Genomic DNA, 72089 nt, shown 5'->3' with positions numbered 1-72089 from the left:
GGATGAACAGTAACTTTTCAAATATATAGAAAAATCACTACTTTCTCTAAAATATAAAAACTCTTCACTCACAACACCCTGAATCACTCTCTAAATTATGAAAACACCCCTCACATAAAATGAGGGGTGGGATGAGAATGCTCTAAGACATCTTAAGCTTAGGAAATCTCAATCTGTGACACTTACCCAAAGGATAACATCCAAGCTACCTCCGAATAAGACATATAACTAGTAAAATGGTTCGAAAAGGAAGCGTTGACAGCCAAAACGTCATGGTGAAGATCGTTAATGCACCAATGCATTTTCATGTATATCAGTTCTACTCCTTAAACAAAAAGAACATTAAATTCTCTCTAAACCACCTAAACCCTATGCATCTACTTTTATCTTTTAGGCCTTCTTATAAAAATACTTATTCTCATGCTAGATGCTGGTTACAACGACACTAGAGGTCATCCGTAACAACACAAATGGCTTTTGGTTTCGTATGAACGACCCAACACAATCTACTTCTGACACTCGGTGCGACGATGACTAGAAAAATACCTCTTGTAGTGGTTTGTCACACTCCCCTGTCTAATCCGTCACATGTTTGAAATTTCTTCATCATCAATTAGTAAATCTCATTAATAGCTATTTCAATAGCAATAAAATAAATTTGTTGGCTTGTACATGTACATGAAAATTCAAAGGAAGTTTATGCAAAGTTCAATAGTTTTCAAATGACAATTATGCCTTTTACATTTTCACACAACAACACATACTTTGCTTCAAGACAAGTAAATCTAATCACATGTTTTTCCATTCTTGAACAACCACTTTTCATTTCAAATTGGTGTAATGATATTTTGATTACTGTTGGTCTCGAACTAGTGAATTTACTGATAACGATTCCATCTTTTATTATATTTGTTCCTAACGGCGCACAACTAACAAAATTCTAACGTCGTTAGTTGCAGGTCGCCGGAAAAACGTTTTTTTAACCATAAAACTCACATTTTTTTCCGGAAAGTTCAATGTTTTCGTCCCAAACATCTTCGTAACCTTAGATCGGACTTTTGGAACATTTTTCTTGTAAAATCCCCTAATATTGAGGTCGATGGAACCTAGAACCATTGTTGGAATTGGTTGGTGGTACTTAAGTGGTGGTGGTTGGTTGGTGCAATGTTGTAAAAGTCGTTAGGCGGTCCTAGGCGGTCGACTGGGGAGTTGCGAGTACTCGGGAGTAGTCGGGGATTATTCGGAAAATACCTAAGGAGTACTTGACCAAGGCGGGGAGTACTCGATCTAGGCGGGGAGTAATCGGGGAGTACTTGGCCGCCTACTCGGGAGTTTTACAACATTGGTTGGTGGTGAGTCAGATGGCGGTGATGGTGGAGTTCAGGTTGAGTTTTACGATAAAAAAATGTGACTTTGGTTTTTTCCAGGCATTAGGATTCTGCAGGGCCGGCCCATGGGTGTGGCTGGGTGGTCGACGGCCACAGGCCCGCACCCCACTAGGCCCGAATTTTTTTTTTTTTTTTGGAAAAAATTTCTATGTATTTTTTATTAAAAACAATATGTGTATTTAATGTTTAAACATAATTACATAACCACCTGCTTGGTCTAGTGGCAAATGGGTATTACTCACAATCAAGAGGTTGTGGGTTCTACCCTCACTTGAGACTAGGGATGGGCAAAAATCGGTATGGTACCGGTATCGATTTGGTACCATCGGTGCCGAATCGGTACCAAGGTTTTGAGTTTTCAGGACCGGTACCAGTATTTCCCGAATTTTACCTTAAATACCGGTACCGGTACCAAAATTTTGCGATTTTCGGGATCGGGATTTTCGGTACCGGTACGTTACCGAGTTCATCCCTACTTGAGACATGTTTAATCTTTTTTTTATACAAAGGTTTTTTACACAACCCAACTTATAACCAAGTAAGCCCATATAAAAATTAAAGTATTTAAACCCAACAAAATACTTCTTTTACTTATGGCCCAAAAAGATTTTCGCCTTCGGCCCAAAATTTTGTTTCCTTTCTCGGAGTCGGCCCTGGGATTCTGTTAGTCGTGGACTATTGGTAACAAATACGTTAAAAGATGTGATCATCAGTAACCAACTCGTTAGTTAGGACCGACGTCAACAACAAAAAGATAATAGCTAGAATTAAAAAATCCAATACACCTTTAAATTAAATTTAGGCTGAACTACAATTGCCCGTCATAACACCATAATTTTATAATTGTTTATAAATTAAGGGTCATGTTATTCTATAAATGAGGACAAAAATAAGAAGGATGAGAATGATTTGTAGAAAAAAATAACCTCAACAAAAATAATAAAAAATTAATAAAAAAAATCATAACTCAAATTTTAATACAAAAACGAAAAATGTAAAAACATAAAAATGTATCCACCGTCATCCACGTTTTAAGAGGGGAAAAAACTCGAAAAAATACACAATGTTAAGTGAAAAAAGATCATTGTGTCTTTATGTTTATCATTGTATTTTTTGTTTATTTTCGTCATTGACTGTGTCTTTTTATCTTGATATTGTTTTATATAACTCAACATTGTGTGATATTTTGTTCAGCAATGTGTTATATTTTGCGATCTATTGTGTTTTTTTTTGTTTATCATTTGGTTGTTTGTTCATTTTTGGCATTGTGTCTTTTTGTCGGGTTTTTCTTTGGGAACGGGAATGACGGGAGACACATTTTGGTTTTTTTAATTTTTTTCGTTTTTTATTTATATATTGAGTTATGATTTATTTGTTATTTTTTTAAAGGTTTTTTGTATGACCACAAATCTTTCTCGCACTTCTTATTTTTGTCTCTCTTTACATTTTAACCTTACCCTGATTTAACGTGTATTTAATGATGATTAGGTATTTAGGTATATATATTAACTAGGTTAAATACCCGTGTATACACGGGTTGGGTAAACTATATTAACAAAAGATCAAAACAATGTGAAATATTTATACTAATTTGGTATTAGATGAATGAATATGAATATGTATAACAACGTTGAATACAATAAAATTTTCATAAAATAAAAAAAAAGAAAAAGAAAATTACATGGTAAATTTTCATTAATCTCTAAAAATTTCTTCATATCCAACATTTATAATTACACTCTTCATCGGATATTAGAAGATTGACTCAGTCTCTAATTTTAATCTAAAAAGTGCGACTTAAATCTTTAAAAACTTTCCTTGTATATAAATCTTAAAATTTATTTAATTTACTTTTTTTACTATTAACACACGATTGTTACTAAAAACATAAATCATTTAGTACTAATATTAATTTGATATAGGGACTTATATTTTTAAGAAAAATAGTGCTTAAAAAAAGATTAATACAACTCATACAAATACTTAAATAAACAATACACAAAGTTTAAATAAATATATTATATTATAAAGCAATATAATTAATATTTGTTTTTAACATTCAAAAATATATATATATATAAGCAAAACACCAGATACTAAGAGTTTAAAACAATGTTAGTCCATAAAATAGTTAAAACATAAAAAAACATTATCTTAAATATAAAAAGCAGCTTCATTTTTTCAGAGCAACAAAACATCCCAAACAACATGAAACCATTATAGGTTTGGGATAGCAACGGCCGTTAGATATTTTGGTCATATTTACATGTATTTTTCCTGAAAGATATTTATCTAGATTTGATGCATATGAGCATGTAACACCACATGACCGACAATGAAAATTACTATTGTTAACATTTGTTTTTTTATGTGAGATAAACCAATTTTAATAAAAAACATAGGATAGTTAGATTATATAAAAATTAGTTTAAGCTTTTGAGCATGTTATTGTTATTATTATTATTACTATTATTTTTGAAATATAATATAAGTTATAATTATAGTCGGAAAGTGAAAGATTTTAAAAATCACGAATAGTTCTCAAAATTAAAGTGTTAAATGTAGTTTATAGTTAAAATAAAAAATAAGATTAAGTATAAAATTTAAAACATTCATTTTTTAATTTGAAATTATTAAGACTATTATTTTGTATAAATCATCAAATTATAAGAAACAATGGAATGCCATATTAAAATTTTAATACAAATATTGTAAAAGGATATCATTAAGAAATATTTCTTTTTGTTAAAATTAAATATTATGGGGAAAAACATGTTAGAATGTTGGTGTTTTGATGTGATAAAGGGATAAGTTATGGAAGGTTTTAAATGATTTATTTTAATAAAATAATTAAGAATTAAAGATGAAAAGATAGAGGTGCTACTTGACAAAATATTAGACTAATTAAGTGATATGTGATTGAACCATTATTTTTGTTTATTATAATAGTAGATGGAAAAATTATAATAGGTCGGACAGTTTATTATTTATTAGTGAATTAAGTACTAATAAAACAATGCATTCATCTTTGGGAACATGTATCCCCTCTAAGTAAAACAGTTGATGATGGTCCACAAATATTTCATGGTTCTTGTCTAAACCCACCCTATATATGCATGTGCATGATTTTACATACATGTATGTGTATATGCGTTGGTTAACAAAAAAATTAATACGTAATTTCGTAACTAGATGTTACCTATGGGTTATTTGGAAGATAAGAAATGAGTTGGTATCTATCGGGAGGCCAGCTAGCTTAGGGAATATGGTTGGGGACAAAATCTCTTGCGAATTTATGGGTCAAGAACCGCTTTAACAGGAGGACACTAACTTGGGAGTGATGGAGACGTTTTAATATTTGAAATGTAACAAGTTTTGATGTTTGGTGTTTTTCTTTGGATGTATTTAGACATGCAAATAATTATATATAATATCTTTGTTGTCCTTTAAAAAAATGTTACCTGTGTACTATGTCTAAGAGTAGCAAAGTAAAAGCTATATATAGTTATTGACCTTATTATAGTTTGAATTCATGAAATTTTGAAAACTCAAATAACTTATGTTCCCTTTGGATTTTGACCCAAAAAAAAAAAGTCTAACCATATTCTTTTTAATTTTGGTATATCATCCATTTAATTTCTTTAAAAAAAAATGGCGTATTAAAGGTCCAACATGATTGCGAAAAGCGATACGCAACTCAATTACAACGACATGTCTAACTTCATTGTTGTAAAGTCTAACTTCATTGTTGTAAAGTTTGTTAGGCTAACGCACCCATCTAATACAACCTTTGTTTAACTCGTATAGTGGCACGTCCAACATATTGACGCAGTTACCCCACCTCCTAAACCTAAAATGTGTCACACATGATTACTTTTTAGATACACAAATATATAAACCATCAGTAATCAAGAGTTTTCGTAATCAAGATGTGTCGTAATTAAGGGTGACACATGTCCTGAGTAATGAGGGGTAAATTTGTGTAGCAAAAGACAAAAAATACGGGTGCAAAGACATTAACATGAAGCACTGGTAATATGTGTGTGCGCGCGCGTTATGCTATAAGTTGAAAATTATACGAAGAGTAAGGAACAAGGGTCACGTGTTATAAATAATAAGGGGTGAATGCATCGAATAAAAAGTACAAATTTGTACACGAAGGCACATAATTATGACGTATCTATAAGAAAATCTTGACGCGTCGTTATAAATCCGGATGTACACATTGTTGTTGACACTTCAATATGGTACAAAAAAAAGTTCTTTGTTTTTTAATATAACAATACTCTATACTCATATACATAAAATTTAAAAGATATTTTGGAATTATCTTTTTAAAAGTAATCAAGTAATAAAGTTATATGTATTTATTGAAAGAAAATGCAACTCTTACCTTTTCGCCCATATAGATTATTACATGTCTATGACTATAATACATGTATGTATGTTAAAGGCTAATTCCTAATATTACATACTACACTTAGAAAAGACTAACTATTAATTAACAAAGAAGTGATTCATCTACTCCTACTCATAGAGAATTGTCATTATTTGTTATTATGCTTTCCCATGGCCATGATAATATGTTATCATCTTTTTCACCATCAAACCCCAATACACCATCTTCGACATTGAAATCCCAATTCCAATCATCAAACGAGTTCATAGTTGATGAACTTGATCCAACAACCTCCATTTGCTCACTTAAAATTTTCCTGGTTTCTTCTCCTTCACTATTCACATGATTCATTGGCTCAACGGTTGAACTTGTCGAGTGATCACCATCCTCAACCATGGCTAGCATATCTTGGTCCATAATGTTGTCGATAAAGTAAAGCATCTCTTCTTCATAAGTAGTGGCACATGGGTCATGATTCTTTGTTGGTAGTTCGTCTGCTTGAACTGTCTTAGGGTTCGCTACGATTGATGGTCTAGAGGCTTTGTTGATCTTCATGGTGGACCGGTTGGTTCTACCTTTTTGTTTTTTGACGGTGGGTGTGAGGGTTACAGTTGGTGGGTTGATAGGTTGTGGTCGTCTTGTCGGGAGGATTTTTCTGCTAAGGTGCGAGTTCCAGTAATTTTTAATTTCGTTGTCTGTTCGCCCAGGCATGTGGGCAGCTATTAAAGACCACCTGTAACTTGTAACGTCAGTAATATTAGTCAATTATACATTAAAAGACAAAAATATGTATCAGTTTAATGTTTCCAAAAGTATAATAATGAAATTTATAAGGATGGATACATTTAACTCCCTAAGAAAAGATACAAATTTCATCATTGTGGGCACAAAGCTTGAAATTTAAATAAAAGGTGACTTTCGGTTACACCTTCAATTTCTCATCAACTCACGTGTAAATTGACAAGGATACGTGTGACCTTAATGAATGAAAACCAATATGTGTCCATTTCTAGGACTAAAATGTATAGAGAAGAATACGTATCTATACGGGTCATGCATATTAATAAACTTTACGACACTTTAACGTGTAGAATTAGAGTAAACGTCAAGAAATTCAGAGATAGACGAGCACAAACCTGTTACCTAAAGAAGCATGCAAACCGGTTATCAGTTGTTCCTCTTCCTTAGATATGTTACCTCTTCTTAAATCCGATCTCAAGTAATTAATCCATCTTAGCCTACAACTCTTACCACACCTTAACAACCCTATAAAAAGTACACGTTAATTATGAAAATACAAAATAAACACATTCCAAAGCGAATACATTCTTACGCTAAAAAGTCAGAAACATACCTGCTTTCTTCGGTAAAGATCTCCACGAGCCTTCACCGTGAACTTTAATATAGTTATTCAGTATCTTGTCTTCTTCAGCCGTCCACCTTCCTCTCTTCAACCCGACCTTTTCGCAACACGGTGCTCTTCCCATTTTGGAACCTAAATGTGTTATAACTTATATGTTATAGCATGCACATATGTATTGGGAGAGTGCTTGATGTGTATATATAAATAGGAAAAAAGTATACTAGAAAGTGTATGTAGTTAGGGGAATATTAAAGTATCTTGACTTATACAATAAATGATAAGGAAAAAGAGAGTGATGTAACACTAGAGTGTTGTGTGTGTGTGGTGCAAAGGTTTGCCACGATTAATGTTGTACATATAAAGACCAAACTTGTCGTGGCTGATTGAGTATCTAGGGCTGGTGACGGGGCATCCATCTCCCACGTTTTCACCCTCCACATGATGCAATTATTTTCTTATATTTTTTTCATTCCAACCCCCTTTCTCATTTCATAATGGGTGGTGTACTTTCCATAATATTGTTATTAATCATTAATCATTTTTTAAACTAGCCCCTCCCATGAGGGGGATTGCGAATTATATGGGTCTGGTTGGCGGGTTTTACGGATTCATTGTTCTGTCTTGTACGACCCGGACCGCATGTGGAATACAAATATGTTAAACGGGTTTGGTGGGTTGGGTACACGAGTGTGACCCGTGAAATGCTCACCCCTAACAGTCACTATTCTCAAAATGGGATCCAGGCTTCGCTCAGAGGTAGGGCGGGCCTTAGTCGTCGCCGTTAGACCATTATCTACAGGGGCTAAAATCCTTATTTCCTTTCCTAATTTTTTTAAACTTACATATAGAAAGTAAATTTATGCGTAAATTAGGACATGAAGTTACTTAAGCCCATAGTAGCCCATAGTTAATTATTTACTTAATACTTAATAGTTTAGGAAGTGGAATTAGATGTTACTCTAGTTAGTCCACAGCCCATTTAAATAATCAATAATTAGCCATATATACTTAACTTTTTACTCTTAATAGGTTTGTTTTTGTTTATTGTTGTCAATTATTACCGATCTTTGAAGAAGAAAAGTTATATACAAAGGTTTTTTCTAATACTCGTCTAGGGCACCGAAATCCCAGAAGCAGCCTTAATGGGATTAGTTAGTTGATTAGATCGTGTTTCGAATATTCTTTTTTTTTTCAAAATTTCATTTAGTACCTCATATTATTTTTTCTTCAAACTTCACGAGCATTACTTTATGCTTTATGCATATAATAATAAAAGTGATTTGGAGACATGAACGAGATGGATCTACCTGAAGATATTCATGTGTACATTAGCTGTAGTTGTAGCTGAAAACTGGTGGCTGGTGGCTTATAGCTGATAGCTGATAGCTGTAGTCTTTTAGATATATTTAGATGTTTGATAGAATAACTGGAGCTTTTAATAAAATATATAAAATGATCAAAATGGGCATAACTAAAAAAAACAATATTAAATGTGCTTATTTTGGAAGGTTATTTAAGTAATTAAAATACTAAAAGCTTGTAGCTCTTTCTAAACGCTACTAGTTGGAGTTTCAAGCTTTAAGCTTTTTCTCATGACCTAAAAGCTTTAAGTCCTTTCAACCAAACAAGTCTTTTACTTGAGTATGGGTTTTTTCTTAAAAACATAAAGCTTGAAGCTCCTAAAAGCTTTTAAAAGCACATTTTCTAACATAATATAATGGCAAAATATAAGGGTTTAAAAAATAAAAACTTTTGTTCTTTTGTGTAACAATAGTCACGCTCATGCCTTCACTTCGGAGTTGGCCAGTATCTAGTATCTACCTTTATATCGTCTTACCCACATGTCAATTTCACCTTTTCACAAAAATCAATTTAGGGATACTCTTACAATTTTTTTTATAAATAAGTGTATTGATTTTTATTAATTTTAATTATTACTTTTTGGTTGTTGTCGATTCTAACTAATGAATTGACTGCTAATTATCTTATCTTTTAACGTATTTGTTTCCAATGGTCCGTGACTAACATAATCTTAACATCGTTATTGTAGGTTGTTGGAAAAACGTTTTTAGCCAGACAAAGTTCTTTTTTCTTTTTTTTTCTTTTTTTTTTTTGCAGAAACTCAACCTGAGCACCACCAACCAACCATCACTGCTTGAGCACCACCAACTGATTACGACGATGGTTCTAGGATTTCGGTGACCTCAATATTTTTGGGCTTTTACTAGAAAAAAGCCTCTAAAGATCCGATTTAAGGTTACAAATATGTTTAGGAAGAAAATGTTGAGCTGGAAAAAATGCGAGTTTCCTGACCAAAAACGTTTTTCCGATGGCCTGTAACTAACGGCGTTAGAATTATGTTAGTCGCGGACTGTTGGGAACATATATAACAAAAAGCGGGATTGTTATCAGCCAATTCGTTAGTTGAGACCAACAACGATAAAAAGATAATAGTTATGATTAATAAAACCACTACACTTTCTAAATAAAATACAATGGAATGGGAAAATAAAAATATAAGTTACAAATAAAAGCAACTTATAATACGGGTTACAGTTGAAATATAAAAAATTACGAAGAACGAGCAAATGTAGAATTGTTGAGCCCACATGTTGGACATATATATTTGTCTCTTTTTAAATCGGATTTGTCTTACACCATGGAAAAAAAAACGGGAATTGTTGTGCTGCAGAACAAAAAAATTGTATGGAATGATTATGAATCAGTCAGAACATCCTTACATTTTATACATTTATCTAGCCGTTCGCGAGTTACCCGAGTTAGGGTCAATAAAAAAACTCGAAACGAGCCGAGTCCGAGCCTCAAATAAAGTTGATTTAGTTATTGAGCTCGAGCACAACCAAGATTTACCTCGTCTAAGTACCTACAAGAGCTTGAGCCGAGCTTATGCTTGTTTAACGTTTTTTCCCCTGAAAACTGAAAATATATAGAAATAATTAAAACACACGCGCGCGCGCACACACACATACACATATGTATATATATTAAACGAGCCAAATTTGAGTTTGAAAAACCAACTCACGAATCAAGCTCAAGCTCTCGTAAATCATACAAGCCGAGCTTGAACCTAGTCAAGCTCAGGCTCAATCTTTTTATACCCCTAGGTCCTGTTCGTTTCAAGGATTTAGAAGGAATTATAAGGAATGAGATTTTAAATCCCATGAATTGATGTGTTCGTTTCATTAAATGAAAGAATGGGAATAGAAACTAAAACCCATCAAATCATATATTTCATGGGATTTTAAGATTGTTATGGAAAATAAAGGATTGTTTTATTAACCCTAATCAGTACTAGGGGTGGCAAATGGGTTGGGTTGGGTCGAAACGGGTTAGGGTCGGAATGAGTCAACTAAAAAAAGGGTTGTTTTGGTTCGGTTAGAACGGGTTAGGGTCAAAAGGTTCAGGTCAGAACGGGTCAAGGTCGGAACGGGTCAAAACGGGTTTCGAGCCTTTTTTTTTTTGAAGAACGAGGACAACGAAGGAAACGTTTTAATTTTTTTACATTTTTCGTTTTTGATTTATATTTTGAGTTATGATTTTTTTATTTATTTTTTTGAATTTTTTTTGGAGGGATTGAAAAACCCCTCCAAAAAAAATTCAAAAAAAAAATAAAAAAAAATCATAACTCAAAATATAAATCAAAAACGAAAAATGTAAAAAAACTAAAACGTTTCCTTCGTTGTCCTCGTTCTTAAAAAAAACCCCCGAGAATGAAGAAGATTCCAATTACAATACATATTAACCACCAAACACATGATAGGAATTCTTAAACATCACATTCCAATTCTAATTCCAATTCCTTTAAAAAAAATCCGTGAAACGAGCGCGCCCCTAGTTGTGAATTTGTGATGCTAATATGTGTCGATATGCACGGTGTATAATGAAAAACGTCGTGCATAATACTAGAATCCCTACCACGTTGACACATATCATGGTACACAATTTTTATCCTTCAAATGCATACCTTTTCTCTTGATGTGTCGTGCATTGAACACGTGTGACGTGCTTGTGTAAGTATTTTTTTATGTAATATTTTTACTTATATGTGACAATTTTGTACGATTTGGATCAATATTGATAGGAGGCTTAAGTTATTCAGTGAAGACTCAAGTTCGATTCTTACTTGTGTATTTTTTGATGGATTATGGCAATGAAAGTTGAGCCAATCCTTGTGTGTGTGTAAGTTTGAATCCAGAGCTCACTCGTGTTTTAGTTCCACCGTGTTTTACGCAAGAGAGTTATACTCTTGTAGTGACAACGACTATCAATTGAGTCGGCGGTGTGGTTTCCCGAAAGAACGCCCAAATCAAACTCGTAAGCTTGTGTGATTTTTTTATAAGTTTCCTTATTCCTGACCATATTTTATTAAATGATTTTGGAAACCATGTGGCGGAAGTGGTTTAACAATTTAGTTATTCTTGTTCTTATCTCACTTTCTCATTAATTTCGTTGTTGCAGTTCGTTGACAATTCAATACTTGATTCTTTAATGGCTTATAGTAGAGGTGTGTAAAGTCAATTCAGTTTGGTTATGATGGTTTAATCATAATCATAGCCATAATCATAACCCTAACCAAGTTTTGGTTAAAGAATATTGTTTAACTATAACCAGAACTAAATGGTTGTTTAACCGTACGTCATGGGTCGGTTTAGGTTAAGTGTCCAATATATTTTGTTTTTTTTAGTTTTGTTCAAGCTGAAAGTTGTTTGGTTATGGTGCATTGAGCTCAATTATGAACAAGTATCATTAATATAAATATTTAAAACTAGAAATGAATATATATATATATATATATATATATATAAGATGAAAATATGGGTACAAAATTTATAAGAACACAAACATCAAGGTTTGGTTCGGTTAAAGTAGGTTAACGAAAACACAGTAACCATAATTACAACTGAGTAGTCAGTTAATCAGATTCACTTAACGATAACCGTCGTTTTATTTTGGTTACAGTTAATTTCAGAGAATTTTTGTGGTTACCAGACCAGTTTTCAATTATGCTTCGGTTTTTGCTCACCTTTAGTTTACATACAGATGGGGTATATATGAAATGAAAACTCTTTTGACTTGAGGAAACCATCAAAACCCGATGTAACAGTCTACCTTTTTTCTTAACGTGTGTATATATGTTATCATCGTTATTACAAAAATATTATTAACGAATTTTTTTAGTTAATCGTTAGACATATGTAACAAAAACATTACATTGGTCTTCGAATTGAATAGTAACAATCAAATTTTGTTATTCTTTGTTAATCTTCACTGCACAAACCCACTTGATTCAATGTAACATGTAAATTTTTTAAGAAGGATGAGAACTTTTTTTAACATGGCACATGACTTTTTACAAAAATAGATGTAAAGGTAGTAGATCTTTTGCTACATTTCTAACTCTTTTTTTCTTTTAAATTACCAATTTTTAATAAAAACCAAAATAAGAACCTCAAGCGAGTAGCAGAAGCCAAGAAACAGTATTTGGTTAATAAATTGCTACTTAAATGAGAGTTATATTACATTATAACGTTTTTATAAACATTCCATTGGCAACATGTGCTTTTTCTTCCTGTAAAAGTCAACCATAGGTTTGAAGTATTTTGAAGATAAACATTAGTTCGTACCAGTGTTTCAAAAACTGGTTTAAACTGAATTTCGCACAGCAGACCGGTATTTTAAGCCCGGTATTTTTGGCAGGTTTGCTAAAAACAGTGAACCGATGGTTTTTTCTAAAAATTCAGGTTTTTACTGGCAAATCGGTTTAAAGTTCGAGAAATTATTTATATTTACAGCTCATATTTTTTCAAAATTACTTTTAACCCAACAATTAGCACTGAAGCGTGTAAACTTTATGACTATTTTTTTTTAAATTGAGTGTTTTTGTATTATTTTTTTTAATATGAATGAACTTTTGAATTATTTTTTATTATGGAATTATTTACTTTTGGGTTATTTTTAGAATTGAAGTTGCATTTATAGAAAATTACAAGGTAAACTATTCAACCGGTTGAACCTCCCAGTATAACCCGGTTCAACCGGTTATACTATTTTTTAGCTCAATCCGGTACGAGTAAAAAACCGGTTTTTAAAACATTGGTTCATACATATTTAAATGCGTATTGTTGTTTTATTTCATATGAATTTATAACATTGCTTTATAGTTCATATCTCAATCTAGTCGTGTTAGTGCATATTGCCATTTAAATCACGAAAATCGTATGTTTTATTGCATTTTTTAATCGTTTAAAGCATGAAGAGTTTATTAGTTCGTAAGAGTTTATATGCTTAGTATTTTATTTCATATGGCTTCATAACATTGTGTGATAGTTCATATCTTTAGTAATATTGTTTTAGTGTATTTTATTGATGAACTAAACGCCTTGCCTTCGACCTAAAACATGATGCATATAGTGGAGATTAGGGCTGTTCACGAGTCGAGCCAGGTTGGTTTCGAGCTCGGCCTCGAAATTAAACGAGGTAACTTAGCTAGGCTCTAGCTCGATTTTGAAGTTAAACGAACTTAAGATCGAGCCAACGAGCCGAGTCATGACTCGAGCCGAGCCTGGGTCGATTTTGGCTCGGTTACAAAAATGATCCAAATCAGCTCAGGATGTTTGAAATCAACTTTTTATAACTTGTTTTATTCGAGCTTTTATCGAACGAGCCACGAGATTCGAGCCTCGAGCTTTTTGAACAACCATAGTGAAGATGAACCAAAAATCATAGAAATCAATCAAAATCTTCATACCTAAAATCAAAATGTCATATTTTCAAAAACTAAAACAACACAGGCTGATACTTACAAATTGTCTAAAACAAAATGTATATAGTAGAGATAAAAGTAAAACAAGATGCTTATAACTTAAATGGTATGAAAACATGAAGCTAAAAGATCATTATCCTCATATAGTCATATTAATGCTATTGATTTTGTAAAAACTGTTTGCTTTCATGATTTGGAGCAAAGTTTTACATGATGAGAGCACGAACTTAAGTACTTATATGACTTGTAATTGGAATAACCAGTTTTTTTTTTTTCGACAAATTTATGTCATCTAATAGACTTGAAATCAAGACCTCCCAACTGCTTGATATTTTAAAGGTTTTGCATTTATCAATGGATAACTGAAACGAAAATAATATATATATCAAATGAAATGTCTACTTAAACAACTTTTATTTGCATTGTCTTATTTGATCTACATACGAGAACTTAGAACATTTGAGATATGAAGGATTATACACGAAAAATTATGGTAGCGTTTGGTATGCAAGAATGCCAGTAGGAATGGAATGATTCATTACGTGGGAATGAAAAAGTGGTGTTTGGTTGCTTAATGGAATAAAATCATCTATTACAAATGGAATCTCATTCCATCAAAACCATTCCTTCCCACCCCCCTTCTTTTTTTTCATTTCATTCCTCCTTCACCCTACTTTCTCAACAACACTACCACCTAACAACCACCACCATTGGCACCACCACCAACTCCGCCGACACCACCACTGCCGCCGCCACCATCGCCACCGCCACTACCACCATTTTCGTCGCCAGAGCTACCACCGTCGTCATTGTAGTTTTTTTTTTTTTTTTTTTTTTTTTTTTTGGGGGGGGGGTGGTGGTTAAAATGTATTTTGAGATATGAATGTTTTTATTATTTTTATTTCATTTCTACAATTTTTTTGGATACCAAACAATAAAAATTAATAATTGATTTCATTCCTAAAGGTTAACCAAACAAGACAAAGGAATGGTAATGATCCATTTCATTCTCTTGTCCATTCCATTTCTTCTCCTATTCCATTCTCCCTTCATTCCATTACATTCAACCAAACATACCCTATGTTTTTGGCTTAGGTCTTGACTTCACATGTAATATTAAACATTATTCATTACATAATATTAAACATTGAATGTTCTAAGTTTGATAGCCTATGAATTGAAAGGTAACTTTGTGGTTTTTCATTCAATATTAAACATTATTCATTACATAACTAAAAAGGATAAGCATCAATATTGTCATACTGTGCAATAATAATGTTAGCATTGAATATCTTAAATAAAGAGGTCGCCTAAGCCAGCAAATTATTGTAATAGAACAAATTATTTGAGATGTTGCTTACAATTAATGGTTTTTAATGTGTGAGATCGAAGTGTAATGTAATTATTTATATAAATATATAGCAATATCTTTTTTTAATAGCGTTTGGATCCACCGCCAATACTTGAGTGAGTTTTCCTGAGTCAACCGTCTATACTGATTTTGACGCTCCAGACCTGACTCACTCAAGAACACCATCAAGGAGGAAACCCACCATTATAAGAAAAACCCTCTTGAGTCAGGTTTCGAGCATGAGACCTCTAGGATCCCAAAACTTAACCATCACCCTCAAGCCATTGAGCCAGAAGGCCAATTATAGCAATATCTTTTCATATAATAAAAAATACATTATATAATTATAAGAATTATTTATATAATTATACAAAAAAATATCGTGTTATATAAATAAACTTATAATAGTATAAGGGAAAAGTTAAATACAAAGGAAGACAAAAATGAGAAATGTGAGAATGATTGTGAAAAAAAAACCCCTAAGAAAATCAAAATTCAAAATATAAATAAAAAATAAAAATAAACTATAATATTCCCCCCCCCCCCCCCCCCGTCATTCCCGTTCCAAAAAAACGACGAAAAGACACAATGCTGACAAAAAAGACACAATGACGAAAATTACAACAAACACAATGATAAATAAAAAAGACACAATAGATTACAAAATATAATACAATTCCAAACAAAATATAACATAATGTTGAGAAATATAACACAATATAAAAAAAGACACAATGCAAAAGAAAAAAAAACACAATCAATGTTGAAATAAACACAAAACACAATAATAAATATAAAGACACAATGATTTTTTTTCCTTAACATTTTTTTAGAGAATGAGGATGACGAAAACATTTTTGTGCTTTTACCTTTTTCGTTTTTTTATTAAATTTTGAGTTATAATTTTCTAATTATTTTTTTAAGGGTTTTTTTTTGCCTATAAATCCTTCTTATTTTTGTCACCATTTGTAGAATAACCAAGAAATTGTATGTTATTATTTAGGAAAATTGGATTTTAATAATTTCAACTTTAACCTATTGATCATAATTAATCACAACTCAGAAAATGTTTACAAATAGTCACACCTTTGAACTTATTTTACTCCAACGATTCTATACTAATTGAAGTTTAACCCTGTTCGTTTTTTATGTATTTATCTTCTTGATTAAATAAAATTATATTAAAATTCAAACAATAAGAACTGTGTTTGAAAACCCTAGCTGATACTTTGACAAATTTATGACTATACCAGATACACACCTATATATGATACATGGCAGATATTTGAGCGGGTATGTGGTTGGGATTACTTATGCAATAATGTCGTCCCAAACCCATCACATACATCCCTGTGAAAAGAAAAGAACATCCAGGTGTCATTTGTAAAAGGGTGATGTAAACGTAGTCCTCTTCTCTTATTTTTTACTAAACATACCCCCTTCTTCAAATTTTGCATTAACAAGATTCAATCTTTTTTGTTTTTACTTTACCATTTTGTTATCTTTTATTATCATTAATGTTTTAAAAAGTTTTTTTTAATCTTTAAAGAGCTTTTCTTTTCCTTTTTTTTCATATTATAAAACTTTTTTTAATAACAAAAATTTTTTTTATGTAATAAACATTTTTTTTCTAAAAAGAAAAAAAAAGCCAGTTTTATAAGTGTTTTAATACTTTAGAGTATGTTTTTTAATAGTTTTTAGAGATAGCTTACATGTTTTTTTTTAAATTGCATTGTTTTTAATCATTAAAGAGATTAAACTGCATCGACTTGATCAACAAGTTGGTTCTTTTCTAATGTGACAGTAATCATATACGTTCGAACCTAAAAAAATATATTCAAAGGATTCTTTTTGTTAGACAGGAGACATATAATAAGATAAAAATATACAAATTGTTTTATCGTTTTTATAAAGAGATTATATCATTATTTCTTATATTATTTAGAATAATAATAAATATATGATGATAAGCTTTACAAATAATATTAGAGGATTGTAATATGTCAAATAAAACAGTTAAAGGAATTGAAATCTAGGGGAGAAGATATTACAAGTATACGAGGTGGTACGTTAAGCCTAACTCTTTGTAAAAACGTATAAGGATGTTAAATCTATCTACTATACTATTAAAACAATAACTATTTTTAAAAATAACATTTATTCTCATAATTTCTTACTAATAAAATAATAATTCAAATTTAAATTATATTATATTCATCTTCATCTACTTCTACTACACTATTAAAATATAACTATTTCCATAAATAGCATTTATTCTCATAATTTCTTACTAATAAAATAATTCAAAATTAAATTAAATTATATACAACTTAATCACATTCAATTAAATTAAAAACTGTAAGGTTTTTCTTTTCAAAGTTCATGGTTGTTATTCTTATTTTGGTTTCATTTCGGTTTTTGGTTTTTCTTCGCTTTTAGTTTTTATAAATTTGTTTTGTTTTAGTTTCGTTTTAGACGGGTTTAACTTTTTTCATTTTTTGTTTCGGTTTTTACAATTTTTGTTTTTGGTTCGGTTTCGGATTTATCGGTTTTAGTTTTTCAGTTTCATTTCGGCTTTGTTTTAGTTTTATTGGTATTTGGTTTTACTTAGGTTCTTGGTTTTAGTTTTGTTTTAGTTTTTTTTTTCAATTTAGTTTCGTTTCAATTTTTATTTAGTTTGTTTGGTGTTTCGTTTAGTATCTATTGAAAAATGAAATAATATGGAAGGTTCAAAAATTAAGTGAAAGGTTCGCATGGGTTTCAACTTTCAAGTATTTTGAAGTTATTGAAACTTTATGTTTTTTTGAATCTTCACAACTACTAATAATGAATTCGCATTTGGTAGAAAGGATTTCAAAAGCTAAGAACGTTGTATGTGTTACTCTTCATTTTCTTCTTAATCTGCAAGTGTGTTATTATTTTCTTTTATGAAAATGAGTCATTTTAGAAATGTTTTTTTGATTCGCTTTGGCTCGGATCAAAACGGGTCATTTTAAAAGGGTATCAGTTTAGTTCGGGTCAACGAGTCAATATAAAAAGGTATCGATTCATTCTTGTTTCAACGAGTCTTTTTAAAATCGCATTGATTTGGTTATGGTCATACCGAGTTAATTTAAAGGATACCGACTTGGTTCGTGTTTAAATGGGTCATTCTAAAAGCGTAACAATTTGATTCTGGTCAAAACATGTCATTTTAAAAAGGTTTAGATTTGGTTCTGGTTCTTAAATGAGCTTTGAATGTGCTTCAGTTTATGAGGGTGCATGACTTTTCACATGAAATGTAAAACCAGTTTTCGTAGTCAGTTAGTCACTATGTTTGTTAGATTGGTATATGAATGTTTATGTCGTCAACTGTGTTCCTGGTCCATGAATAAAAGAAGCCCGAATCATTCTTGGATGCTTATCGGGAATCTTTTCTGGATGCTTATATTCTGATTTGCTTGCTTTTCAAAATAATGTTAATGAAGTTTGTTTGTTTGTTTTATATTAATATTAGTTTTTAAAGTTTATGAAGTTTATGTTTTAAAGTTTTAAATTTTCTTTGTAAACATTCTACTATATAAAGTCATTTTTTTGTAAGTTTATGTATCTAAGTATTTTGTTTGCGTATGAATATGAATTACAATTAAAAATCATGTTGTTTCAAAAAATATATTAAAAGATAATTTATCGTTTGAATTTGTATATATGTTTACTTGACGATTTATATATTTCCACCCGTGTCGTGCACGGGTCAATAACCTATTATATCTATTAAAACAGCATGTTTTGCCCCTTTTCTATTGGTCCATTTGATTAATTTCCATAAATACAAAGCATTCTTAGAATTTCTTGATAATATAATAATTCAAAAATAAATTTAAAAATCACCAATATCATTTTGAAACTTAATTTGCATTTATGTCTATTAACAATATGTTACTTTGTAATTTTGAATTTATTTTGAAACATAATTTACATTTATGTCTATTAACCATATATTACTTTGTAATTTTGAATAAATGAAAAGAAAGGACAACATAGATTTCTATCTATTTAACTTATAATTTTTAAATGTCCTTCAATCAACAGAAAATTTTCCAACGGATTAATCCCAACCAGTATGTTATATATTTCTTTTTATGTGTCTCTAATTTCATTAACTTAACTCATAGAAATTATTTGCTGTCTTCTTCTTTTACCAGGTTCAAGGCATTAAATAAACAACTAAGAAAGCTACACGTCTTCTTTCCTCTCATACACAATATACACTAATGCAAGCTTCTTTTGATTTATTTTGGCTTTGTTTTCATTTATATTTCAGTCATGACTATCTGCTAAAAGTTCAACTTTATATACATATATTTCTAAAAGAATAAAGATGTCTTTCAACTATAATTAGTTAATGTTCTTCAATCTAGATGGAATTTTATAGATAAACTTTATGTAAAATTCAATACTTTATTACATAGAATATTAATTTTTTAATTATTGGTATATGGTCAAATGCTTTCTAATATGTCAACAATCAAGCAACATCAGAGAAGATGGGCACAGAGTAAAAAATTAAAATTATTATTTCAAAAATTAAGGAACTAGACAAGGAGGTTGGATTATATACATCATATATATTTCTTTTGATCTTTTTTCTTTTCAAAATTATTCAACCACATTATAACTTACTATTTTCCCTTTCTTATTTTTTTAGTAAACTTTGCATTATAACACTAAATATTAGTTTCAAACTTTTCTTAAAACTAGATTTGTAGCGGCAATGTATATTGAATGCCATTTAAAAGTTCTTTATAAGCATTCTACTATGTAATCTAATCTTTTATAAGTCTATATCTTTTAATTTATGTTTCTGTTTGAATGACTTGCATTTATAAATAATGTTTCCGTCCCAACAAACAAATAAAAAATATATTGTCGTTTGAAATTATATATGTTTAATTGACGATTTTATATTTTCACCCGTATAATACACGGGTCAATAACCTAGTGAATCATTAAATAGAGAAGATTGCCAAGCTAACGTGAGATTGCTAATGCATTAATATCGTCCCAAATCCATCACATACGTCTTGTAAAAAGAAAATAACAAACAAGTGTTTTAAGAAAAAACGTATAAAGATGTTAAATGAATCGTTAGGTTGACATGTTGACAATCTAACGTGTTATCAAAAACTGTGTAAAAAGTCCATTAAAAATATGAGAACTTAAGTAAAATAATGGTATTAGGCTTGCCATGTTTTTAAATTATCGCTCGCTACTCGTTCGAAAATTGCTTGGAAAATGCTCGTTCGTTTTCTCGCTTCATTGTAAACGAGCTGCTCTACTTGGTTTGATTCGGCTTGAATATTTTTAACTTATTTTATATATAATTATATATGAACAAATATATAAATATATACACAACACACATAAATATAATGTCACACCCCAGCCTAAAGCGGAAATGCCAGAGCACGATCCGATTGTTCACAGCTCGAATATACTATCATAAATATAAGTGACAATATCTAATTAATTATTTTATTCATAGTATACACACATTATTAAATTACAACAAACAATTTAAATATAATGAATATGAACTCAAATAATGATTATCTTGATTATATCCTAAGGTCTTGTCTACGTGTCCAAACTTTAATCTTCAATACAAGCAACCTGCATATGCGTAATGATGTGCTTGAAGTAGTTTAATATTTATTAACTAAATTAACTAAAAATAAACACTAAATAATACTCTAGACTCTCTAAAACTCGACTAAACTACTAACCCGGCAAGTGAACCGATCGACTCTAGTAAAGCTAAGTAAGTTTGGATATCGAACCCACGAGACTCTTTAAATTACGTTTATTAGCTAATTAGACTTGACTACAAAACACGACTTATTAATTATATTTCTTTGGGGGGTTTTTGTTTAAAATACTGATTTAATACTATAATTAAAAACTAATTAAGAAAACAAGTAATTTAAACGAAAGCAAAGTTTGTTATGAAAATAAGATGATATAAGAAAACTACCTAGGTTAGAATCCCCTAAATTTCAGTAATGAACTAACCTGGGAAAATGTTTAGTTATGGAACTGGGATCGTATATTAGACACTTAAAAGAAAACCCGAACATGACCCCTGACCCTTCTCAAGAGAAACCTATGGATTTCTAACAAGTTTTAACGCACACCAGTATTAAAAATCAAGTTCCCTTAAGGTCACCCAATTATTTATAATTTAGTTCCTTTATAATGAAATCCTACCTTACAGCGCAGAAATCAAAGGCAATTTACTATATTTAATTGATTTGATAAACAATAATAAATAATCAACCCTAGACGGACTCCTTACGAAGAACTAAATCTAGCAAGATTAAATAGTAAAGACTTATCAATAACATAGCACTTTACAGATTTAGGTTAGCAGCACACTTAGGTTTATTTGACAATATTATTCCTATAACCTTATCATGACATCAATCATAAAATAATCAAGAACACGAAGTAATTGACCTAATAGCAATGCTATCATATGACAAACAATAATCAAGGAAAACTATGGAATAAAACTCATTAAACAATCCTAAGCATTCATACGCATCAATCAAATATAAATAAATCTTTTACTAAACCATAAAAACCATAACGATAAACAATCCCAAAGTCAAATCAAAACATCAAAGTACGTTCATCTTAAGCCTAAGTAGTTCATGCAATTTAGCCTAGCATTTTAGGTTTAAACAAAACATACAATTAAGAATTCATGTTGTAAAATAAACGAAAAAGAAAGAAACAAAAGATAAAACCCGTGTTCTTCGTCTTCAACCAATATGCGCAACACCAGCTGAATCTCCGACTCCAAAGCTGCCAAAATCTGCTCTCGAACTCCTCGGAACTCACCAAAATCGTCTGGAACTTCAGGGTATGTTTAAGAGTGAGTTTAAGGGTCTTTATATAGGCAACAGGTGTCCAAAAATACGTAAGGCGGCTAAACGAACGAACATTCTGGAATTCCTCACCGTCGCGCCGTGCGACAGTCACCTTCCCCTTGGCCACGCGGCGCTCCGGCCTAGGGGGTGGTCACCTGTGACAATCGTTAATTTCAGGTTAACTCCGTTAACTCAACTCCGTCAATTCAAACTTAAAGATCACTGAATCTATAACGCACACCTTATTACATTTAAACTAGGGTTTAAATGACGCTTAACACTTACTACATGTGTAGTCTTTCGGGAATTGCACCGAAACGCAAACGAGTTGACGCAAATGATTGGTGAATAAACGAAAAACGTCAAAACAATAATTTTGTGATAATTATGTGTTAGACTTATGTGTTATGTGATAACATTGTTATAAACGTTAACTCAATGTGCTAGAACTAATTATTTAAGCTAGAGAAGTAACATTTGGAAGTTGAGGGACTTGAGTGTAATATATATGTTATTAAATAATATTATATTAAACCCTAGCCTCCCTTTCTCTCCCTCAAACCCGACGGCAGCTCTAGACCCCCCCCCTGCGATCGGCTCCAATACACACACAAAATACTTGATTTTGATCTTGGTTTTTCACAATTGAAGCATTCTACATCCGTTTCTAGCCATCTCCTACCTTCCTATTGCTTGTATTGGTGCTTTTGAAGGTATAAATTACAAACCCTAGGTCCAATTTTTCCTATGTATGGTGTTCATATGATTCTTGTTGATTTGATGGTGTATTGATGATGATTTGATAACTAGTTTTGATATTATTGCATGTTAATTGTTGTGTCTTTGATTTTGAGATCAAATAAAACCCTAACCATGTATGTATGGTGTAATTGATATGCATGGATAGTAGTTATAGTGTCTAGAATGTTATATGAATGATTTGTGGTCCATAGATAGTTAATATGTTGAGTTTGGATGCAAACAGTTTCTGGACAGATTGTGTTATTGATGTTTAATTGACTGTAACGGGGTGTAAAGGTGAAAATTGGTTGAGATTATTGATACTACAGTAAACTAGGTTGAGTCTAGTTTCTAAAGAATGTAAATTTGTAATTTTTGGACGTGTAAAAGTTAACCTTTATGATTTTACAAAAACGTTGTGCAAAGCTGAGTTGTTAGACCTGCTGTTAGGTTGTTTTGTAAATGTTATATCTCATGAACTACAAGACCAATTGGGGTGGTTCCACTTCTGGAAGTTGACTTATTGAGTTAGGAACCTAACCCAAGTGGTCTTGCATTTGTTGGATTTTTCGTTTAACGGGAATTTCAAACAACATTCTGTTGCGCATGAATTTGACTGTTATGAGTTTGCTGTAATGATTTGATTATTGTGAGAAACCTATGTGGAATAAAAATATAATAAAATATGTTCTGGAAACCTAAGACATATATGCTTTAGTGATGATTTTTGGTAAATTAATTGAGATGCTATGATCGATGGAATAGTACAATCTTCAAGTAGAATTTCTGTCTCGATGAAACTAGTTGCTGAATTTTGTGAAAGTTGCATGAAACAACGTGAATTCTAATTTATTATCGTGTTTTGACCAAATTGCCCTTGCGGGGAATAATTGCTAATTGATTGTCATGATTTGACCAAATTGCCCTTACGGGGAGTAATTGCTAGTGATGTACATTATTAATACATGACACGTAAATAATTGATCGCACACGTATCGTATCACAAATGTACTTGTTAAGGTCACACACGATTCACAAACGAAACACGAAACATGCTGTGTGCATAGGTATTATGTGCCGGGTCTAGAGACTCGATAATATTCCGACACTTAGAAAAGTCTCTTTGTTGTTTTAGAACGCTAGAGAGAGTTTTTCTGTGACGCGCAACTTGGTGATTTATTTTGGGAATACTTCGCAAACAGTGAGTTCACTTACCCCTTTTTAAACTGTTTTCAAACGCTTTTCACTTGGGGGAGATAACATACTCCGAAAACGCATTTAAGATTTTGTTAATATAGATTATATATCACTTGTAAAGACTAAGTGGCAAACGCAATAACTAAAGTCCTTCATTCACATCGAACCGTTTAATATTGGATAATAGCGAGTCATTGTTGAGTAGTACTACTGGGTTTGACAAACCCCACCCAACGCTAAACTCGACTGGAGGTCGAGTGGGTGTAATCTTGGCTAAACACATACCATGGTCGGGATAGACCTGGTGGCAAGGCAAATGATAAACAGTCAGCTTCGGTGTCGAACACTTAGTAATACTTGTTTTATAGGCTAGCTACCTATAGATATATAATTGACATAACACTATTTGGTAACGCAAAACGCTGAAACGCAAAACGCTGAACGCAAAACGCTGAACGCTTTATTTTATATAACTTGTGAACTCACCAACCCTGTGTTGACACTTTTAGTATGTTATTCTCAGGTAGCCGAGGCGGGCGCGCGGTTTAGGATCATGCATTGCTTGAAACACTTTTAATTATGCAACTTATTTTAAACTGTTATCATTGGGTTTTAAGTCGTCCTGCGTGACGCAACATTGGTTTCTATGGTTTTACTCTTCCGCATTTGATTACTCGTAAATGTTTTTATGGTTTGATTATAATTAATGAATCCAATCCTGTTAGTTCACACCCTCTGACGGTAAAACTCCGTAAGTGGATTTTGAGGGTGTGACAGATGGGTATCAGAGCCATTGGTTATAGCGAACTAAAAGCTGCATGCATACTAAACTATAACCGCGACGACCCATTAGTTATAATGATATGCACTGCATATGTTTGTGTAGTCTTTGTAATCTTATATCTTTACCTCTTTCACTCATACGCGCGCATACACGGCTTACCTGTAGGGATGTCGACGCCACCATTATCACCATCTGATCAGATGACTCATGCTCATGGGAAGGAACCACAGTTACCTAACTCATCGCCACCCCGTGTAGTCCCGGAACTCGAAGCTCCTGCACCGAAGAGGTATCGCTTATCCGGAGGCATGTACGAAAACGAAGTTAGCTGGGATTGGTACCCTAATATGATCAGACGTATGATCTATCGTGAACAAGTTCCCCCATTACCCCACCGAACCATCCTGCTTACCCCAACACCCTACCACCCATAACCGAACCTGTAGAGCGAGTTCTCGCAGCTGTCGTTTCTTGTTTGGAGCGTGATGTGGGTTACATGCGCTATACGAGAGCGAACGTATCCGGACTGTTAAAGGATGGAACCGAAACTAAAGAGGAAATTTCCCGCCTGACAGCGGCCATGATGGAAATGCAAGAGGCTAGTGATCAACAGATGAAGATTTTGAGAAAGATGCAAGCCGAGATGATAGACTTGCAAGAACAACTCCAAGTAGCAAGGACTCGAACTGAGATAGCTTTAGAGCGTTGCGATGTCTTACAAATGCAAATTGCTCAGAACACAGCCGAACCTGAGGCAGAGCCTGAGGCAGGGCCTGAAGAGGAACTCGAAGAAGATCCCGAAGAGGAGCCTGAGGAAGATCCCGAGGAGGAACCCGAAGAGGAACCGGAGGAAGAACCGGCTGATCCGGAGGCACACTCAGAGGTGTCCTCAGATGATGACATCTGAGAATGATAACACCTAGATGTCTGGAAGAAACGCTGGACACGGACGTGGCAAAATCAACTTGACTGCAGCAGAACTCCAAACTCTGCTGAACGACCATGCGGCGGCCGCTCTAGCCGCACATGTTCAGAACCAGGCTGGAGGTCCAATTGGAACGTGTACCTTCAAGAATTACCTTGACTGCAAGCCCAGTACGTTTAACGGCACCGAGGGAGCTATAGGCTTTCTGCGTTGGGCTGAGAAGGCCGAATCGGCGTTTGAGATGTGTAATTGTCCCCCTGCCAGTAGGGTCAAATTTGCTGCTGGAACACTCGAAGATTCTGCCCTCACTTGGTGGAATTCAAACGTACAGATTCTTGGATTGGAACTGGCTAACGCGATGATCTGGGAGAAGTTCAAAAACATGATGCGAGAAGAGTACTGTCCGAGAGAGGAGATTGCAAAGTTGGAGTCAGAGTTTTGGTCATTGAAGATGGTGGGTTCAGAAATCGAAGCCTACACTACCCGTTCTCACGAGTTAGCTGTGATGTGTCCACGGATGGTAGACCCTCCGAGTAAGAGGATTGAAATGTATATTGATGGGTTAGCACCGCAAATTCAGGGCATGGTGACGTCTTCCAGACCAGCCACTATTCAACAAGCGATTCGGTTAGCTCACAAACTAACGGATCAAGCAGTGACCCAAGGTGCGTTACCACCTAGGGGTTCAACCACTAAAGCCCGTGACAACCCAAGTACTGACAATAGCAGCAACAACAACCCGAGCTATGGAAAGAGAAAGTTTGACAACACCAGATCCTCATCCTCGAACCCCCCACAGCAACACCACTACCGTAAGCCCGAATTCACTCGGAGCTTCAACAATCAGAGTCACAACAACAATAACAACGGTGGCGGGCAGGGTTCGAACGGATATGCTGGGAAATATCCGAAGTGCAACAGGTGCAACTATCATCATGCTGGCCCGTGTGACCGTGTCAATTGTCTGAGATGCGGAAAATGGGTCACTAGGCAAAAAAATGTAGAGGAGACCTTGCGGCAAAGGGTGCTCCTAAACCACCCATGACAACCAAGGGATGTTTTGAGTGTGGACAAGAGGGACATTTTAAGAAAGACTGCCCCAAGCTGAAACAGAACGACAACAATGGAGGTAATGGAAGTGGCAGTGGTGGTGGAAACAATGGAAAAAGGAAGAGCTTTTGTTATTGGGTCGGGTCAAGCCCGCAATGATACGTACGTGGTGACTGGTAAGTTCCCTGTGAACGATTGTTTTGCTTCTGTATTGTTTGAAACTGGAGCTGATAGGAGTTTTGTGTCGAAAGCCTTTAGTCAACTCTTAGACCTAACTCCAACTCCGTTAGATGCTAAGTTTCCTGTTGAATTAGCTGACGGTAAGACTATAGTAACGACTCATGTACTTGCGGGATGTAAGTTGAAACTGTCAGGTCATGTTTTTGATATCGACCTTATTCCTTTTACGCTTAGTAGTTTCGATGTCGTGGTCGGCATGGACTGGTTATCCGAGAACCAAGCGGAGATTATATGTCACGACAAGATAGTCCACATTACAACCCCTTCAGGCGAGATCATTTCGATCCGAGGTGAGAGAAGCGGCATGACCACCAGCGTCATTACCCTCATGAAGGCGTAGAAGTATCTACGAAAGGGTCATCCGGCAATTTTAGCGCATATTGTCGAGAAACCAGCGGAGGAGAAACGAATCGAAGATATACCGATCGTGCGAGATTTTCCGGAAGTATTCCCGGAGGATTTGCCCGGACTCCCTCCTATACGACAAGTCGAGTTTCAAATCGAGCTGACACCCGGTGTAACAGCCATAGCACGAGCCCCGTATCGGCTCGCACCGGCGGAGCTTTAGGAACTGTCCACCCAGTTGCAAGATTTGTTGGATAAAGGTTTTATCCGACCTAGCTCATCGCCATGGGGAGCCCCCGTCTTATTAGTCAGAAAGAAGGACGGGACTTTCCGCATGTGCATCGACTACCGGGAGTTGAACAAGGTGACGGTCAAGAACCGTTATCCTTTACCCCGAATTGATGATCTGTTTGACCAGCTCCAAGGATCGAGTTATTACTCGAAAATCGATCTGCGATCTGGTTACCATCAACTAAGAGTGCGCGAAGAAGATATTTCAAAGACGGCTTTCAGAACACGGTATGGTCACAACGAGTTTTCGGTTATGCCTTTTGGCCTAACCAACGCACCAGCCGTATTTATGGATCTCATGAATCGAGTATGCAATGCGTACCTCGACAAGTTTGTGATTGTGTTCATTGACGATATCCTGGTCTACTCCAAGGACAAGGCTGACCATGAGGAACACTTAAGGGTAATTCTGGAATTATTGAAGAAGGAACAACTGTACGCTAAACTCTCGAAATGCGAATTTTGGCTTCGCGAGGTTCACTTTTTAGGAAATGTGATCAACGAGAATGGTATCCATGTCGATCCCGGTAAGGTAGAGGCCATCAAAAACTGGGAAGCACCTAAGACTTCGACTGAGGTGCGGCAATTCCTAGGACTGGCCGGCTACTACCGGCGTTTCATCGTAGGATTTTCAAAGATTGCTCAACCTCTCACCGCTTTGACTCATAAAGGAACTAAGTACAATTGGGGTGACGCGCAAGAATCCGCTTTTCAACTGTTGAAAACCAAACTCTGTAGCGCCCATATTCTAGCCCTACCCGAGGGAACGGAGAATTTTGAGGTACATTGTGACGCATCGATACAAGGTCTCGGTTGTGTGCTGATGCAACTTGAGAAGGTTATAGCTTATGCCTCTCGACAACTACGGGTTCACGAGAAGAACTACACGACCCATGATTTGGAACTCGGAGCTGTGGTGTTTGCCCTTAAGATATGGAGGCATTACTTGTACGGTACCAAGTTTACCATTTACACCGACCACAAGAGTCTCCAGCATATCTACGATCAGAAGGAGCTGAACATGCGACAGCGTCGTTGGGTCGAGCTGCTTAAGGATTATGATTGTGCCATCAAGTACCACCCTGGCAAGGCCAATGTAGTGGCCGACGCTCTCAGTAGGAAAGAAACCGATAAACCCAGGCGAGTGCGAGCATTGCAACTCACGATTCATGTCAGCTTCCCCGACCAGATTCGCGATGCCCAACTCGAAGCTTTGAAAAATGATAATCTTCCATCGGAACTCATGTGGGGCATGAGCAAGCAACTTGAAACCAAATCGGACGGGGTCCGATATTTTGAGAACCGGATTTGGGTTCCACGACACGGAGAGTTGAGAACTCTAGTGATGGACGAAGCTCACAAGTCCCGATATTCTATCCACCCTGGCTCAGATAAAATGTACCATGACTTAAAGGCACTTTACTGGTGGCCGAACATGAAAGCCGACATTGCCACCTACGTGAGCAAATGCTTGACTTGTGCCAGAGTCAAAATAGAATATCAGAAACCATCTGGTCTACTGCAACAACCGGAACTCCCAATGTGGAAATGGGAACACATCTCAATGGATTTTATCACGGGTTTACCTAAAACACCGACGGGATGCGATACCATCTGGGTGATCGTTGACCGGTTGACTAAGTCTGCATACTTCTTAGCGTTTAAGGAATCGAACAAGATGGAAAGATTGACTCACGTCTACATGAAGGAAGTAGTGTCTAGACACGGAGTGCCTGTCTCAATCATTTCTGATCGAGATTCCCGTTTCACTTCGCACTTTTGGAAGTCGCTACAGAGCGCACTAGGCACCCGTCTTGATATGAGCACAACATACCGTCCTCAGATGGATGAGCAAAGTGAACGAACTATTCAGACCTTAGAGGACATGTTGCATGCATGTGTGTTGGATTTCGGAAAAAGTTGGGAACCTCACTTACCTTTGGTAGAGTTTTCGTATAATAACAGCTACCACGCAAGTATTAAAGCAGCGCCGTTTGAAGCACTGTACGGACGGAAGTGTCGATCACCTCTCTGCTGGGCAGAGGTGGGTGACAGCCAAATCACTGGTCCAGAACTGGTACTCGAAACTTCGGAAAAGATTGTTCAAATCCGAAAATCGCATGGCAGCAGCACGAGATCGCCAAAAGAGTTACGCCGACAAGCGCCGAAAACCTCTCGAATTTCAAGTGAACGATCAAGTGTTACTCAAAGTCTCACCTTGGAAAGGTGTGGTTCGCTTTGGAAAGCGAAACAAACTCAACCCACGATACGTTGGTCCTTACCGGATAACGGAGCGCATTGGTCCGGTGGCGTACCGACTGGACCTACCAACGGAACTCAGTGGCGTACACAATGTATTCCACGTATCCAATTTGAAGAAATGCCTATCTGATGAAACCCAAGTAGTCCCTTTGGATGAACTACAAGTTGATGAACAGTTACGCTTCATTGAAGAACCAGTTGAGGTTTTGGATTGGGAAACCAAAACGCTCAAGCACAGCAAAATTCCAATTGTTAAGGTTCGTTGGAACTCAAGACGTGGACCGGAGTTCATGTGGGAACGCGAGGATCAAATGATGAAAAAGTATCCTCGCCTTTTTGAAGGGCTGACCAAACACCGGAAACCGCGAAACCCGACAAACCGTCAGAAATCACCGGAGGTATGAATTAAATTTCGGGACGAAATTTCTTTCTACTAAGGGATGATATGACAAACTGAAAATTTTTCTTACTTTTTCAGACACTCATCACGACTTGACTCAAATTTTCGGGACGAAAATTCTTTAACATGGGAATGATGTGACAATCGTCAATTTCAGGTTAACTCCGTTAACTCCGTTAACTCAACTCCGTCAATTCAAACTTAAAGATCACTGAATCTATAACGCACACCTCATTACATTTAAACTAGGGTTTAAATGACGCTTAACACTTACTACATGTGTACTCTTTCGGGAATTGCACCGAAACGCAAACGAGTTGACGCAAATGATTGGTGAATAAACGAAAAACGTCAAAACAATAATTTTGTGATAATTATGTGTTAGACTTATGTGTTATGTGATAACATTGTTATAAACGTTAACTCAATGTGCTAGAACTAATTATTTAAGCTAGAGAAGTAACATTTGGAAGTTGAGGGACTTGAGTGTAATATATATGTTATTAAATAATATTATATTAAACCCTAGCCTCCCTTTCTCTCCCTCAAACCCGACGGCAGCTCTAGACCCCCCCCTGCGATCGGCTCCAATACACACACAAAATACTTGATTTTGATCTTGGTTTTTCACAATTGAAGCATTCTACATCCGTTTCTAGCCATCTCCTACCTTCCTATTGCTTGTATTGGTGCTTTTGAAGGTATAAATTACAAACCCTAGGTCCAATTTTTCCTATGTATGGTGTTCATATGATTCTTGTTGATTTGATGGTGTATTGATGATGATTTGATAACTAGTTTTGATATTATTGCATGTTAATTGTTGTGTCTTTGATTTTGAGATCAAATAAAACCCTAACCATGTATGTATGGTGTAATTGATATGCATGGATAGTAGTTATAGTGTCTAGAATGTTATATGAATGATTTGTGGTCCATAGATAGTTAATATGTTGAGTTTGGATGCAAACAGTTTCTGGACAGATTGTGTTATTGATGTTTAATTGACTGTAACGGGGTGTAAAGGTGAAAATTGGTTGAGATTATTGATACTACAGTAAACTAGGTTGAGTCTAGTTTCTAAAGAATGTAAATTTGTAATTTTTGGACGTGTAAAAGTTAACCTTTATGATTTTACAAAAACATTGTGCAAAGCTGAGTTGTTAGACCTGCTGTTAGGTTGTTTTGTAAATGTTATATCTCATGAACTACAAGACCAATTGGGGTGGTTCCACTTCTGGAAGTTGACTTATTGAGTTAGGAACCTAACCCAAGTGGTCTTGCATTTGTTGGATTTTTCGTTTAACGGGAATTTCAAATAACATTCTGTTGCGCATGAATTTGACTGTTATGAGTTTGCTGTAATGATTTGATTATTGTGAGAAACCTATGTGGAATAAAAATATAATAAAATATGTTCTGGAAACCTAAGACATATATGCTTTAGTGATGATTTTTGGTAAATTAATTGAGATGCTATGATCGATGGAATAGTACAATCTTTCAAGTAGAATTTCTGTCTCGATGAAACTAGTTGCTGAATTTGTGAAAGTTGCATGAAACAACGTGATTTCTAATTTATTATCGTGTTTTGACCAAATTGCCCTTGCGGGGAATAATTGCTAATTGATTGTCATGATTTGACCAAATTGCCCTTACGGGGAGTAATTGCTAGTGATGTACATTATTAATACATGACACGTAAATAATTGCTCGCACACGTATCGTATCACAAATGTACTTGTTAAGGTCACACACGATTCACAAACGAAACACGAAACATGCTGTGTGCATAGGTATTATGTGCCGGGTCTAGAGACTCGATAATATTCCGACACTTAGAAAAGTCTCTTTGTTGTTTTAGAACGCTAGAGAGAGTTTTTCTGTGACGCGCAACTTGGTGATTTATTTTGGGAATACTTCGCAAACAGTGAGTTCACTTACCCCTTTTTAAACTGTTTTCAAACGCTTTTCACTTGGGGGAGATAACATACTCCGAAAACGCATTTAAGATTTTGTTAATATAGATTATATATCACTTGTAAAGACTAAGTGGCAAACGCAATAACTAAAGTCCTTCATTCACATCGAACCGTTTAATATTGGATAATAGCGAGTCATTGTTGAGTAGTACTACTGGGTTTGACAAACCCCACCCAACGCTAAACTCGACTGGAGGTCGAGTGGGTGTAATCTTGGCTAAACACATACCATGGTCGGGATAGACCTGGTGGCAAGGCAAATGATAAACAGTCAGCTTCGGTGTCGAACACTTAGTAATACTTGTTTTATAGGCTAGCTACCTATAGATATATAATTGACATAACACTATCTGGTAACGCAAAACGCTGAAACGCAAAACGCTGAAACGCAAAACGCTGAACGCAAAACGCTGAACGCAAACGCTAAACGCTTTATTTTATATAAACTTGTGAACTCACCAACCCCGTGTTGACACTTTTAGTATGTTATTCTCAGGTAGCCGAGGCGGGGCGCGCGGTTTAGGATCATGCATTGCTTGAAACACTTTTAATTATGCAAACTTATTTTAAACTGTTATCATTGGGTTTTAAGTCGTCCTGCGTGACGCAACATTGGTTTCTATGGTTTTACGCTTCCGCATTTGATTACTCGTAAATGTTTTTATGGTTTGATTATAACTAATGAATCCGATCCTGTTAGTTCACACCCTCTGACGGTAAAACTCCGTTAGTGGATTTTGAGGGTGTGACATCACCTAGTCCGGTTCACTCCTAGTTCGGTCCGGTTCGTTTCCTGATGGCTCGGTTCTCCGGTTCGACTTGTTTTTGCTCCTTTTTCACCCTCTTTTCACCGAATTTTAAACCCTAAACCTAAAACATAAAAATATGTTAATAGTATACAAATCTTACAAGAAACCGAACAAATTAATAAAATAATAAATAAAATATATACGGGAATTAAGTATGTTAAACGTTATATCAAATATCCCCACACTTAATCTTTTTTTGTCCCTGAAAAAGTCTCATTGCAACGGGATCAGAATCGGAGAAAAACAATATTGCAAACATATAGGTTATCTTAAAACTTTTAGAACAACGCAAAAACTGCGATCACTGATATTGTTGTCCACTTAAACCCATGCCTTTGTCTTTACCGGGACAAGTAAGATCCAACTATTATTATTATTATTATTATTATTATTATTATTATTATTATTATTTTGTATATAATCTAGTGGAACCCACACTCAAGACCCGCTTTATTTTAGATTTTACCGAATCAAACCACCCCAACTTGACTTAAACCTCATAATAGCAGATTAAAACATTGTTGCACATTTTTCATGAATAGCTAAGACGATCAAGGATATTATTTATCCACCTAAATTTAAACATTAAAGTATACCAAGCAGCCATTAGATACGATTAAGGTTCAATTATTCAACTAACTAGCTAGTGTTCCCCACTACATGACATACCCCCGTTACCAAGCAACACCTCGGACCCATTACCACACGTGATTTTACAAGTTTCCATATGTCGGTTTACATACGTCGTGTCTCTAGTTGATCCTGTTCTTAATGGTATGGGACACAAGTAAGAGGACCACGTATGACTAACAGCAGGATGATCACTGGATCATCAAGATTTTACTTCACTGTAATTGATCAAAGTGAGTGTAATGGCGGTAAACTGCAGGTTTATGCTTAAAAGCTTTTATTTATTTTTAAATATCCGAAGATACCCAGATGAACAACCGTAAAAAGAGCCATGGTTTCTGAACCCGAGGCATCCCATCAATACAGGATTTAAGGCTATAAAACCATACGCCTATGAAGTGTTAAACACTAAAACTAGAAGTGCAAGATTTAAGTTTATATCACCGGCTACATGGTATACTTTAACGTTTAAACCTACCCAAGCATCGTATGATAGCGTATTCAGATTTCTATAAAATTCATAATTTTCTACAATCAAACTAAAAATGAGGCTTGAGTATGGCAGACCTTTCATCTCGTATTTTATACAGACTTAACATGTTTCCCACTAAAAATCATATTTTATCGTTTAAAAACCAACTATCAAACTGCCCTTTCATTCTAAAGGCTGAGCCTAACAACACATCCCAAGTTAAGTGCGTGTTCTTTAATTATATCTTATTATTAGTAGTTTGAAAAACCGATTCCCGATAAGTATCCTCATCTCCCATTTATACGCAAAAAGAAACAAAATCAAGGGACATTTTTCAAAACTTTTATTTTAATATAAAAACTTAAACGAAAAAAACTAAAACGAGAAAAACATATGTATTCCCATCCCCACACTTCAAATTTGCATTATCCTCAATGCAGGAACGGAAACTCGACTCAAAAATTTTTAAAACAAAACGAAAACCTAGAAATACAAAAAATAAATAAATAAAAACAAAACAAAGCTCAAAATTAAGAACTAAAAACACAAAAACAAAGTAAAAAGGAAAATACTTAGTTGGTAGTATGCGCATGAAGTATGGCGCTAAAGTCTTCTTCCATAAATGCCCTTCATCTCCGAACGTCCTCAATAACCGGTATCTCTTTTCTCTCGTACACGAACGGAAGCAGAAACAACACAAATAATATCTAAAAATTCATCTTATCAACTCGATAGATTTAATCATTCAAAGTATGAACCAAACCATCCAACCCTAAGCAATATATAATATGAATAAGAGCGGCAAATAAATAAATAAATAAGTATACGGCTCCTGCTGCTCCATCCCCACACTTGAATGTTGCATTAAACTTCAAGGGGATCTTCTCGCTATCTTTCTTCAAAACTAAAAAACTTTAAAAACAAATAAAAACTACAAAAAAACTATGTTAGTGACCCAAAGAAAAATAAAAATATGAAAGAATGTACAAACTCTACACTTGAGTTTTCACTCAAGATCCACATGTAACGAATCAGTGCGATGGATCGAGAGGAGTTTCCTCCATCTCGATTGCTTCCTCCGGTCCTCCAAGATAGTGCTTCAAACGATGACCGTTCACTTTCCAGGACCTTCCGTTATCTGGATTCTCCAACTCCACCACTCCATAAGGGAAAACTTCTTTCATCAGGTATGGTCCCGTCCACTTCGATCTTAGCTTCCCTGCAAACAACTTCAAACGAGAATTAAATGACAATACCTTATCGCCTTTCTTGAACTCTTTGCCGCCTTTCAAACGCCGATCGTGTAAAGCTTTCGTCTTCTCTTTGATGTTCAACGATCGGGAGTATGCTGCATCCCGAAGCTCCTCCAACTCATGAATCTGAAAATATCTCTTCCTTGCGTCCTCGGTAAGATCGACATTCACCGTCTTCAATGCCCAATAAGCACGATGCTCCAACTCAATCGGAAGATGGCAAGACTTATCGTTAACAAGCATAAACGGTTTAGTACCTAACGGAGTCTTGTATGCGGTTCAGAATGCCCATAACGCATCTTCTAACTTTTCCGACCAACCCTTCCGACTAGCCCTAACCGTCTTCTCCAAAATCCTCTTCACCCGTTGATTTGCATTCTCGACTTGACCATTCGTTTAAGGGTGATAGGCAGTAGAGGTGCAATGAGTAACCCCATAACGAGCTAATGCTTTCTCCATGATGGTATTGCAAAAATGGGTGCCGCGATCACTAATGATAGCTCTCGGAGTACCAAAACGAGTAAACAACTTCTTGAGGAACCTCACAACAACTCGTGCATCATTCATAGCCAACGCTTGGGCTTCCACCCACTTCGACACATAATCAATAGCCACCAAAATATACTTATTACCATTCGATGTGGGAAATGGTCCCATGAAGTCGATGCCCCAAACATCAAAGATTTCAAGAATTTGTATGGGGTTTTGAGGCATCTCATTCTTGGAAGAAATATTACCTGTTCTTTGGCACGCATCACAAATCTTCACAAACTCTTCAGCATCTTTATTAATTGTCGGCCAATAGAACCCACTATCAAACACCTTTTGCGCCGTAGCATGCGCACCATGATGACCTCCAGTCAACCCTTCATGAACACGCTTGAGAATATCCCAACCTTCCTTTTTCGTCACACATCTCCTCAGAATCCGATCACCACCAATCTTGAGCAAAAACGGGTCATCCCAAACATACCTATTCACATCCCGGAAGAACTTCCTCTTTTGTTGCGATTCAAACCCTCTAACACAAAACCATTAGCCAAATAATTAGCAAAATCAGTGAACCATGGCATACCTTGCTTCTCAGCCGCAACAAAGTTGATCGACTCGTGAGGGAATGTATCACCGATCTCTTCTCTCCTCGGATCTTCTAGGCGGGATAGATGATCGGTTGCTACGTTCTCTGCACCCCTCTTATCTTTAATCTCGATGTCAAACTCGAAAAGTTGAAGAATCCACCGTATAAGACGAGGCTTCACGTTTTTCTTATGAAAAAGGAAACGCAAAGCTGCATGATTGGTGAAAACGGTGGTCTTCGAAAGCACGAGATACGAGCGGAACTTGTCAAATGCGAAAACAACGGCTAAGAGCTCCTTCTCTGTGGTGGTGTAGTTCTCTTGGGCATCATTCAACGTCTTACTGGCATAATAAATTGGGTGAAAATGTTTATCTCGCCTTTGCCCCAAAACCGCTCCAACCGCATAATTGCTAGTATCACACATGAGCTCGAACGGCAAACTCCAATCGGGAGAACAAAGGATGGGAGCACTTACAAGCTTCTCTTTCAAAAACGTGAACGCCTTCACACATTCATCATTAAAAAATAACGGTACGTCTTTCTCAAGGTGTCGGGTAATCGGGCGAGTAATTTTTGAAAAATCTTTGATAAATCGCTGATTAAACCCCGCATGACCCAAGAAACTCCTAATTGCTTTCACATTCGTTGGTGGAGGAAGTCTGCTTATAGTATCAATCTTCGCCCGGTCCACCTCAATACCATCTCTCGAGATCTTATGACCCAACACGATCCCTTCCGTCACCATAAAATGGCATTTTTCCCAATCCAACATTAACTTTGTCTCGATACACCTCTTCAACATCTTCTCAAGATTAGCCAAACATTGATCTAAAGAATCACCGTAAACTGAAAAATCATCCATAAACACCTCCGTGGATGTCTCGATCATATCTTGAAATATGGCCACCATACAACGCTGAAAGGTAGCCGGAGCGTTACATAGTCCAAACGGCATGCGACGGTACGCAAAAGTGCCATACGGACATGTAAAAGTCGTCTTCTCTTGGTCTTCCGGTGCGATGGGAATTTGAAAATAACCCGAAAAACTGTCAAGAAAACAATAAAACTGCTGACCTGCCAAACGCTTCAACATCTGATCAATAAACGGCAACGGAAAATGGTCCTTCCGGGTGGCGTCATTCAACCGCCGATAGTCAATACACACTCGCCAACCGGTAACCGTACGCGAAGGGATAAGCTCATTCTTCTCGTTCATCACAAAGGTCATGCCTCCCTTCTTCGGAACAACTTGGGTCGGGCTCACCCATGGAGAATCGGAAATCGGGTAGATCATCCCGGCATCCATCAACTTTAACACCTCCTTCTTCACAACTTCTTGCATATTCGGATTGAGGCGTCTTTGTGGTTACACCACCGGTTTGTACTCATCCTCCATTAGAATCCGCTGCATGCAATAAGCAGGGCTAATACCTTGAATATCAGAAAGTCTCCATGCAATCGCCCCCTTGTGTAGCTTCAATACATCTATCAGCTTTGTCTTTTGTTCTTCCGTCAGCTTTGATGACACAATAACGGGCAAGTTTAAGATACGCATACTTCAAGTGTGGCGGGAGTACTTTCAATTCCAACGGAGCGGGTTTCTCCTCAGAGCCCGCCTCACTCTCACAACTAATCTCATTTAACTCAATCATCTCGGGCAACCCCGAAATCTCAGCCAGCTCATCACAAACTGAGTCGTTCTCACACAACTCATCCTCACCCAAATCATCACAATCAACCAGCCCATTACTTCCCATGAGGTCCGCACCACAAATGTAATCGAAACAACTGTCAATACCTGCAATAAATGAGTTAATAAAATAAACCGAGTAGCATGGACCACTGAAGTCATCTTGATCACTTGGATGCTTCATCGACCTCGCGACATCATAAGTAACATTCTCATTACCAACCCGAAGCGTGATCTTCCCATCATACACATCGATAAGTGCCTTCGCGGTTCGTAAAAATGGACGACCTAGAATAATGGGAATCTTCTCATCGGCCTCCATATCGAGCACCACAAAATCAACCGGGAACACAAACTTATCCAACTTCACTAACAAATTCTCGATAATACCTCGCGGATACTTGACCGAACGATTGGCCAACGACAAGGACATGCGAGTCGGTGTAAGCTCGACCAACTCAAACTTCTCGTACAAGGAATACAACATCAAATTTATACTTGCACCCAAATCTGCCAATGCATGGCTCATCGCATCACTACCAAACAAACACAGAATCGTAAACACACCCGGATCCGACAACTTCTCGGGTACGCGGTTCAATACTACTGCCGAACAATCTCCCATGAGTGGAATCGATGACACCTCCCCCAACCTATCTTTCCTCTTCAACAGGTCCTTCAGAAACTTTGCATACTTCGGCATGTGTTGGAGGGCTTCAATGAACGGGAGATTAATCTTCAACTGACGGAACATATCAAGAAAGTATCCATACTCCCGTGTATATTTCTGGTGTTTTGCGCAAGCGGGATACGGGATACGAGAATGGTCAACCAAAGGTGATGGCCGGACTTCAACCGGCTTCTTCTCTACTGGCGGTGCGACTGGTGCGGTGTTCTGCACTTTTCCCGGTACTTCCATCTCGATATCTTCATCCATCACCTAAAACCCTGCCGCTACGAGTAGTAATCGCCTTTATTTGAGCGACCGGATTCTGCTGAGTAGAACCTGAAAACTGTCCTGGGGGTCTCTCATTTAATTGTCGAGCAATATCACCAATGGTTAGTTGCATGTCGTGCATAGCGGATTGTTGATTCTTGAAAAGCAGATCATGCTCGGCAAGGGTCTTTTGAGTGGCTTGATCTCTAGTAACGATTTGCTGCATCATCTCGTCCAACTTCTTACTCAGATCCGGCACATTATTCGAACTTTGACCATTGGAACCGTCATTGTTATACTGTCCCTGATTTCGATTATAGGGAGCTTGGAAACCAGGTGGCCCACCGGCTGGATGCCAACTCGAGTTACTTTGACCTTGATTCTGATTCTGATTCTTGTAGCTGTTCCAGTTCTGATTGTTGTTGTTGTAAGCATTAGGGAACTTGTTCTGACCAGCCACAAAATCAACATCTTGATTGTTCATTAACGGACACTCCAGCATACCATGACCACCTCTACACATCTCACACTTATCCATCTTAGCCTTTAACTCTTTTATCTCTCGGGTGAGATTCTCCAAAGCAGCAGCCATACCAGTATCCAGATTAACCTGGTGTACACCTCAAGCAGATGAGGGTGTACTCAGATTGCGTGAAACTTTCAAAAATCTCGTTACACTCGGTCACATTCTTCTTGTCCATCAAATTACCCCCAGCAGCTGTGTCAAACATCGCTTGAGCCTCATAAGTAAGCCCATTGTAAAACTTCTCAACAAGGGCCCATGGTGTGAGCCCATGTTGTGAACAACGGGAAAGCAGATTCTGGAAACGCTCTCAAGCTTGGTAATACGCCTCATCCGGCTCTATGTGAAAGGAGTGGATCTGATAACGGAGGCGAGAGGCCTTAGCAGGTGGAAAGTACTTCTTGATGAATGCATTGCGAAGCGCCTCCCATGTGGTGAATGCCCCAGCAGGTTGCGAGTCGAGCCAAGTGGCGGCAGGACCCGAAAGTGTAAATGGAAACAAGTGAAGGAAGATCGAATCCTCAGTAGCACCTTACAAATTGAACGTTTTGAACACACGAGTCAGACGGTTGATGTGTGCCGGTGCATCTTCATCTTCACGGCCATGAAACTGGTGGTGTTGGGTGATGTTGTTCATGACATAGGATGGGATCTACCACGAGTTAGGGTTATTAATAACGGGAGCGACAATGGGTGAGTGATCTCCATGGAACCCTTCAAAAGCTTGCTGGTTCACTGTGCGGTTATTCTCGGTCATCAGAACGGGTCTAGGACTTGGTTGTGGTGAATTGGCGGGTGATGACTTTGGTGAAGTATCTATGGTGATCGGTTGCTTTTCAGACGATGATGAACTTGAACTTTCCTCGGACTTCAACGAAGTAGGTCCAGGGCAATCTAACGGCGGTCCTTGCGAACGAAGATGTGGCATATAACTACAAAAACGCAAAAGACCGAGTAAGTAGTTTCTAATAAAATGAAAATAACGAAAAACAAACTAATAATTAAAAACAAACTAAACTTAATTAGACTCCTACGACTCAAACAAAACGTAAAGCAAAACAAGTAGCACGTATGTAGCAAATAGGTCCAATCAAGCTAATAACGCAATTACTAAGAGCCCCCGGCAACGGCGCCAAAAACTTGATGTGCTTGAAGTAGTTTAATATTTATTAACTAAATTAACTAAAAATAAACACTGAGTAATACTCTAGACTCTCTAAAACTCGACTAAACTACTAACCGGCAAGTGAACCGATCGACTCTAGTAAAGCTAAGTAAGTCCGGATATCGAACCCACGAGACTCTTTAAATTACGTTTATTAGCTAATTAGACTCGACTACAAAACACGACTTATTAATTATATTTGTTTGGGTGGTTTTTATTTAAAATACTGATTTAATACTATAATTAAAAACTAATTAAGAAAATAAGTAATTTAAATGAAAGCAAAGTTTGTTATGAAAATAAGATGATAATAAGAAAACTACCTAGGCTAGAATCCCCTAAATTTCAGTAATGAATTAACCCGGGAAAATGTTTAGTTATGAAACTGGGATCGTATATTAGACACTTAAAAGAAAACCCAAACAGGACCCCTGACCCTTCCCAAGAGACACCTATGGATTTCTAAAAAGTTTTAACGCACGCCAGTATTAAAAATCAAGTTCCCTTACGGTCACCCAATTATTTATAATTTAGTTCCTTTATAATGAAATCCTACCTTACATCGCGGAAATCAAAGGCAATTTACTATATTTAATTGATTTGATAAACAATAATAAATAATCAACCCTAGACGGACTCCTTACGAAGAACTAAATCTAGCAAGATTAAATAGTAAAGACTTATCAATAACATAGCACTTTACAGATTTAGGTTAGCAGCACAAGTTATGAACTCTCGTTGCCACTGGAATCAATCCAAACGGACGTTTAGAACTCAAGTTATGTTTAATTTAAGATTTAAGCGAGCTGGTACTGACCAGAATCCAAACAGCGAGTCGGAAGTCGTGTTTTGTTTAGTAGCCTTAAAATCAAGTTACGAGAATAAAAGTCTTCTGGACCGAACGTTGAATCCGACCAGAAGTATGAGAAAACGGATAGTCAAACTTGTTGACTATTTTGCCCTTTAACGAGTTTTAAACGATTTGACCAGTCATCACCCTTCAACCACCAAAATTGATTGAAGTTTATTTACTAGAGAATGCATATAAATGATTCCTATTTTTACAACTTACCCAGAAAGTGAAAGAATCAATAGATATGATGAGTCAAAGGTCCATACGCATGGAAAGTCAAACGAACAAGCATTGTATCTTCAACGAATAAGCAAAAACCGAAGGGTTTGGTGATGGTCAGAGGTAGGTGACGTCTAGGAGGTCTCTCTATGATTAGGATACAGGTTTGTGGCCGTGTAACATCCCGAAATTTCTAAGTAATATTTAATATATTATTTTGTCGGGTGAAATAAACGAGTTAGTGGAACAGCATAATATGAAGACTTAGTAGGATAATTAGATGGGTTTGGATATGGACCAAAAGGAAATATGGGCCTTCGGTCCATGGGCTTGAGGGAGTATAAATACCCCCTTAAAACCCAATCCTTTCCATTCCATCCATTTATCTATATCTCTACACACACCCAAAACACACACACCACATACACCGCCGGCGGCCGAGGAGAGGAACGAACAAGATCCGAGAGAGGGTGAGCGATTAGTTGTGATTAAACAAGTTAAACGAGATCCAAACAAGCTCAAAAAGGTATGATTCTTGATATTTGAAGTTTAAAGATCCAAGCTTTATAGTGTATAAACGACCGAAAACGGTTGGGGAACGTAGTGGGTGATGTTGAACCATAACAAGGGTGTTAAAATCGCCAAAATGCTTGATAGAAACCAAACAGCGGCTGGACTGGGCAACTTCGCCGCGAACTGGGCAACTTCGCCTTCAAAGCGATAACTTCGCCTTCAAAGCGACAACTTCGCCTGAGGCCAAGTTCACCTAATTGATAACTTCGCTTACGGCCAAGTTCGCCTAACTGGTAACTTCGCCTGAAACCAAGTTCGCCTAATTGATAACTTCGCTTACGGCCAAGTTCGCCTAACTGGTAACTTCGCCTGAGGCCAAGTTCGCCTAATTGATAACTTCGCTTACGGCCAAGTTCGCCTAACTGATAACTTCGCCTAAAGTCAGCTCGACCCCAGCCAGGGGCTCTGCCCCTTGGACCCATTCCTTGTTATGTTTTCGGGGCTGTGTGCATACTCGATGTGAAGTGTGAATACACTTACCTTAAGTGGTAAGTGTATGCTATAGATGTTATACGAAGTATATGTTTTATAATGCTTGTCGGTACGTGAATGATCTCGGATATTGCACGTATCGCCAAGGATAGTAAATTCCAAGTGGTTGATAGTGTGTATGAATGTTATGATGTGACTTGTTTATTACGTAAATACCGAACTGATATGAAGTGTGATATAGGCAGGTAGAGGTAGAGTGTGTTAAAAGTGGCAAGAGTCTAGTAAGGGTGTTAGTGGCATAACGTGAGCGCGTGATAGGGAAAGCCTGTACGTGCCATCGTTATTATGTGTGTATGATTGTTGATGTGACTTGCTTATTATGTAAATGATATGAAGCGTGTTGTAGACAAGTAGAGGTAGAGCGTGTTAGAAGTGGCAAGAGTCTAGTAAGAGTGTTAGTGGCATAACGATAGTACGTGGTAGGGTAAGCCTATACGTGCCTTCGTTATTAAAGTGGCAAAGTGGCATAACGTTTTACGTTATTAAAGTGGCAAAGTGGCATAACGTTATACGTTATTAAAGTGGCAAAGTGGCATAACGTTATACGTTATTAAAGTGGCAAAGTGGCATAACGTTTTACGTTATTAAAGTGGCAAAGTGGCATAACGTTATACGTTATTAAAGTGGGCAAAATGGCATAACGTTATACGTTATTAAAGTGGCAAAGTGGCAAGGTGGTAGGTGTAAATAAGAGGCTAAGTGGTAAGGTAAGCAGGTTAGATGTGAAAGTGTGAATACACTTACCTTAAGTGGTAAGTGTATAGATGTTATACGAGTAGCTATTATGTAATGCTTGTCGGTACGTGAACGATCTTCGGATATTGCACGTATCGCCAAGGATAGTGATTGTCAAGTGGTTGTTAGTGTGTATGTATTCTATGATGTGACTTGCTTATTATGTAAATATTGTATTGATATAAAGTGTGTTGTAGACAAGTAGGGGTAGATTGTGATAGAAGTGACAGACTCTAGTAAGAGTGTTAGTGGCATGACGATAGTACGTGGTAGGGTAAGCCTATACGTGTCTTCGTTATTAAAGTGGCATAACGATATTCGTTATTAAAGTGGCATCAAGTGGCATAAAGTGGCATAAGTGGCTAAGCTGTAGGGGTAATTAAGAGGCTAAGCTATAGGGGTAATTAAGTGGTTAAGCAGTGGCATGTTAGACTGTGGACTATGTGTCTTCGGATACGTATATATTGTATGTAGTGGTTGTATGATAAGTTGCTTGATTAACTAGAACTCACTCAGCGTAGCTGACTTTTAGTATGCACGCAGGCGAGTAGAATGAGACAGCTAGCTTGAGCGGGCACATGGTGGGCGAATAGGAGACTGGCATCTGAAGACTCAAAATGTTTTAATGTAATTGACGTTTATTTTGAAAGACAAGAATGTTAAATTAAGGCAAGTTTTGGATTGCTGTAACGTTTCATGAAAGTTTTTATATTCCGCGAAAGTTTTAATGAACTCTGATTTGTAAGAACTGTGTTTATGAGTAAATCCGACGCGAAAGTAGGGCTACCGGGTTCGGGGCCTTACAGGCCGAGAATTATGATTTGTTTATATAGAGATTACAAAAACAAACTATATTTGGAAGATTTACTCGTTTAAGTAACAAAATACGATTTTAATGAGAATATCGATGTAATATATCAAAGATTTCATGATTATAAGTAATTTAAGAATATAGACTTGTATTTTAGTTATTATCCTTTTCTTGGACCTTAATTTACTCGATTTATGCCAAAAATAAGCGATTTTGATGCTAAAAACAAATTATGAAACAAAATAAGCTATTTATGAGAAAATCTAGTACAATAATTAACAAAAATTGGCTTGGACACCAAGAAAACGAAATTGGACCAGCTATAACATTTCTTGGAGTTTAAGTTTCGTTAATTTAATCGAAAATAGGAAAGAATTGGCAAAATTAGTCACTGTAGTTCCCGAAAATGCGATTTTTAGCCGTTTTAAGCGATTTTAAAGGTTTCTAAGGGTTATTTAGCATAAATGAAAGTTATAAAATTATAAAATAAGTTAAACCAAGTTTAATATCAATAAATACCAGTTTTAAACAGTTTGAAAGATCCGAATTACATTCTCGAATCGGTTTAAACAAATACGAAAAAACCGAGATGTTACAGTCTCCCCTACTTTAGGGAATTGTCCCAAAATTAAGGAAAAACCAAAACATCATCATTTTGAAAATAATTTAACTTTTAAGAAAAATATCATAACATAGAACTTCTAATAATCAAAGCAACCCTTCAAATGACAATCCGATACGGGCACTTATATATAGGATGTACCAGCGACGTATCTACCATGTCCGTATCATCTCAACATTTGTACCGTTACCCAAGCTACCTTAGGTTCTAAATCATGACACATAATTGTACGTATTATGATTTCCATGCAAGGACTTTGGTAATTACGTGTCGACCCATAATTACTTAGATCGTCTGGATGGTCCGCATAATCCGTTCCATCATGTGGTTTACAAAACATTTAAAACCATCATTTGGAAATAAGCAAACGTTTTGAAATTTTTTTTTTATTCAAGAGATATTTAATAAATGTTCGAGTTTGATTAATAAAATAAGGTAAATTCTAAAATATCTTTTGCTTATGAAGGAAACAAATTTCGTGAAATAAAGGTTATTTATGATTCGTGATAATCGAGACTAAGGAATTGAGGTATAGGTACAAGATTCTAATAAGTCTACCTTGATGAAAAGAATTTTATTCAGGGGACGAATTACGCAAAGGTTTAATTTATAACAAATTTTAAAATAGTTAATAACATGCAGAATCTTTAAAGATCGTATTCATTAGGAATGAAGTTCTTAAGATTGAGAGTATATGTTTGAACATAGTTAACGAAAATTTTGATGAGTCTAGTTTGGTTAATTTGAGTACTTATGAGTTTAAAGAAAAGTTAATATAAAGTCATAGCTTTTCAAGTTGGTGATTTTGAGATTAGATTAATTCGATTAAGATATTCTAAAATATTATAATAGTTACTAATTAATAATTTAAATATTAATGATTATGCGAAAATATAAATAATTGAATTAAATTGTTAATAGATTAAACTGGGAAGCGGATATTCCTGAATCACCGAGATAGTCATATTCCAATTGATTTTTTTAAAATTAGATAAAATATAAAGTAGTTAATTAAATTAGATTAAATTGAGAATTTGTGGATTTTTTCCTTTTCACAAAATCGTTATAAATATTAGGAAATAAGTAAATTGAATTATTGATAATGGAAATTTAAGTAAATAATAAATTTTAAATTTAAATGAAGCATATAATAAAATAAGATAAATGCGAGGCTAGAAATGCATGAACCACCATGGCTATTCTAACAACTATGAATTTATCATTTAAAACGTTTAAAATTTTCAAGATGTATTAAAATCAAAGTGGGAAGTTGAAATACTTATGAACCAACTTCCAGTTTCAACTAAATAACAATCTTAATCAATAAATAAAGCGAGTGATGGGTTTTAATGGAGATTAAACCAAAAAGTCAATTTTTAATGGTAAAAAATTAATTAATGGAAGTTTTAATTTAATAATGAAAATTGAATTTAGAGGATGAAAAATTTAGTTTAATAATAATATAAAATTTACATTAATTGAATTTTAACAATAAAGATTTATAAAATGGAAAGTAAGTTGTGAAACTAACATGAGGTTGAGGAAAGACAAGTAGTAATAAAATATTTTATAGTTAAAATTGAGGGTTCGGATTTAAGTGCACTTGGTAGTTTATAGTTTGAGGAAATAATGAGAGTAGATAATTTAATTAACATTATAACAAATATAAGTTATTATAAGATTTATTGTTTGAGGTATTTTAGTTTTGTCGAGGTTGGCGGTTGTTTGGTTAACGAAATACAGCAGCAAACTCCTTGGCGATTTTGGTAGTCAAATGGCGATCATGAAAATCAGATGAACGATAGTGATTACGATGATGGATTCTTAGGGAAAACATTCTGTGATCACCAAAGATGAAACTTTACGAGATGATGGGTAAGTTGTGTGGATAAGTTGATGTGGGATAATAGAGAAGTGTAATTAAATAGGATTGTGCAAGTGATGACTCGAGGACGAGTCGGGATTTAAAATAATGAGAATAATTTTTGGAGATATTTAATTTAGTAACTAACGTTTTGTAAAAATTTCAAAAGTAAAATGTTATTGGGTTGGGCTTTCCATGGGCTTCCCATGGTAGCTCAAGAACCCAATTTAAATAACGAAACATGCTAAATGAGTTGGCCTCCCATGAGCTTTTCATGGCAATTTGAATGGCCCAACTAAATAAAACAACATAAAGTTTGTGAATTGGCCTCCCATGAGCGTTGCATGGCATTTTGATGGCCCAATTCAAATAACGTGTAACAAACAATTGAGTTGTTCAGTCCATGAGCGTGTACATGGCATTTAGCTGACCCAACTAATTAACGAATTATCGAATCAATGGAATTGTTCGGACCATGAGAGTTACATGGCATTTAACCGACCCAACTAAATATCGAATCAACGAATCAAATATAAGTAGTTGGTGTATCTCGGGAACCACCCCGAACGATACGTTCCAACCCAAAAATCAAATGGAAAATGGTTTAAGAAATGGATAGTTGGAGTGCCCATGGATTTACATGGATTTTTCACCCAACTAAGCATTTAAAATAATTTAAAACACAATTTGTAAGTATAAACGTTTAGCCGGTTATGTTTACCACGCAACCGTTTAGCCGATTACGTGTACCACTTAAAGTTACGGTTGTACGACATTCGTCATACCCCCATGCTTCAAGGTGAAGGAGCAAAACAAAACACAGGAATTCTTAAGGAATTTCCCACAATAAACGGCAATCTACCAAAAATAAGAGGATTTTAAAAATATTTTGAAAATGAGGCGTAACCTCGGATAAGCACATATAGGGTCATAAGCATATTTCTAGGACAATTTCTAACGACCTGTCTTATAACCTTCGGCTCTAATACCAATCTGTCACACCCCAACCTAAGGCGGAAAATGTCGGGGCGGGATCTGATTGCTCACAGCTCGAATATACTATCATGAATATAAGTGACAATATCTAATTAATTATTTTATTCAATGTATGCACACATTATTCAATTACAGCAAACAATTTAAATACAATGAATATAATCTCAAATAATGATTATCTTGATTATATCCTAAGGTCTTGTCTACGTGTCCAAACTTTAATCTTCAATACAAGCAACCTACATATACGTAAAAATGGAGTTTTGTCAGTATAAAGTAGAGTGAGAATATCACCAGTTTTGACATAACAATATAAATAAGCATAACACGACAAGTGCGGTAAGTATAATCAAACCATAAACAAGTATGTAGACCGTTGCCAACAGAATCGGGCGATATGTAACATTTGTTACTTTTCAAACCCGAAAACCCGACCCGTTTCGAATTTTCGGTTTTTGTTTATAAATATACACTTATATTATTCGATTCATGTATTTTATGTGTAGTTCGTTTTACGTTTATTGTCGTTTGTTTTGGTGTATTATCATTATTATATATCATTTATAAAAGTGGTCCCGACGTTTAAATTTCAACGCTCGATGTTATTTAATTATTTATAAATCCAGAGTCTTGAAAACGTTAATCGAATCGTGCGAGTTAAACGCGTAAATAATCCAAAACCGAAAACTATATAATCCGATTATAAGGTTTAGGGCCAAAAGTGTAAACCTTAAAACCTATTATTAACTTAAAGAATTAACTTTTCCATTTAAAAGGTTTCTTAAACTCCAAGGGTGTAAAATGTAACATTTATTTAAATTCTATTATTATATTAATATTAATTTATCCCAACCCAGCAGCCCCCCCCCCCCTTCGTCCCCACGGTTTCCTGACCTAGACCCGCCGGCGGCGGCTTTCAAACTCCGGCGACCCTATTTTGAGTCGATAATCGCATTATTAATCAAATAAATTATAACAAAACGTTTAACACATCGATATTACACGATAGCTAACGAATCAATTATGCCATAATCGTTAAACGAATCACGTAATGCTTGCCAGAAATTTCGGAAATCAATTAATGATATTAACGCGTAAGCGCTCCAATTGAATCTATAAATAGGACGCTCTCATCAATCTAAACTCGCTCACACCCCTCCCTCGTTCTCATTCTCTCTAAATAGATATAATTTGAAGCTTGAAGTCCCGTTTCCGGCGAGTCTCCATTCACCTCGAACCTAGAACACATTCAGGTAATTATTATATGTATTATGATCTTTGTAATCCGTAAATCAAAAGCCCTAACATAATTTAAACGAACATGAACCAGATTAATGGAATTGAAGCTAGGGTTTTGATAATGAAGATGATGAGGTTTCCATGATAATTTATATAATTTTGTTTCTATTCTTTAAACAAGTAATAAACTGGTTCAGCTGGTTAAACTATATATGTGTGGATGCGAGGACCCGGGTTTGAACCCGGGTCAGACCGTTTATTTTTCTTATTTTTTTAAATCAATTATCTTTTATTATTATTTAACCAAATAAAATTATGTATAAATAAATTTTATCATTTTTTATCCCAAACCCCAAATTTTTCATATTCGTTAAATTCGTGAACCCCGTTAATATTATATTATATATATATTTTCCATTTCGTTCACTTTAAAATTCTTTTTTTTTTGTTAATATTTTCGAACGCTAAAATAGTCGGTTTAAGATAAAATCTGTGCCTCGTAAATATAATAAAATTCTCATATTAATTATTAGATGAAATAATATTTAAATCATTAAAAATTAGATTACAATTCGTTAGCCTTAACTCGTCAACTATAAATCGTTAATTTAAAATTCGTTCAATATAAAGTCGTAACTCTCATATTAGTATTAAGGTTATAATATTAAAAACAATTAAACTTTCATTAAGCTTAGAATAATATTAAAATAATCCACGCCTTATAATAATAAATGCGTCATCTTTAACCAATTAATTAACCATTAAAATCCCGTTAGTTAGTCTTTAAATTTGTGTATTTATTCTCATTGATAGCTCGAGAAGTTCAATCATTTTGAATCGCATTTTCGGTTGCTTTGGTTTCGTTATTGTGCCTTCGGTTTATATTGCAATGTTTATCTTCACTTTCGAGGTGAGTTTTTCACCATCCCTTTTTAATGTTTTAATGTTTTGGGGTAGCATATGTATCCTTATAAAAATTCAAGCATTGTTTCTTCTATTACAAAACTACAATTCGTATATAGACTTGTGTGCTACTTGTATTACTTGCACGAATATTACTTGCATGATTGGGAAGCCTCATTAAGTATGATCATACGCCCCCCTTTGCACTCAGGTCCATTCGTATCGAGTGGAAAAGGGCCTCATTATCCGAGTACGTTGGTTGTTACCAACTGGAAAGGACCTTACTTGCGCGATTACCCTAGTACGTTGGTTGATACCAACTGGAAAGGACTTTACTTTCTCGTTTATCACTTGTCCATGAATTGTATGATTTTTACGTATTATATCAAACTGTGGGAATCTCACCAGCTATGTTCATAGCTGACTTTATTTTATACGTATGTTACAGGTGTAAAGATACGAGGATGAAAGTTAGAAGACACATAGCATGCCTATAGGATATTCAAAGAACAACAAATCATTTGTTTATTTATTTGTTACAACTTGTATTATTTGATAAACTTGTGTTACATGAAGATTTAAATGAAATAATGTTATTATGGTCACCTAATAGTGTCACGTGTGTTTGAGCAATCTGTACGTCACACTCAGGCGTTTCCGCTTTAGCCGGGGTGTTACACGTTGGTCACCAGCAGGAACACCCGCTATATGATTGATTGAATAGTAATCCCAATATACGATTGATTGAATGGTAACACAAGTAAGCAAGTAGCACGTATGTTTGATTAAATCATTCACAATAACACGTATGCATTTGTTTGAATATATATATATAGTATGAAATAAGGATACGTACGCATATGTCCCCAAAACATTTAAAAAATTGAGTAAAATAGGGGAATGGTAAACCCATCTTAGATTAATGAATAACGAATATAAATATGAATAAGCGAGCTAACGAATAAGCGAGTCGTCCACTATATGTCAGATGATATAAATAATTTAGAATTTGATATTTTATGATATGATAATATAAATAAAAGCGAACTCGTTGCCACTGGAATCAATCCAAACGGACGTTTAGAACTCAAGTTATGTTAAATTTAAGATTTAAGCGAGCTGGTACTGACCAGAATCCGAACAGCGAGTCAGAAGTCGGGTTTTTTTCAGTAGCCTTAAAATCACGTTACAAGAATAAAAGTCTTCTGGACCGAACGTTGAATCCGACCAGAAGTATGAGAAAACGGATAGTCAAACTTGTTGACTATTTTGCCCTTTAACGAGTTTTAAACGATTTGACCAGTCAACATCCTTCAACCACCGAAATTGATTGAAAGTTATTTACTAGAGAATGCATATAAATGATTCCTATTTTTACAACTTACCCGGAAAGTGAAAGAATCACGATATATGATGAGTCAAAGGTCCATACGCATGGAAAGTCAAATGAACAAGCATTGTATCTTCAACGAACAAGCAAAAACCGAAGGGTTTGGAGATGGTCAGAGGTAGTTGACGGCTAGGAGGTCTCTCTATGATTAGGATACAGGTTTGTGGCCGAGAATTATGATGTGTTTATATAGAGATTACAAAAACAAAATATATTTGAAATATTTACTCGTTTAAGTAACAAAATACGATTTTAATGAGAATATCGATGTAATATATCAAAGATTTCATGATCTATAAGTAATTTAAGAATATAGACTTGTATTTTAGTTATAATCCTTTTCTTGGACCTTAATTTACTCGATTTATGCCAAAAATAAGCGATTTTGAAGCTAAAAACAAATTATGAAACAAAATAAGCTATTTAATGAGAAAATCTATTACAATATCTAACAAAAAATTTGGCTTGGACACCAAGAAAACGAAATTGGACCAGCTAACATTTCTTGGAGTTTAAGTTTCGTTAATTTTAATCGAAAATAGGAAATAATTGGCAAAATTAGTCACTGTAGTTCCCGAAAATGCGATTTTTAGCCGTTTTAAGCTAGATTTTAAAGGTTTCTAAGGGTTATTTAGCATGAATGAAAGTTATAAAATTGTAAAATAAGTTAAACCAAGTTTAATATCAATAAATACAAGTTTAAAATAGTTCAAAAGATCTGAATTACATACTCGAATCAGTTTAAACAAATACGAAAAATCCGAGATGTTACATATAAGTATACAATTTTTAAATCCAAAAAAATTTTTCAATTCCGTCAATTTTATAGTTTTATTTGTTCGCTTCAAGTTTTGAGAAGTTTGTTAAGATGTTCATTAAATTTCTGTTCAAATTTATTTCTAATAAAAATTTACAACTTATTACACGTCAACAACTAATTTGTTTACAAAATATATTATTTACAACCTTCAAGCTTGTTTCTTATTATATTTTTAAAGTGAAAAAAAAATAAACAATGCTCGAAAATCACTCGATGTTCGATCGAAAAATGCTCAATTCGATTTTCTCTCTGTTCAAATTTCAACCGTTCAGATCGGTTCGGTTGTAAACGAGCCAAGCAAGAAGCAAGTTTTCGCTCGGTTTGGCTTGGCTCATGAACAACCCTACTCTAAATGGGTTAATGGGAAACATTTTGCAAAAAAATCAATAAATGGACTTTCTTGGTTGAGCTTCTAACTTCTAAGCATTGGGACTTAGAGAGAGAACGAAGATCGATAGAAGCAAGCATGCTTAGAGGTGTACAAAAAACCCGAATTTGGAACTGGACCCTAAAAAAAATACCCGGGTCCAGTTTTTTTTATACCCGGGTTTTTAATACCCGAACCCATACCTGACCCCATCCGTAGGGTATGGATAGGATATGCATTTCAGTACCAAAACCCGTACCCGGAACCGGACCCGATTTATACTCGGTAATACCCGAAAACGGAACCGGTTTCATACCCGGAACCGGGTTTTTCCAATACCCGAAATTGGGTTTTTCAAATACCCGGTCTATACGCGAAAAATACCCCTAAAAATTGTAACATCTTAAAAAATCCAATCTATACCTGAAAAATCCCGAAAAAAGCCCCCAAAAAACCCAAAAATAGGGTTTTTTCAATACCTGAAAATATGGTATTCAAATACCCGGTTTTAAAATACCTGGTTCAATACCCGACCCGAACCCGATGCATAGGGTATGGCTTTTAGAGAGAATATCCGGACCCGAATCCGACCTGGTGTTGCCAATACCCGGTCATACCCGAACCTGGTTCTATACCTGAACCCGGATATTTGCAAAACCCGATTTGTGCACTTCTACGTATGCTTAATATTACTTGGTATTCAAGGACCAAAAAATAAGACATGATATGTTTACAAGGTTGAGCAGGATGCTGGTTGACTCGTACAACATGGATATCCAGATTTATCTGGACCGACCCAAGGCTATAGTGATAAATATGTGCGGCTTGGTTCTCGGTTTTAATTCTAGGTGAATTCGGATTTGGTTCGGTCAATGTGAAGGCCGAAATTTACTGATTTTGTGATAGGTTGTGGATGGAAACATTTAAGTTGTGTTCGATTTTTCTTGTATTAATTTGCCTATTGAAAATATGAAATATCGTAGGATATAGGCTTAGTGTCATAAAAATAGTCTTCGTTTTAATTTGTATGAAAAGATCCCTTAACCGGTTTTGACACATTAAATTTAATGAATTTGCTTAAAATACGCAAACAATAGGACTTCTTTTTATGTATGTAAAGCATCAAGTCAACATTTTTTAGCACTTGAACGTGATTTCATTAAATCTTAACCGTTTAAAAAGTTAAAAAATCAAAACATGCGTATTGTAAATAACGTAGGAAGCTTTAAAGTGTACAAACAGGATTAAACTATTCTTCCTTTTCAAATAAGCATGTTAAGAGGCTATTTGATAGCCTCTTAACAATCATTAAGAGACTATCTCTTCGTGACTCATAACCTTTTAATGGTTAAAAGGTAGCCTTAAGTCTGAATGGTTAAGAGATAAGTCTGAATACGTTAAAAGGTAGCCTTAAGTCTGAATAACCATTCAGACTTAAGGCTACCTTTTAACCATTAAACAGTTATGAGTAATGAAGAGATAGTCTCTTAATGATTGTTAAGAGGCTACCAAACAACCCATAGTTTTACTTTTTCAATGATTTTAACCATTTTATAGCTTGTTTATGTCTCAAGAAATAAAAAAAATAAAATTTAAAAATGGAAAAAGGTAGTCATTGAGCTTTTGGTAGAGTGATAAGGAAGAGAATTGGTGTTTCATGTGACCCAGGTTCGATTCATATCCCCGACATTTAGTTACAGTGGTACTAGGGTGATGATGGGAGATTAGGCGAGTGCGTGGCGTTCACTAGTTGGATCCTTTTAAACTGAACGGGCTTTATCTCATCGCAATGTCGTGCCTTCAAGCAGATGTTCACGGGCGTTGGCCTTATGTGAAAGTTTTTCACAAATCGAAGGACGAGTGCAACCCCATTTAGTGAATTTAGCTAGCAGCTCATTTGAAGAACTAATTAGCTGTTAAAAAAAAGCTCGCGATTCGAAGCTTGAGCCTGTGGCTCACTCGATAAAAGCTCGAATAAAATCAGCTAAAAATACTTGAATTTGAAACAACCAGATCTGAATTGGCTCATTTTTGCAACCGGGCCAAAATCGACAAAAGCTCAACTCATGTCATGGCTCGGCTCGTTGGTTTGATCTTAATGTTAAACTTGTTTAACTTCAAAATCAATCTCAAACCTAGTTAAACTGTCTCGTTTTATTTCGAGTTCGAGCTTAAAACCACCATGACTTAACTCGAGATCGATTCGTGAATAGCCCTAACCACCTGAACTCATGAAGCAATGGAAAATTTGTTTGGGGTTCGTAGCCTTTTGCTAGTTCAAGTGACACGTTGGCACCGATATCTTACGTGTCTCTATTTCATTGGTCCGTACGCGTGGAGCCTCTCTCCCATCGCCATTGATTCTCTTCTTCTAATTCCACGTCAGCAAAACTGTACGTAACACACTGTTTATACTTGTTCCAAATTCTCGCGTGATGTCCGTTTGCAATCTCACAGTGTGATTCCGATAACCGCATAACAAAACAGTATAATAATTCTGTACCTCAATTTCATAATCGATTTCATAACTCGTTAGATTCAGAAACCGTAGGTTTCATCACTTCATGGCGCATTGTAGATCGAAGCTGTTGTTCGTCGTTTACTTATCACTATTACTGATTGCTAACGCAGCGTAAGTGTCAAATTCTCCGTGTAATTTCATTAAACTGCTTCTGTTTATGATTCGGTGTAAATATGTAGTTTAACGATGTGTTTTGTTTATGATTTGGTGTATTACTGATTGCTAATGCTGCGTAAGTGTCAAATTCTCCGTGTAATTTCATTAAACGGCTTCTGTTTATGATTCGGTGCAAATCCGTGGCTTAATGATGCGTTTTGTTTATGATTTTGTATATTACTGATTGCTAATGCAGCGTAAGTGACGAATTCTCTGTTTAATTTCATTAAAATGCTTCTGTTTATGATTCGGTGTTAATTCGTGGCTTAACAATGCGTTTTGTTTATGATTTTGTGCATTGCTGAATACTGATTGCTAATGCAGCGTAAGTGCTAGTTGCTTAATTTAATTTCATTCAAATGCTCGTGTTAATGAATCGGTGTAAATTATGGCTAAATGATGTGTTTTGTTTATGATTCGGTGTGAATCCGTGGCTTAACGGTGTGCTTTGTTTTTGATTTTGTGCATTACTGATTGCTAACGCAGCGTAAGTGTCAAATTCTCCGTTTAATTTCATTCAAATGCTTCTGTTTATGATTCGGTGTAAATCCATGGCTTAACGATGTGTTTTGTTTATGATTTTGTGTATTACTGATTGCTAACGCAGCGAAGTGCTAGTTGCTCAATTTAATTTCATTCAAATGCTCGTGTTAATGAATTGGTGTAAAATTATGGCTAAACGATGTGTTTTGTTTATGATTCGGTGTAAATCCATGGCTAAATGTGTTTTGTTTATGATTCGGTGTGAATCTGTGGCTAAATGATGCGTTTTTTTGGATATTATTGTTACAGGAAGAGTTATTATGATATTTTACAAGTTCTGAAAGGTGCGTCGGACGATCAAATCAAACGGTCGTATAGAAAACTCGCATTGAAGTATCATCCTGATAAGAATCCAGGAAATGAAGAGGCGAATAAGAAGTTTGCGGAGATTAATAACGGTATTTGTGTGATTGTGTAGTTTATGCTTTGTTATGCATGTTGTGTGTTTGAGTTTTTTGGCCTAGAAATGGTGATATGTTGTTTGAATTGTTGTTTTCAGCTTACGAGGTGTTATCGGATAGTGAGAAGAGGAGTGTGTACGATAGGTATGGTGAAGAAGGTCTGAAACAGCATGCTGCTGGTGGCGGAAGAGGCGGTGGGATGGATATTCAGGATATATTTAAATCGTAAGATTATGCACACTCCGGCCTCTGATTGTATAATTTTTATGTTTTATTGTCGTGCATTCGAGAACCTAGGGTATTTATAAGATGGATTTTATGCATCAGAAGGTTTATCATTAGGATTTAGGAAGAGTTAAATCAACACCAATGCATATTATCCTGACACTACTGACATGTCGTACGAATTATATGACCTATACAGGAAGTATGACAGTGTGAAAATGGTCATACGGGCCGTATAACAGGGAGAAAGTGTTTGTGACGTGCTTGTATGACCATTTTTCGCCCTATCATACAGGTCGTATGATGTGATAAGCTTTGTGCAGAGTTGATTTGACATAAGCTGCAAGTTGTATGCATGCTTATTATATCAAATACAAAACAAAAAAAACTTGGCATGGAGCCTAGTTCACACGTTTTTTGGTGACTTGTGAGCTAGCATAAACTTGTTTTGTTGATTTGTTTCATGTGGTAGTTGATATAAATCGTCCTAATGGACACCTGTTTCATGTAGTAGATTTGTAGGTGACATGCCATTTCTTTTCTTATTGAGACATTGGTTCTTGTAAATCGGAAGAGTATGAACTAATTTGACCTTTTAAGAAGAGAAATAGATTTGGCCCGGTGTACATTGATCTTTTACTTGTAAGAAACATATTCTGCAATGTTCTATCAAAGAATTTTATGTGTGTTTGAAGTTTACTTTGAAAAGAACAAGCAAGATTAATAGCTTATGTTTTCTGTAGTGTTAGACAACTTCCTTGGAATGCCTTTCATGTATATTGCAAATGAGTGCCATGCTTACAGGCACACATGTGCCGTTTATATCACATAAAAGTAGGCCAGCCATAACACTAGATCTCTTGAATTTGTACTTCTGATGTTTAATCTGCTGTATAAAAGATGCAACTGCAGCTAATACATCAATATTGTCCAACTTGTTTTCTGCTTTCTTTATTTGTTACCAGCAATACACCTGTTAAAAGCTGTTAATGCTCATTTTTTTTTTACTTATGGGTGTTTGGGGTTGTTTATTATAAGTAAAAACTTATTGATAGCTTTTTTTAAGGGTGACTGTGATTGGTTATCTTAACTGATTATAAGATTTTGCTTGAGTGAAATAAAAAAGATCTGAATAAACACTTAAGCAATTTAAAGTTGCTTTAACAAGCAATCCCAAACAACCCTTGATATCAGCCCTAGATTCTTAGCACTACCTAACAAAATGAAGTAATTTCCAGGTTTTTTGGTGGCGGTGGAGGAGACCAGCATGAGGAAGAGAAAGTTGCAAAGGGCAATGATGTCATCATTGATTTGGACGCATCATTGGAGGATTTGTACATGGGAGGGTCATTAAAGGTGGAACACTATATTAATATACTTTAACCAATTAAATGTGCAACCTTTAAGTACACATTATAGACTTAAGGCATTCAGTTCCATTTGCTAGCACCTATTCATTGCCAAAAGTAGTTTTATAGAGTTTTAACAGAACATCAAATCTGAACTCTTTGATAGTTTGCATATTAATCTAGTTTCTGTTGATTTTATCGATTTGCTTACCTTTTTTATCTGTAAAATGTTGCTTAATTTATTAGGTATGGAGGGAGAAGAACATTTTAAAACCAGCTCCAGGCAAAAGACGATGCAACTGTAGGAATGAGGTTTATCACCGGCAAATTGGTCCAGGGATGTACCAACAGATGACAGAGCAGGTACACTATTTCTTTTATTATGTGGCACTGCATTCTACATTTGACATTTATCATAAGTTATAAGCTATAATATATTGGCATTGATGTTAATTTCATCAAACTAACCATGCTTTTTATGCTTTTGTTAGGTCTGTGAGCAGTGCCCGAATGTAAAGTATGAAAGGGAAGGAAACTTCATCACTGTGGATATTGAAAAAGGAATGCAAGATGGACAAGTGAGCACTTATTTCTATGAGCCTGTATCATATATTTATATCTTAGAATATTATGCTTTTGCTTCAAGTAGTTCATGCTGCTTCAAGCAGTCTAGACCCTGACAAGTTCAAGTTTGGGCGGGTTGAGTAACGGGTCAAAGAGGGTTAAAGCTGAAACAAGTAGTTTTTAGTGCAGTTTGGGCTCCACTGACCCATAAACACTTTTTTGATCTGTTTTCATATAGTTTTATAAATAATTAACGAGCTGAATATGTTTACAAAAATATATCATTACAATAAGAATTTATTTGTTTAAAACAAACCAATTTCTGTTGGCTCTTTTTTTTGTTTAATCAGTTAACGGGAGAAGAGTCATAACCCAAAGGCAATTGTCAAAAAAATAAAAAAAATTATGGACTTTTGTTGTATTCGCATATTAATCATTGTAGCGTGATTAAACCCGTTCACACTTTTTAAATCGTGACGATAAAGTCCATAAAGTTAATAGCAATAATAATTTACCTTTTTCATTTTGCAGGAGGTGGTGTTTTATGAAGAAGTGGAGCCAATCATAGATGGTGAACCCGGAGATCTAAAGGTTAGTTCTATATTATTATTAGTAATACAAAATCATTAAAAATTTATCCAGTTTTAATTTACAATAAATATCAAATCTCGTGCAGTTTCGCATTCGTACAGCACCGCATGAGCGGTTCAGAAGGGAAGGCAATCACCTTCACACCACTATCAATATAACTCTGGTAAGTGGTAATTCGTTGTTATTTAATATTATCAGTCTAGTTATTTTCTTATTTTGAAATATGAAATTAGTTAATGAGATCCTTGAAATTTATTAGGTGCAAGCTCTTACTGGTTTTGAGAAGACTATTTACACACCTTGATGAGCATCTTGTTGACATTGGTTCAAAGGTCAGTAAATATGTATTGTTATTTGTGTATTAACACACTTGAAAAAATTACCTGGGGGGGGGGGGGAGTGGGGCTTTCTTATTTAAATAATCTCTCTGCTTGTTGCAATTTTTTGTAGCAAATAATACGCACTTTCGAGTCAAAACTAGTGTGTCAGCCCGTTAAAAATTTTTTTTACGTTAAAAAGTATGTTTTGTGTCAGAAATTAAACGGATTTAGTATTTTATGCCACAATTTTTAAGATAAAATAAAGTAACATCATGTTTATCGTTTAAAGTTTAAACATGACTATTTTATGTAAGTGTATATATTTGGTTGTAAGTTTTAATGTTAAGTAATAATGTGCAAACAAAAAAAATTGAGTTAAGCAGGCTGTGTTCATATCAGCCCACGAAAGCTCGTGTCACGTTCGGGGTATGTGTCCGACACGACCTGTTTACACCCCTATTTGCGAGTGTTTGAATAAAGAAATTGTTGATGCTTATCTGCATACTTTGGAATGAAATTATGAAACAATCTGTTTTCAATAACTAATTTTGGATTTGAAATTACAAGTTTACCCTTATAAACCGTTTAAATAAGCAAATCCAATTTCCAAACACCCACCTCTGATTGTATTCCTCTACTGACTTCGCAAACAACCGTTTTCAGAAAATCACAAAACCGAAGGAGGTGAGGAAATTCAAAGGCGAAGGGATGCCGTTGCACTATAGCAACAAGAAGGGGGACCTATACGTAACGTTCGAAGTTTTATTCCCAACAACATTAACCGAGGACCAGAAGACAAATATCCAAGCTGTTCTTGGTTAGTTTTACTTAACCTAATAATAGACGTTTTGGTTTTTCTAAAGAGGGTAGCATATTGCACATAACATTGCTCGTTGATAATTACTATGATCCACTTTTGGTTCGGGTGACAGGCGTCGTTTTAGATCATGTTATTTCCAATCCTCACAATTAGAAACTCATAAGTTTTCTTGTATGAGGATCATCTCTTTATTTTTTTAAATAACCTGAAATTCGTCTTATAACCCTACTCGATTAGTTAATCATGTCGAAGAGTTGACCCGTATAATAGCGTTAGTTGATCAAAAGCTGTCTTGGTTTTTAATAGTTGGAAAGCCGGAATTTGTTTATAAATTTTTGTTCATTTTTGTAAACCTTTAATACATTATTCTTAATTTCAATGAATTTTTTTAATGAAGAACCAAATTCCCATCACAAATCGGAATCAAGCAATTACGACTACAAGGAAGAACTCTGAACACTTCTGACTAGAATCACTTGGTTAATCCGCAAAACAGAATGACGTTAGCTTCGTCACAAGAACATCGGAATAATCAAGTTTGTAAGAGAGCATGGGGAGAGTGAATTACCTGAATTTTGTACGATGTATATTAGATGCGGTTTCCTGTCATTGTTGAGGGGTCTATAAAGGTGTAACTGTATGTGATAGTGATTAGTGACAGGCGAATGTGTGATTAGTGGTCGTCTAACATGCACCCCACACAACTTGTCATGTAGGCTAAGTATCGTGGGTGTACCGGACAAAGCTAGCCCAACGGGTCAGAATATGGCAGGTAAAAATGTAGAATTGACTCGCGTAATAGGGTCTATACGTCTTATATCATCTCTCTTCAAAAAGTTATGTATAAAAAGAGAAAATTTAAAAGTACGTCATTCTTATCAATAATTTTTAAGAGAATGAATGGATTAAGAACAAAAATGAATTAAAATAATAAATTATACACAATATTTGAAACGCATTAGTGTGGGCTCGATTAAGACAGCATAATCTGGCTCTAGAGTGGGGCAACAGGCTCTCCAAATTGGAGAGTGCGGTGGCCTAACACACAAGAAAATCGTCGTTCTAAAAAATAATAATAAATAAGAGAAATATTGACTCGTAGTTCTTTTTGTTTCCACCATATTAAATTTTGGTTCTCAACATCACGATGATTACAACCTCGTCGACGCCACAAACATCTTTTGTTCTCCACTTGAGATTTTTACAGTTTTAATGTTAAATTCGGATTCTCATTGGTTTTATTTTTCGACTTATGGTTTCAGTGGTATACTATTAGTTAGGGTTCCATGGGTTATTTACTTATTTTCAACTTTTGTGTTTTAACTATGGTTGTGGTTTGGTAGGTAGGGATAATTGTAGCTGTGTAATTTATGTATACGATTTTAGTTTAGTTATTTTTTAAACGACAAATATTACTCTTACTATACTCTATATCAATAAATCTAAATTAGTCCATTGCCCGGGTTTGTAGCCGGGACATCCTCTCTGAAAGGCATGTTCTTGTGCCAAATGTACTAACCCGACAACGGCTTATTTTAGTTTAGTGTGTTTAGAGCTTTAGTGTTTTGGTTTCAACTGATTAAATGGTTTTGGCTGAATTTACCAATCGAAGGCGTGTTAGGGGCTTCACTGTTAGGTGTTCGATGATGCAAGATGGTTGTCATTGTTAAACTGGTTCGGGTGGTTTACACCAATAAATCCAAATTACTCCATTGCTCGGGTTTGAAGCTGGGACCTCCTCTCTAGAAGGCATGTGTCTTTGCCAAGTGTACTAACACGGTTACACGACAATGGCTTATTTTAGTTTAGCGTGTTTAGAGCTTTAGTGTTTTAGTTTCAACCGATTCAATGGTTGTGACTGAATTTACCAATTGATGGCGTGGGTAGGGGCTTCATTAGGTGTTCGCCGATGTAAAATGGTTGTCGTTGTTAAACTGGTTCGGGTGGTTTAGAGGTATTAAAGAGTAATGTTTAAGATGGGAAGGGGTAGTGGTGGTTTAAAGGCATTAAAGATTGGTTTTCAATATGATTAGGCGTTCATTATTTCCCTTTTAAAGGGATGCTTAAAAAGACTTAACTTATTCTATTTACCAACTCAACAGGGAGATTTAGGTGGTGTTTGTTTTTGCTTATAACATCTGCAGGAGGCTTATGTCTGCGAGCGCGCACACATAAGCTTCTAAATACTGTTTGTTTTTTTTTTTTAATAAGATCTGCAAACTGCTTTTATAGTCTTAAAAAAGAAGCTATTGTTTAACTTCTTTACACATCTTCACACTTCTTAACATCCTACCAACACCAAATATCCAACACTACCACCAACCATCGTGCGCCGCCACCACCACCCACCGTCCACCACCACCACCACCGTCCGCCACCACCACCCACCGTCCATCACTGCCACCACCCATCGTCCACTACCACCACCCACCACCACCGTCCATCCGTCGGCCACAACCATCGTCCACCACTACCCACCGTCCGCCACCACCACCCACCCGTCGGCCACAACCCTCGTTCACTACCACCACCCACCGTCCACCACCACCCGCCACCACCACTCACCACCACCACCACCTACCATCCACCACCAACACCGTCCACCACCCACCACCATCACCACCACCACCCACCATCCGCCACCACCACCGTCCACCGCCCACCACCAACTATTTTACTAGTCTACAGACGTTAAATGATTTCTATCTACTGTGATATGTATGATAGGTAACTAATTTTCAGCTTATGCAGACGATACCCAATTTATAAAACAAACAGTATTATATTTTCAGATTACAAACCTTCAGACCACATCTTCAGTTGCAGAAATGAAATCAGATGAAATCAAATTGCAAACAATTTTTGTCTTCAAAAACAAATAACACCTTAGTGAAGCTTTAACTATTTGTATAACTTAACTTTTCTATTATTATTATTGTTATTGTTTTCCATGTCTAAAAACTATGATATATGTAATAATTGTTGTTTACACCAATTTCGACTAAAAAAATCTCAACACTTAGAATGTCATGTTAGACCATGCGTAGTGGAACATGATGGGGCGACGTTTAGACTCAAAGCGCCGGGACACCATCGCCTCCGACGTTTTGGGGGGGTTTTGGACTGAAAATATGCTCCCAACGTTTTGTACAGAATGTTGGATGAATGGGAGGTGGGGCCAATGAGAAACAGCCAATGAAGATGGTTTTTGGCGTTTTGGTCTACGGATGATTTTACATTCTTCTAAGAACAATAATTTTAGTGGTGACTTTTCCCAATTTTGCATCAACTATTCTAATATTGTGAAATTTTTTATAATATTAATTTTTTTGCTAAAATAGGTGAAATAAATTAAATATATACGAATCTTTGTTATTATTTAGTAGTTTTTTTATTCAGTTTAACTTGGTTATTATTTTTTTTCTATATTATCTTATTCGTTAAGTTAATTTAATAAAAATAATTATAAAATAATAACTAGGATTCGTGCATGTTCATTAAAATCACTTAATTTGTAAAATTTAGACATTTATAAAAGAAATTATAACATTATAACACTTGGGTAAATGTTCGGTGAGTTTAGAGGGAAAAAAAACTGACTGTTAAATTACCTTCACACTATTTTTTTTTTATTATTATTTTGATAAAACATAAGTCAGAAAAACAAAATTCCAAAAGTTATAAAATTTAAAAACGAAAGAAAACCAAGGGAAAATGACACTCAAAACAACATGTGTGAAGGCTTAGGTAATAAACACATAATAGACCTCTTTTTCATTCAAAACTTCTCATGTTTTAACAAATTCAATCAAAACTCAATCCCATTCTTTATTTATATCATGGATGGTCTCCAGTTGATTACTCCGATCACCGTTGTCAGTACCAAAACCCGTATAACCACCTCGTGGACGGCCATATGCGCAATTTCACCGAAAAAATCCAAAACATGTCCCTTGGGATATAACTTTACCCCCAAATATCGGCTTGCATCTTTAATCCCTAGAAAGTGTAGTAAATACGACGTCCTGGCAGTGGAAGACACAATTCGTGTTGACGAGAATGAGGGGCAAAATGGGAATTGGGTGTTACGCGTTTTGCAAATGAGGTCATTGTGGAAAACCGAAGAGGGTAATAATAATAATAATAATAATAATAATAATAATAATAATAATAATAATATAAATCAAGATTTGAAAGAACAAGTTGATAATCATACTCCGGTTGCGGTTGATGAAGAGTGTGATACATGCAAAGTTGATGATGATCAAGTTGATGAATTTGATAAGAACTCATTTTCTAAATCACTTATGATGGTTTCTATTAGTGAAGCAAGATTGTATGCTAAAATGGCTTATTTGGGGAGCTTATCTTACACCATACCAAAAATCAAGGTGTTATTTTTATTAATTAATGCTTTCTTAGTGAATCCTAAATAGTAAATAACTGTACCATCCTATTTTTTAAAATATTACATATGTGAAAAAAAAATAGATTTATACGAAAGTTGAATCCAATAAATATTATACTATTAAGACTTAAGAGCATCTATAAATTATATATACCAGGGACGGTCTGTGGGCCAGCGAAATAAAGATAGCGCTTTAGACTCACACTTAGTTAAGGCCTCCAAATAAAAAATGTCTATTGGTCTAATGGTAAGTTTGTGTGTTGCTAACATGTAGGTTATGAGCTCGAGACTCACTATTAGCACTTTTTTTTGTTTTTTTTTTCAAATTATCATAAAAGGGTCACAAAATCTTATTTCGATTTAACCTCCAACATCATTGAGCCAGCCCTGAATATAATCGTAAAATTTTAATAATCTTGTATTCTTGTGTCGTGTGACTACTAACTCAAACCCAGTCAAATATCACATGGGGCATGCCAGGATAGAGATTATAACAAAATTAGAAGGTTAAATACTTAAAATGACTCATGAGGGTCTTCTTATAGTGGCGAGTTTCTTTTTTGACGGTGTTCCTTGATGAGTCGGTCGCAGCGTCAAAATCTGTATGAATAGTTGACATCATGTCTCAAGAAGGCTCATTCGGGGTATAAGGGTAGTTCCAGATGCTATTAAAAGAACAAAGAAAACTTAAATGAATGTGTGAGTTTAAGTTTGTGACTATATAAGTATATAACATGATTAATGTTTGTTTGGATAACTAAAAATAGTATAAATATCTTTATAGTATATGGTAATACTCAAGAAACTCTAAAGAGGTTATGTTTTGGATGTTTTCGAGTTTAACTATGTCTTCTCCTTCTTCTTCTTTTAAACAATGTAGATTATGAATGATTTTAACAAAATTAACGAACACCGGTTTATTTTACAGCTTGGAAACCTCCAAAACGCCATAAACTTCGTTTCATTACATCTTCATTAGAAAAGAAAGCCAAGAAAGAAAAGACGTCGGAGATGACCCAACAAGACCTTGAGAATGTCGATGTTTCTGATGATCCAAACTCGTTATGTTCATCACCTTGCGAATGGTACATTTGTGACAACGATGAAAGTGGCACACGATACTTTGTAATTCAAGTAAGCCATGCTTAAACATTCCATGAAAAGAAAACATAGAACTTATAAGTTACTATTTACTTTTTAATAAATGTAATGTTAGGCATGCAAACGAACCGAACATTCGGTGAACTGTTCGTCAACCGTTCGGTAGGAAGTTTATTTATGTTCGTTTATTAATAAACAAAAGAACATGAACAAAAAATTTGTGTTCGTTTAATTAAACGAACGAACATGTACGCATGTTTCGTTCGTTCATTTATGTTCTTGAGCGTTCGTTTATTTTGTCCGTTTATGTTCATTTATGTCCGTTTACATATTAATAGAGAATAATTAAATATTATCTTAAAGAGACATCTAGTTAATGGTTTTGTATTTGCTCATTTGTGTTTATTTAAGTGTTCATATATATTCATTTATGTTTGTTTGAGTTTATTTATATTTGTTTATATATGCTTATTTATGTTCATGAACTGTTCATTTAGATATTAAAAAAATGAACATAAAAGTACACGAACATGTTCATTTTTTAAATAAACAAACACGAACGCAAAATATGTGTTCGATTAAGTGTCCGTGTTCGTTTAAAGTTAAGTGAACGAACACGAACATGCCGTTTTTCGTGTTCTTTCGGTTCATTTGCATGCATATGTAGTTTACTTAATTTTCAACCATTTTTTATAGGGCTCCGAATCTATTGCTGCATGGCAAGCCAATCTACTTTTTGTGCCTACACAATTTGAGGTGAAACTTTAACTCCATTTTTTTCCCTAATATCATACTTAGAAGTTAGAAATGATCATAATTAGCAAACATATTTTCATATTATACACTTTATTATTTTTCATTTTACACGAATTTAAACATCATTTTAACTAGATCAACACTACATTTAGGCAATGGATGCGATAGTGCATAAAGGAATATACGAGGCTGCGAAAGTGGTCTACGAAGAAATGTTGCCATATGTACATGACCACCTTCAACGCCATGGAAACCGAACCACAATTCGTTTAACCGGACACTCCCTTGGTGGAAGTTTATCATTGCTAGTAAATCTCATGTTATTCATAAGGGGTCAAGTTCATCTTTCCTCATTATTACCCGTTATCACATTTGGCGCCCCATGGGTTATGTGTGGCGGTGACCGTCTTCTTCAAAACCTTGGATCTTCAAGGAATCACCATGCATCGTGACATTGTTCCCCGAGCGTTGTCTTGCAATTATCCCACTCGAGTCGCTCATCTTCTTAGGGTCTTAAATGGGAATTTTCGGAATCACCCATGCCTCAATAACCAGGTAAATGGGCGGTTTAGTTAACAAGTCAAAATGAGTTTGGTATAATATAGGGAGTTTTATTTATGGGTCAAAACAGATCAGGCAGGAATGACTTAGTTATGATTTTTAATAGTCTAAGAAGTTATTAATAAAACACAACCCCTGAATTCACTTGTTTTTATATATTTGTGGGTGTGCAAAAAACTGAAAAACCCGATCCAAAACTGACAATTCAAACCGAGAAAACCGAACTGAAACAAAAACCGACGACTTGGTTTTATGTTTTTGTATAAACCGAACTAACGATTCGGTTTTGGTTTTGCATGTAATAAAAACCAAAAAAACGAACCAAGCAAAATTCCTAAATTTTTATTTTTTTATTCTAAGTAATTTATAAGATTTAAATAAATACGTAACTCAAATATTTTTCGTCAAATGTATAATAGTCATTTAGTATACAATTAACAAAATTATTTATACTTAAATTCATCATTTCCGACCAACTTTTTTTTCGGCCTAAAATTTTCAAGCTCAAATGGTAAAAACCGAACCGAAACTAAAACGAAAACCGAAAAACTGAAACAGTTTCAAAAATGCAAAGACCGAAGTTTTGGTTTTCGTTCTGGTTTTAACCCAAATCACACCACAAACACCCCTACCTTATATTTTCTTTCCTTAATTATTATGATTGGCATTAAAACTTAATAAAAGGATCCAATTATATTTATTATTATTATTATTTTTTTTTGTAAATGATAGAATTTATTGTATGCTCCCATGGGGGAGTTTTTGATTCTACAACCGGATGCAAAACTATCTCCAAGCCATGACCTACCTTCGGGCAGCGGTTTATATATTTTGCGGTCTAAAGCATCAGATCCTAACGTTGCAAAGAAACAAACCCGAGCAGCACAATCAGTTTTCTTGAACACACCACACCCATTAGAGATATTAACCGACCGATGTGCATATGGACCAGAAGGGGCCATTTTGCGCGATCATGATGTGGATGCATACTTAATATCAATTAGGAAGGTGATTAGTCAAGAACTTAAGCGTGCTAAACGAGTTAAACGGCAGCAACGACGACAATTATGGAGGCACATGGTGGCGGTGAATGGAACTCATGCGAAGTTATTGTTGGATAGCGGTAGAGAATGGTGGTTGACGGTGGTTGCCGCGGAAAACTTGCATTTGATGATGGATTTTTTGGTCCATTTTGCTAGAGTGTGGATCATTAAAGCATGTAATTGGATTAAGATTTAGAATATGTATGTAAAGTTTGATTAAAATGCTAAGAGATCCCTACAACAAAATATAGCATTTTTATTTGTGTTACTTAGGCTTTAATATGATGTTGATCAAGGCAACTTTTTTTTCTAGTTTTAAGTTATTTTAATTATGATAACTAAATAAATTTTATATGCTTTTTTTTGGAATAACAAATATTAATCATTAAAATTTTAATTTTAAAAGCATTAATTTATATAGCTTTTTATGCTTTTTTATTTCTCATATATAATACATAATGTGTATTTATTATTTTACAAACAAAGTATATAATTATTATAATAAGTTAAATAAACTTTTATAATATTTGATGATAGAAGCCGTTTGAATATGAAAAATTAATGTAAAATATGGTGATTGCATGAAAATATAAGAAGATGCATTTTTTGTTGAGTAAAAATATAATTTCACGGCTGACTAAACGCTTATGCTAATGATTTTAAGGTTTTGGTTTAAAGATGTTGAGAGTAACTTATGTATGATAAAATGACAAGACCATGCTCTTTTTTATTTATTTATTTTTAATTTATCAGCGTGTCATGTCACCATTTATCTCTTATAGTAGGTTAGTTGGTTATATTTGTAATGAATTATATTTTACATATAATGAAACATTTCACTAAAATACATTACAAATGTATAAATATATCATATATATCCTTTTAATTTCATTGTGATTTATGACTTATGAGCTATTGCGTCAATATCATTTCTAATTATGTGTTTGTTTGTATCTTCTTCAAAACATATACGCGGAGAGTATGATAGAAATCGAAACTATGCAACCAAGATGTCATAAAACAATTTAGTTTACATTCGTTTAAACTACTTTACTAGAAATATAATACCGGATCAATTTATATATCCTATTAATAACATATAACATATTCTACCGATACGAATACTAATTTGGATACGAATACTTAGTCCTTGCGTAATAATATATCTACTTATAAATACTGTTTGTATTTGTATTGTCTCCTCGCATGTGCAAATATGACATTGCAATCTTACTAATTGGTAACAATTATTTTTATATTTCTTTTTCATTGTGGTTGGCCAATGGGCCTAAAATTTGGTCCATTTAAAAGGAGTCGTATTAAAAGACCTTAATACAAACAACATAATAGAAAGCCAATATCAATGCCAAAAATGGAACTGTTAGCTTTTTAGTTTCAATATTTTTACAACAATTTATTACATTTGTGGCAAAACACTTATATTAAATTTTGAATATGAAATTTTATAAAACTAACGATTAATCGATGATTAATCGGAATTTATCGTGAGTAACCGGTATTAACCATGATTAATCGACAAGTAATCAGGATTAATCGACGCCTGGTCGGGATATTTACAACACTACACACATGAAAGTTAACACTATAATTCAAACGAAAATTAGGTGTTGAATGTACAAAATGGTAAAGAGAGTAATTTTTTATTATTATATTTTTTTTAATTTACCCTTATACAAGCCCAATTATCAATCCATTCAAAAGTGTACATGCTGGAAAGGCCCAGCCCACGTATTATGAATCTCTTGCAAAGCTATAAATCTACAATCAATTATTCATAAATGAATAAAATGATTAAACCCTAAATTTATTATTTTAGATCTTTTTTTTTTCAACCTAAAAGTTTCAAACTCAAACGAGAAAACCAAAATAACTGAAAACAAACCAAACCCATATCTAAACACCGAAACCAAACGGTTTTCATAATCTCAAAAACAGAAATTTTGATTTTTGTTCGGTTTTAGAACAAAATTAACCCGTACACACTTGCATGTCTCATGTTTATGGTTAATGGTTTTTATATAGTTAAAACCCTTTTAAGGTGATATATCAAGCCATAAATCTATCAACATTGGATTCTCACTATTAATGAAAAAAATTAGCATCTTCATGTTTCTTCTAAAACCAAATCCATCATCTAGAATACTATATTTAAATACTTTGTAATTGAAAATGTAATTATAATATGAGTGTGTGTATGTATGGGTAATTAAAAAAAAGCCCATTTTACTAGAAATTAAAGTAAGTTACAAATTAGCGGATGTCACTTTGGGTTTTGTAATTATGTTGTATACAGTGAACCCGATTACTGAGGTTAAAACTTTTAAGTATATTTTTTTTGTTTTTATTCATGTTTAGCATCCCCAAACACAACACGACACAATCAAGAGAATATTTGTACTCATTGATTTAACCAACCAATCTACATGTATCAATTTAAAATCTCATCTTTTTGTAAGTACTATACTATATCTATTATCGTCCTCATGGCTAAGTATAAAATAAAAACTCATTTGAGTTATTAAAACTCTAAAAACCTATTCTCAACCACATGTTTTTAATTAATGTTTAAATCTTGTGGTCCACAATTAAAGTGAATAAAAAATATAAATATAAATATAACTTTTTCTCTTTCCTGAAAATATGTATAAAAATTAGTTAAAAAATGTTAAAAAATAGCAAAACATTTTTTTTTGATGTTTCGATGTTTTGTATTAAATGTTACAACATATATTACATGTAACAAAAAAAACGATGTTACATAGGGTTTTCGCGAATTTTCACAACGCAAGTGAGTTTTCATTTTAACCTTACCCTCGTCCTCATAGTCATATATATCAAGAAGAAATTATTTTTCTTTTTAATTAATATTGTACATTACAACATATTACAGCATATTTATAAGATTCAGGGCATAGGATCTTCATGCACCATTATGGATCTTCACACACCATCTTTCGTCACCCACCGTACATTTGTGAGTCATGTACAGTCACGATGGGGTAATGTATGAGGATCACATCCCATTTATAAGTCGGAAACCCTAAATGTTTATTTTTTTTTATTAAAACAGAGAATTTCAGTTGTCCAAGGATTTGAATCCGAGACATCCCAACTCTTTGGTGTTTTAAAGGTTTGTCTTTGTCAATAGACCATCAACCCCATTAAGCCTTTAATTAATACTATATACACATACCTTAGATATAGTAACATAGAATTCATAAAACTTCTCTTGAAACAATATTCATTCTAGCAAACTAAATAAAATCTTCGTCGTTGTCGTACTCGGTAAATCCTATCGGTAGCAAAGCTATTGTAGGTCCGAGGAGGGTAAGATGTAGACAACCTTACCTCTACCCTATAAGAAAAAAAAAGGTTGTTTCCGGTGAGACCCCCGGCTCGATAGTACTTTTGCATCAACCCTAGGCACATTGCACTCAACCATCGGGACACTGGCCGATTGGTGCATCTATCATTGTCTTTCAGCTATCAACCTATCACATGATGCATGATTAACCTTCCGTCACATTTTAACGTTATTTTCATGAAGTTAGTAAAATAACTTCAAAATCATGATTAGCCCCATGACACATGATTTACCCTACGCACATCACAACCAGGACGTAATGAACTATATAAAGTTATTTAATAGTGGTATTTTCCCTATGGTAATGCCTACTGTGATGAAAAGCCTCAAAATTTTAGGATTTGTTTCATTAGCATTAAAAGAATAAAAAAAACAAATGTACGGATGCTATGGTAGATATAATAATTAATAAAGGAAAAAGAAGAAAGTTTTTCCCCACATGGTAACATGATTATTAATATTGATCATGATTAAGGATGTTCTTTGGAGTA

At 35.0% G+C, this 72089-nt stretch overlaps 1 protein-coding gene and 2 pseudogenes across 2 annotated transcripts; 2 read left to right on the top strand and 1 right to left on the bottom strand.

The window, feature by feature from the left end:
- Window positions 1-5919: 5919 nt before the first annotated feature.
- Window positions 5920-7314, bottom strand: LOC143544801 (transcription factor MYB12-like). The gene is made up of 3 exons (XM_077036807.1): window positions 7142-7314; window positions 6924-7053; window positions 5920-6520 (listed from the first exon to the last, which is right to left on the bottom strand). The coding sequence occupies exons 1-3, from the start codon at window positions 7272-7274 to the stop codon at window positions 5920-5922; spliced, it is 864 nt and encodes a 287-aa protein (XP_076892922.1). The 5' UTR covers window positions 7275-7314.
- Window positions 7315-55394: 48080 nt separating this feature from the next.
- On the top strand, window positions 55395-60887 carry LOC143544800 (dnaJ protein ERDJ3B-like; annotated as a pseudogene). Its single transcript, XR_013137316.1, has 11 exons — window positions 55395-55486; window positions 56324-56472; window positions 56574-56700; window positions 57939-58056; window positions 58296-58412; window positions 58541-58627; window positions 59145-59204; window positions 59290-59367; window positions 59464-59536; window positions 60188-60341; window positions 60742-60887. The product of XR_013137316.1 is annotated as a dnaJ protein ERDJ3B-like (transcript).
- A 3296-nt stretch (window positions 60888-64183) lies between these two features.
- Window positions 64184-68409, top strand: LOC143544813 (phospholipase A1 PLIP2, chloroplastic-like; annotated as a pseudogene).
- Window positions 68410-72089: the final 3680 nt, after the last annotated feature.

Source organism: Bidens hawaiensis, unplaced genomic scaffold, assembly GCF_021521415.1.
Source record: "Bidens hawaiensis isolate Kalapana, Puna unplaced genomic scaffold, B.hawaiensis_p1.1 tig00013755_1, whole genome shotgun sequence".
Lineage (NCBI taxonomy): Eukaryota > Viridiplantae > Streptophyta > Magnoliopsida > Asterales > Asteraceae > Bidens > Bidens hawaiensis.
Note: the sequence above shows the minus strand (reverse complement) of the source record. Positions and strands in the feature narration are given on the sequence as shown.

Excerpts from the sequence above, each read along its gene's own strand:
- LOC143544801 (XM_077036807.1), bottom strand. The coding sequence starts at position 7,274 with ATGGGAAGAGCACCGTGTTGCGAAAAGGTCGGGTTGAAGAGAGGAAGG. Across the intron at positions 7,054-7,141 it reads ATCTTTACCGAAGAAAGCAG|GGTTGTTAAGGTGTGGTAAG; the intron begins GTATGTTTCTGA and ends TACTTTTTATAG. Across the intron at positions 6,521-6,923 it reads CATGCTTCTTTAGGTAACAG|GTGGTCTTTAATAGCTGCCC; the intron begins GTTTGTGCTCGT and ends TACAAGTTACAG.